The sequence below is a fragment of the Dermacentor albipictus genome, chromosome 5 (assembly GCF_038994185.2).
Source record: "Dermacentor albipictus isolate Rhodes 1998 colony chromosome 5, USDA_Dalb.pri_finalv2, whole genome shotgun sequence".
Classification (NCBI taxonomy): Eukaryota; Metazoa; Arthropoda; class Arachnida; order Ixodida; family Ixodidae; genus Dermacentor; species Dermacentor albipictus.
In genome coordinates this window covers 124,816,095-124,874,538 of record NC_091825.1, presented here as the reverse complement: position 1 = coordinate 124,874,538, position 58,444 = coordinate 124,816,095, and the positions used below count along the sequence as shown (strand labels likewise).

General features: G+C 45.3%; 1 protein-coding gene across 3 annotated transcripts; it reads left to right on the top strand.

Moving 5' to 3' along the window:
* The first annotated feature begins 3,420 nt into the window (after positions 1-3,420).
* On the top strand, positions 3,421-57,715 carry LOC135913962 (protein FAM76B-like). 3 transcript variants are annotated; one of them, XR_010568176.1, is made up of 15 exons: positions 3,421-3,559; positions 7,743-7,892; positions 9,502-9,805; positions 10,937-10,976; positions 11,054-11,173; positions 11,734-11,850; positions 12,933-13,016; positions 14,068-14,172; positions 18,228-18,405; positions 20,938-21,099; positions 24,132-24,269; positions 24,355-24,897; positions 30,953-31,013; positions 32,467-32,531; positions 33,560-33,623. XR_010568176.1 is itself a non-coding variant. In XM_065446672.2 (9 exons), the coding sequence occupies exons 1-9, from the start codon at positions 24,814-24,816 to the stop codon at positions 55,378-55,380; spliced, it is 1,071 nt and encodes a 356-aa protein (XP_065302744.1). In that variant the 5' UTR covers positions 24,529-24,813; the 3' UTR covers positions 55,381-57,715. The 3 variants fall into 3 exon arrangements, 1 of the variants encoding a protein (XP_065302744.1); XR_010568177.2 differs by lacking the exons at positions 3,421-3,559; positions 7,743-7,892 and adding an exon at positions 9,384-9,406; XM_065446672.2 differs by lacking the exons at positions 3,421-3,559; positions 7,743-7,892; positions 9,502-9,805; ... (7 more) ...; positions 24,132-24,269; positions 30,953-31,013 and adding exons at positions 33,709-33,864; positions 35,071-35,351; positions 42,736-42,813; ... (1 more) ...; positions 53,112-53,213; positions 55,282-57,715 and having other exon boundaries at positions 24,529-24,897.
* Positions 57,716-58,444: the final 729 nt, after the last annotated feature.

Sequence of the window (58,444 nt, the reverse complement as noted above, 5' to 3'; positions counted from 1 at the left end):
GCCAGGCGAATACCTAAATGGTGAACGGGATCCAAAATATTTAATACACTTGGAGCGGCAGTTTGATACACCGCAGAACCATCGCCCAAACGTGACCATATGAGGTACAGGTACAGGTAATTTTGGTAATTGAGGTACAGGTAATACAGGTAATTTTAGGAATGTCAATTGTTTTCAAACATTTCGGTTTAGATACTTTATGTGTGGAATGATTGTAATTTTAAAGCCAAGTGTGACCCAAAGAAATTTGTGCTGTGTGTTTAGAAGTAAGTGCTGACCATAGAGCTGGAGTCCAGGTTCTGGTACAAATCCCCTCTTCAATGTAAAGAGGACACAGGAGCTTTGCTGCGGATTCAGCTTGAAGCCGTTCTTGTTAGCCCATGCATGCTGAGACTTTGTTCAGCCCAAACTGAACGTGTCCGCTCGCAGACTGCAATGTTACACGATTTAAATCCAATTCGTACATCACCTACATATGCTGAATAAAACATACTTTGTGGAATACACGAATGTAAAGAATTAATTTTGACATTAAAAATGGTACAGCTGAGTACGCCACCCTGCGCTACACCAGTTTCTTGTGTAGACGAACTAGACCGGGCATTGCCAATTCTAACGCAGAAAGTACAGTGTGAAAGATAGCTTTCAATTATGCTGAGCACGTTGTCACGGATGCCTATTCCCGATAGGTCTCTGATAATACCGCAACGTCATGTGGCGTCATAGGCCTTTTCCATATCTAGAAAAACTGACAAGAAGTATTGTTTATGGGCGATTGCCTCACGGATGTTTGCCTCTATGCGCACAAAATGGTCGGTCATGGACCTGCCTTCTCTAAAACCACATTGGTAGGGATCAAGCATGTTCTTTGATTCTAGGAAATGCAAGAGACGGTGATTTATCATATTTTCGAAAAGCTTACACAGGCAGCTTGTAAGCGCCATCGGCCGGTAGCTTGTTACCAAGGGTGGGTCTTTGTCCTGTGTCAAGACTGCGACAACGATAGCTTCTTTCCATGGCGCTGGAAAGTGTTCGGCTGCTGAAATGTTATTGAAAATTTGAGTAATGTAATTTGTGTATCCGTGTGCACGTTCTTGATCATCGCACGCATGATCCTGTCTGCTCCCGGCGCAGAGCTTTTGCAGACGTTCAATGCTATTCTAAGCTCAGCAATGTTGGGAGTATGGCTATATAAATCGTTTCCTATGCATCTGCGGTTCAGTCTTGTGTTCTTTTATTTCTTTGTGTTTACAGAGTGTCTGTGTACAGTGCGCGGAGCTAGATACGTAGTGAAAATGAGCGTCCGCCTGGTCTTTCAACCTGTTTCTTTGTTTATTTACCAAGTGGAGCGAATGCAGTTCTTGCCCATTTATCCTTCTGAGCGCATTCCACACTTTTTCCTGGGTATACGAATTGATTCCCGAAAGAAACTTCTCCGAGCTTGTTCTCCTATAGCCTGTCGTCGTGTGCGCCTTCCCTGCGATTGAGACTGCTTGAATTCAACAAGGTTTTCTGCAGTTTGGTACAGGCGCAGAATGCGCCATGCTTTGTTTTGCTTTCTTTCGAGCTTGTTTGCAATCATCGTTCCACCAGGGAACTCGTCTTACGCGTGGACGACCTTTTGTTTGAGGGACGAACTTTCCTGCTGCGTCAATGATAAAAGCGGTAAAATATAATACGGCATGATTCATACTAAAATTACTTACAAAATCTCGTGATATGTACGTGGATTCCTTAAAACATTTCCAGTTAGCTTCGGTTAGTGTGTCTCTTGAACACACATCACCTTTGGATTAAACCTGTGTAGGATTTCTTTAACGTCGTCAAGGTTGTGAAGGAGTCATCTGACGTTCCAGTGTAATACTTGTGTGTCCATGTTTAATGTGGTTTTTGTGCTGTGTGTTGAAGAAAGAGAAGTTAGCTCACAGAGCCCTTTCCGGGCCCTGTGATGTGAGGTTTTTCTTTTTTTGGAGCCGTTGAGAGATCCGCGCCGCTCCTTTGGCGCTAATTGTGCCCCCCGTCTGGATAGGCATTGTGTCCATTACCTCTTCAGAGGCGCTGGATAAGCGCTCTTGCGAGCAGTGTGTTTGTCGAGAAGGCCTCATCTCAGGAGATGAGACCGTTGAGGCCACCAGCCCGGAGGTAAGTGACCCCTTCTTTTGAAACTGCAGCACAGATGTAGCTGCAGCGACAGGGTGACGGGGAGGGGGGGTGGGGGGGGGGGGAGAGAGAGCTGGATGGCGTCACTGCCGGCACACTGTCTGTCCGTGCCCTTGTGTGTGTCCGGAAGCCCTTGTGGCACTGCCCCCTGACGCACCATTTTGGCAAGGCTTTTATTTGGCAGGTATGATACCCGCCTGCGTGCCTCTTTTAACGACATGTTTTCCTTGAGTTTGAAGGTTACTATTTCTTTTTCATTTTTCCAGGATGGTCAGGGCCGCGAATACGCGGCCCCATCACAGTTCACACAGTGTGGAGTATTCTCGCAGTGGTCAGATGCGCGTTCTTGGGCACTACGTTTAGCGCAAGTCTGGCGGCCTCGGCAGTTCTGTGAGCTGTGGGAAAATCTTCGGCAATTGAAGCATCGGAGAGGATTGGTCATGCACGGTCTGACCCAGATCTTTATGATGCAGACGCCCCTGCGGGGAGTCCCAGGTACACCGTTTGTCGAGTCGTCTATGATACTGCGCGCCAAACAAAAATAAATTACCTGATTATTCCTTCCCTATTTTAATCATGCTAAAAGATAGCCCTGCGATTGGTTTCTGCTTCACAAGAATACAAAATCAAGTACCACAGTGACAAATGCCCTAAATTGAGATAAAAATCTGTAAAATACCCTTCACGACACACCTTTGCCCTCACCTAATTTTTTAAAACTCCTTTTCATTTCTACCTGCTTTTTTGTTTATTTTTTCAACGCTGACTAGTGTATTACGTATAATCATTACTTGCTTGAATTATTATCAGTTTCCTTTGCATTTTATTTTACCTCATTTTGTTCTTGTAATAGTGCCCCACCTTGGCGTATCCTCTACAGTGAGTTCGTGCCATTTGGTGGCTGAAGAGGAAGACGACGACGACGACGACGACGACGACGACGACGATGATGATGATGATTATGATGATGATGACGACGACGACGACGACGGCGGCGACGACGAACGCTGTATAACTTTATGTATCAGTTCTTCATTTCAGTAGGAAACGGACACTGTGATGGACAAACAATGTCATTTATCAAGCATTATGAGCTCTGCACAAAGAAGGCCCGAACTAGATTTCGAGTGGACTGATTTTCCATTAAGTCTCTGCAGAACTGCTACGTCAGCAGACAAAGAAGACGAAGAAGAAGAGTGGCCCGCCTCCCATTCTTTGTTGTCGGCGCGTGCCATGCTTCGAGCGCTCATCATTATCGAGTCGCGTTCCATTCTGTCTCGAGCTTGGAGCAGGACAAGAATTCAGAGCCCTTTTACCGTCCTGCTCAGCCAGTGTCGAAGCTCGCTCTGACCTCTTGTATTCGTGGACGCTTCGAGTTTATCGACGTCGTCGTTGAACGGTGAGTTTGTGCGAGAACTGAAAGCGCTATAGACAAGAAGTCACAGGTATGCGAGTTCTTGTACGTATCAGGTATGTGCTGTAGGTATGTGTCACAGGTCTTGTCTCCGCTGAAAGCGGAGACTAAGGGCCGTGCAACAGCTTACTTGGGTCAAATTAGATTAGGCTGTAGGCTAGAGTAGCATGCTAGAGTAGAGGACCTATTCTAAGCTAGGTGAGGACAGCTTAACGTTAGGTTAAGGTAAGTGTTCTTCGTTTGTATTGATGCGATTAGCACTCTTTGGGAATTTCACGCACCCTTCAGGGGACCGACCGTCTCTAGTAGTTTTCCCGCCAACTTGGGTGCCTAGGTAGTCCATATTCGAATGGGTACAGGAGGAAGGAAGGGAGCAGGAATAGATGGAAAGACGGGGGTGATAGCCAGTTCTCACACCGGCTGGCTGCCCTGTGCTGGGGAAAGGGGGTAAGGAAATAAAAGACAATAGAAAACAAATGTTAGAAAAAAAAGAAAAGAAGAGCAAAAAATAGAAGGGAAAGAAAAGGAGAATACAACACTGGCTTAAAATCTGTCTCTAAGACCAGTTCTCCACAAGAAGCCCAACAACGCTTTCAAAGCCTTCTGTGCTGCGGGTGGTCTCGGCACAGAAGGCTGCATCAGGATGCTGTGCTGAGGAAACGGAATTCTAAACCAGCCGTTGGACCAACTTGGGTCACTCCGTATGTGTCAATGGGTATGTGAACTTCTTCCACGCCACTTGCGTCACTGGTATCTGCACCGTATATGTGCCACTCAGCTCACGCGGCTAGTTTGAGTTTAAATAAGGTCAAGCTGAGCTAGTTAGCCTCCTTTCACTGCAACACAAAAGCACCAGTAGGAAACGCGGGAGCCTAATGTAACCCGCACCCAACTTACCGCCACAGCGAGGCAATGGGGGAGGCACTGGATCCGTACTACGTCCGCTGGTTCAAGCGGTCCACCTACATTCTGCGGATGCTGGTGGGCTATTCGGCGCCCCTCTTTTGCGTGCCGCTCATCGAAGTCGACGACAAGGTGAGGACGACTATTCATCGTGTTTCGTTCGGTGTTAGTCGCTCACTGCAAGTAGTGTTTCACGGCAGGGCGCTGAAGCAGTGAGAAGAACGGAAGCCCGTTTATCTCTTTCAAGCGCCAATTCTGTTAAGGAAACATTTTGTTTCCGCACATTTTTATTTTTTTCTTCTTTAGAATAATCAACAGCGTATGTAGCCGTAGAACAGATTAACAATTTTCAATTCGTCATTAAGTTCTGTAAAGCATACACGGTTAAACTCTTGACAAGAACGTCAAACGTGAGGATATCAACTGTTTCATGTCGACGGCATTCTTTAAAAGCACCTATTCACCCACTTGACACTATTTGCTCAACGTCGAAAATCCAAGGACACCTAAGCACTTCCTATGAGTTGGGAATGCGAAAGCACTAATGTCCAATTGAAGGCTGAGACGCTTGGCGCCTTTTGATTTGGCGCATTTAGAACGTGGGCGAGAGCTTGCGCGGACAAGGAAGGCGCGGATAACACAGGCTTCAGAGAGCGAGCGTGACGTGGCGTCGCGGTGATGCTCTCTCTCTTCACGCAACACCTGGCGCGCGCTATACCGGAGCAGCAGCAGAGCAGATCAGCCTTTCGCCCGCTCTGCTCCGTCGAGGCGTTCACGTGACGCGGCGTTGCAGCCAATGGGAACTTAGGTGCCGCTTCGCTGCTCCAGACGACAGACGCAGGCTTTTTGTCACAATGGGCCGTTTGACGCTTTCGCATCGATATTGTTGCTAATAATGAAAGAAGTGAACCCGCTACCTGACGGCATACTCGGCATACCAAGCGCGAACACCCAGCCGTGCGACTCGCTTTGCTAAAACACTTTAAACATACTGGTCGTACTTGCAGCTCAGGTCAAATCATGGTTTAAAATGGGCGCGACACGTTTTAAATGTCACTTCTTCCATCAGTGCTATTACTTCTGATGCACCATTTTGGCATCACAAAAGCGTGCGCGCAGCGCCAGAAGGGTTTATATACAGATCATGAGAGCCAAGATGAGCATGCCGTTCGTATATGTATGCAAGAACGATTCGTGAGAACGTGCACCGACCGATCCTTACAGAAGAGGTGGTGGCCGGTGGCATGCGATCGCGCGTGACAAGTACTCTTAGTGAATCCTCTCCCTGGATTGAGGCTGCCGCCGGTGCTGCGCTCCACTCTGCTTCAATCGTGGTCGACAGATCGCAAACGATAACAAACGAGACGTCGACTATCAAATTACGCTTCGGTCGCCTCTCGAGCTTTTGTTTTCTCCGCTGCTCGTTCAGGGGGCATCGTTTACTTTGTCATTTTAATGTACAATAGTGTACCGGCTAACTGTGGGCTCAGAGTTTGCAGTGTCTAGTGGCACGAGTTCTAGAACTCTTACAAAAAAAAGAAAATGTGAGATGTCAAACTGCCATCATATTGTCTTTCTTTCTTTTAATTTTTTAACAGGTGTAATAGGCCACTTAAGGTATATTCTTTTTACGCGCATCAAACTCTTGCTATATAATTACCTTTTTTATTCACACTTGAACTGAACTATTGTCAATTAGTGTGGGGAAACACGACATCAAACAATCTAGAGCATATTCACTTACTACAGAAGAAATGTGTCCGACATACATATAATGCTCCCTACACTGCATCGACATTAACTTTCTTCGTGAACACCGGTGTAATTCCAGCGTATAATCTGTACAAATATCGATTAAGTCACGTCTAAAAGGTGGAAGTCTATAAGAATATTTTTAATCTGTATAAACTCGCCCAATTGCAAGCTAGAGCACCAAATTACATCACAAGACACTTCGAAGACTGGGCAGTACCGACACCACGGTCAAACTATGGGAAACAGTGCGCGAGGTATACATTACCGACACTCCTAAATTATTACAATTCGGTTCATTTCAATCTTTTCTCTTCGTCTCTCAATGGGCTCCGGCTGATGTACGGAATTGCTTTGTAACACTCGTATGACCATCCTATGTGTATTTTTCCATTGATGCTCTTCGTGACTTTTGAGTAATGTATATGATGTGCAATATTATGTATTTATGGTATACATGTGTATATTTTGAATGAATGAAAGAATGTGATGCTGCCTCTGCCCAAATGAGGGATGGTGGACTTGTCAAGCTGTCCAATGGACAGCTTTCTTTCCGCCACGCCCCCCCCCCCCCCCCCATATGTACCTTACAAGATGGAAATAAACTTTCATTTCATTGCGTAAATAAATGTCCAATTACAAGTGAAAATAAGAGCACCGACTTTTTAAGTTATTTCACTTATACTAAATGTGCGCCAAGAAATATGAGGGAGTGGCAAGGGAAAAGCAATACGTGGAGGGGGGCGGGTTGACACGCCGAGCAGCGCAGCGGCTGCCGGGGGGCGCCGAGTGACGTCACGGCCTGCGTATACGGGTTCGAAGACCGATCAAAGCACAGCACTAATTCCTTGGTGAATCACTCCTGAAGACTAGACTAGATCCATATGGGAAAGCTTCGATGTGAGCCATGCAATATATGGCCTCCTGGAAATGACACCGCGCTTCGCCCAATCGGATGCCATGCGTGCAAGCGTTTGTGAGTTGCAAGCGCTATTAAGTTGCGTGTTTCAAGTTCACCGATATGGTCAGGCCGTTGCGCACTCCTCGTTTGCTTTTTTTTTAAAGCGAAATCTTTACTGGCGGCGAACTTGCTATTTCGCCTTGGCCTTGCTCCGAGGAGGCACATAACGTCACATCGCGTTCCTCGTCGTTGCGTTCGCCTCCGCTCGCTTCGCCAGCTGCGTCGCATGCCTGATAACATGTCGGAGGATTGAAAAGGAGAGCTCGGCAACAATTCTGATAAGCAGGAGGAGGCCTGCAATCGACATCGGAGCGAGATGAAGAGGAAACGAATCGCCCCCAAAAAAAACAGACGAACAGCGCGCCGAACGACTGGCTAAACGCCGCAACGTAGCTAGACAACCAGACTAGCCAGGACTTGCAATCAAGATTAACCAAGGCTAACAATGCTGTGCCTTAGCTTTCGCTACGTATATCCTGCATGGCATAGCCGAGCTATATAAGCAACTAAAAATTTTTTCAGTGTGACGCTTTCCTTGGGTGTTCTCTGCAGAGTCTGCGCTGCCTGTACGTGCTGGTAGTGACGTACCAGCAGCTGCTGTTCGGCACCGTGCACCCAGGCGTCGCCAGCTTCCTACCGTTCGTGTATATACCGCTGCTCGAGATAGACACCATGTCTGAAGTCTGCAACAATTATTTCACGGTACGTTCTCGGGGACTCGAAGTGTCTTACTTACCCCGGCTATTCAATCGTTAACCGCACACCGTAAAATAATTTGCAATCCCTAAAAGTGAAAAGTGGTGTAAATATCTCTATATAACTCGCACAAAAATTGTGTAAGGGTGGGAGTTATAGACAGATTTACGTTTTTTACGGCGAAATGCAGCGAAGCTGTTAAGGGCTAGTTCCCCCAGGATCGTGTCCGTGTGTAGACACAAATCTGTCATCAAGATTTTTTTTTTAATTTATGGGTTTTACGTGCCAAAACCACTTTCTGATTATGAGGCACGCCGCAGTGGATGACTCCGGAGATTTGGATCACCTGGGTTTCTTTAAAGTGCACCTAATCTAAGCGCACGGCTGTTTTCGCATTTCGTCATCATCTGGAATGGCTCCAGCGCCGTCTCCTTCGACAACACCCGTGTGCTTAGATTTAGGTGCACGTTAAAGAACCCCAGGTGGTCAAAATTTCCGGAGTCCTCCACTACGGCGTGCCTCATAATCAGAAAGTGGTTTTGGCACGTAAAACCCCAAATATTATTATTATTATTATTACAGTTGGCTCGTTCACGCCCCTCGGCGCTACCGCGCGAACGCGCTGCCACTGCTCCCGCGTTTGTCGTCGTAATTAATTAGTTAACAAACACAATGACGTAAGCAATTTTACAACGAATTGCAGAGAAAATGTTAAGGACCAGTTCCCCCTGGATCGTGTCCTCGTTTAGACATAAAACTCCCCATCACCCCACACGTGGGCCGATCCCGAAGATAGTGCAATGCCGGGCCAACCCGTGGTGGAGGTGAAGCAGGCGTTAAGCACTACCATAGGTGGGCCGATCCCGAAGATAGTGCAATGCCGGGCCAACCCGTGATGGAGGTGAAGCAGGCGTTAAGCACTACCATAGGTGGGCCGATCCCGAAGATAGTGCAATGCCGAGCCGACCCGCGGCGGAGGTGCAGTTCGCCATCAAGGGGCCCACATACACAGCTTCGCTGGGCGTGCTCCTTCACAGAGTGGAAGGGCACGGAGTTTTTTTGTTGTTTTCTTTTTGTTTTCACTTTTAAGGATGTAAATTACTGTACAGTGCACCTGCCTGAAGAAACACAAAACTGGTGGCATGGTTGCTAACTTTAGTTTGGTGTCCCTTTGAAAGCTTCCTTTTCATTCCCTTTTTTTTTTTGGCACTAACTCGCCGTGACGTCACCACTCTTGAGCGCGTCTGCTCTGGCCCAGATATAAGTTTGTATCGCTAATTACAAGCTACATTACGCTCTAAAAGAGCCCAAGACCAAACTTCACAAGTTTCAAAAGAATTTACTTAGCCACAACAGCCAAAATACTAAAAAAAAGAGGTATCAATTGAAATACGTGACGTCACATATTGACGCACAAGCACCAAAGTTATGGCGCGAACTTTCAAAATATGGAATTTTTACCTTCATCTTATGTTCCAGTACTCAACCTATGACGACGAAATTAACGGAATTATAGTTTTGTAAGTAATTTATTAATCGAAACTGATGAAGTGCTTTTCTCTTGTGTCCGTGTAACCCTGCGCTTTCTTTTTTTTTTTGCCGTCCCCGTTTACAGGAGCTCTTCTTCACGTGCTTTGGTCAGCTGGCGTACACCGCTGCCATGACGACGAGCGGCCTCTGTCACCGGCTCGCGCTCTGGTCGCTGCGACACATGGCGTACGGCATCGAGCTCGGGATATTCACCCTGATGGCCGTCTCCATGGCCATCTCCTTCTGGGTGGACAACGCGATCGCCACGCTGACCACAGTGTCCGTGGTCAATGAGACGTTCGGCATCATACAGCGGAACACCTACATCCGCATGACGCAGGACGCTTCCTTCAGGGAGCTGAACATGAGCTCCAGCAATAGCGGAGAAGGTTATAGTTGTTTTCCATTTCGAAAGATCGAGATGAGCCTTTCCGAAGTGTGCCTGTTCCTCGGTCAATCCTAGTATTATGTAGGAAGTTGTGGGCGTGGTGTTGGTGACAAAATCTTGTTCTTTAAAACATCCCTTGGCTGTGGTCACGGAGTAAGACATTTAGGAGGTGAAACTCCCGTCAGCGCAAGCGAGCGCGGGCGACCAGATAAGGTCACAATTGTTGTATGCGCAAGACGGGGTCGTATACAGTGGCGGCGCCATGCGGCGCGTCGTAGAAGCCGCAGCGAAAAAAAAAAATTCAGTGCCCGGGCAGGCGGCTCCGGCGCGCTTTCAACGTCGGTAATTTCTTTCCAGGCCGCCAGGCGCCGCCAGCACGATAACGGCTCCGTGGGCTTGTGACCTTTTCTGGTCGCTGCAAACAGCGGAGTTTCCACTCCTAAATGTTTCTTGCCTCATGGCTGTGGTCAAGTGAACGAAAGAGCAGTCGTACTGGATGATGCGTCAAATGCAAATTTTACAACAAGGAGTCTGCGCAATGAGAAAGAGAACACTTCATTTGCATTCAAGACCGTAAGCTGGATTTTCACACCCAAATAAAGAAAACACAAAGAGTTGTAGTTAGATTACTGCAGCAGCACCGGATGAAAGGAGGGGTGGGTAATGAGGTACGAAGGCAGCGAGTCCATGACCCGATTCGGGAAGACCGCCACCTCAAATACCCGACGAGGCAGTTCAATGGCGATGAAGGCTCCCCGCCCTCACCTACCACTTCTTCTTACATGCCAAGAACTCGATGCCCCCTAACAGACTTCGTCCAACGTTACACATGGCCCTGACAGCAATATAGCAGAAGAATCTTGGACTAGGCTGGTTTGTTCATGGTAAACCGGAAATTTTCACCACGAACTAGACAAGGATTAAATATAGACAAATGAAAAACAGGACCAGCGCTCACTTTCAACTTGGAAGTCGGTGCTGGTCCTGTATTTCATATGTCGCTGTTTCGTCCTTGTCTTGTTCTTGATGCAAAATTTTTCGTTTAGCAATATAGTACTATTCCCAAGTGGGACAATATAGTGCTCGCTCATTAACACCAAAGAACTACATCTTTCGATCTCTTCCTTTGCAGACAACATCCCTATTACAGAAGAGTTGGCTGACGAATTCACGTAAGTGAGGAACGGATCCAGATCGCTTTCTCTCCGTTTATTTTTATTTATGCTTTTCTATACGGCTATTTACGCAGGAAGTTGGACCGTATGCGGCAAACCAGCTTGATTGGAGTCGGATTTTGCGCCACGCTAGGCGGCATGGGGTTACTGTCGGGTCACCTGATCAACTATTACCTCCTCGGCTACATTAGAGAGTTGAGTAACGTGCACGCCGTGAGCAATGGTCGCACGGCCATGCGGCGCGTCCTTCACAAATGTTTATTGAAGTAATATATGCAATACGTTTGCGTTAGACATTTTTTAAATTTACGTTTACAGATGTAGCCTAGTGAAACGTGCAGAGTTATGGCCTTACGTCTCCTTATGGTCTCCAGGCAACGACAAATAACATTACTTTGGTTCTGTCCGGCTACGTGGCATTTGCATATATTTAAAGGCTGGCTCAAATTACGTGGGACACGTCCTATACGTCCCAGAGTACAAGTTTATAAAGAGGCAATGTGGTCTGCAACAAGACTACGAGGCTATCTATACGCTATCTAAATTCATCTTTGCGAGGTGGTACTAAGGCTATTTTTTACTCATTTTGTGATTTGTGCAGCACTCACGAAAATGCCGGGACAACAGAAACCGAAGTGCAACTTTTCAGTTGTACCGTATTTTTCGAAGGCTCTGCACAAATCGCAACCACAAGGTGAATGCGTACCAACTTGCACAATTTATCCTAATGCCATTTCTTACGCGGCGCTCACAGGGAATACGGCCCGCTGGTCATCACTCCGCTGTCTTGGTGTGTTTTCCACCTTCCACTGTGCTTCATGCTACTCGTAGCTACGTGGGCTGTGCTTCACTACCTCGCGCTGGGCAACTCGTGAGTCTGGCATTCAGCGTCGTCTCACAGATGTCGCGCCTGTATACTTGGTGTGTCTCAGGGAAACACTAAGCGATTGTTAAAGAAGCCTCAGTTTCGCCCGAAAGGCAACCTATCGATTGCCATAGCAAGTTATTGGAGACGAAGCAAGGATGGTAGCTTTATCGGCCGTATAAGCTCGTAAACATCCGCCTACGAACTGAATTAACAAGCGTCACGTCACGGACGCGCAGGCAAACAAAAACGCGTCTCATTCGACGACCGCGGACACTTGCTGTCAAAACACTGGCGTGAGGAAGAACGGCAGCAGCGAGCGAGCGAATGTACCTTCGCGCTGCCTCTCGTTTCAACGCAAACTAAACGGCGAGAACACAGCGCACACGGAGCTATCAGCCCTCTGCGCACCTAGACTCTGTACTCATAGCAGATGGCTTTCAAGACAGGGCCCGCGCGACCGCGCTAAGCCTGCGCCGTACGCATCCGTCGCCTGAGCGACTGCTGTGTGTGGCGCGTCTTACGACTGTTGATGACAAAGCAATATATTAAGACAGAACTTGTATAGTCAAAAACTTCTAGCAATTGTGTCTAAGAAAGCTACTCAGGCTTTCTTCCTCCAATAGCCACTTCATCGTCAACATAATAATTATAACAATCATTGCTGTCGTCTTGACAGTATAGTACAGCAAACTCTGCGATATGTCACAAATATATTCGGCCATTTTCTACTGCACTATTGCAGTTGGAGGATATAGAAACTTTTTTTGGGATTGTTTTTTTTCTTTCAAACAGTTCGCGAAAGATAAGAGTGTGTGAAGAACAGTGTATACCTACGCACGGAAGCCCACACTGCTGACAACTGTGCAGCAAGGCTTTCGTTGGCGTATCGATTTTATTTTACGTATAGCCTTTCTTCTCTCTCCCTATTTCTCTCTCCCTATTTCTCTATCTATCTATCTATCTATCTATCTATCTATCTATCTATCTATCTATCTATCTATCTATCTATCTATCTATCTATCTATCTATCTATCTATCTATCTATCTATCTATCTATCTATCTATCTCTCTCGTCTTAATGACAGGGTGGCATCGAGATACCGAGAGCAGATCAACGAAGACTTACAGAAGGCCATCGACGAGCAAGTCGCAGCCCTAGGCCCACTGAAGTGAGTGCAAGGACTGAGACAAATGCTAAAGACAGAACCACCGATACAATGGTATGGTATGAAGAACTTTATTTAGGTCCTGAGGGATCAGTCTGGGACTGATGCGGGCCGCTCCCACGTCGGTACAGAGAGGCCGTGCCCCTCTGCCATCACACGGGCCCTCTGGACAGCCCTGAGTTGCTATGACAGCCTGAGTTGTAATGACAGACCGATGCAATGGCGTGACAAACATTTCCTGCAAGCGTGAAACGCTGGACGATGTAACTCCGTCTGTAAAGGTTAAGAATGCAAAAAAATTATCAGCGTAAGCATGTGAATCGATGACGTAAATGGAAATCGAGTGCGTGAGTTCACTTGCCACGCGCGGCTGCAAAGGAAAGAAAGAAAGGAAGAAAAAAAGAACTTGACGTTCCGTGGAGTTCTGTTTCACGCGAAACGATAATCACGCGCTCGTGTTTCTCCAATGCACCACGTCAGTTTCATCTTGGTTAGTGGTGACCCATTTGACCCTTTCTTTACATGTTCATGTGACAAAGAGAAAATGTGTACTCAAAGGTTGCACAATTACGAAGTTAATGGATAATATGTTGCGAAAATGCAGAGTCGCTTTAAGTATAGTGTACGGCACACATTGCTGGGTGTAATAATGTTGATTACAACTGTACTAATCACTACATAGTGTTAAATTGTTGGTCAAAATTCCCGGCCGTGGCGACGGCAATCGGTCATGTCGCGCTGATACCGCGCCCCTACGATATGCCTCCCTCGTGGACCGAAAGTTTAATCCCAACTCTTTGTTTATTCAGTCTGCATGGTTAAAGCCCTTGACTAAGCGTCTATACGGCATGCCCCGAGGCGCACTCTGGCACTCGACGCTTGTAGATTCTACAAGAGTGTCAGATTTCGTGAACCGAAGCTACGAAATGGCCCCGTTCAGTTATCAGTATACTATACGCGAGGTCGCGCATAGAATCTGCGTTCCTATTTTATTTTTCCACTGTAACTCTGTCTCTCTGATGCAAAGGCGGTCTGCTTCACTCTCTCGCGGCAGGCTTCACGAGGGCGGCGTGCTCTTGAACTACGTCCTGCTGAACGTCCTTCTCTTCCTGGGCAGCAGGTTCACGCAAGAGCTCAGCAAGCGTTCCGGCATCTGGGTGTAAGTCCAGAAATTCTGAGAGCGTGTACCGACTTAGGTTCCGTCCTATTGCTGATACGCAGAAACCAGATGCTACCTTCAAGTAGTATATATACTGGCAAGACATTCTCAACTTGTCATTTCGTTGCTTTAACTGAAGGTCCAAACTCAGTAAATGTATACCTGCCGTGGTATATAGCTTAGTGGCTTCTGGCCTTGCGCTGTTGAGCTTGAACTGATGTGCCCGATCCCAGCCACGTGGTGGCCGCATGTCGTTTGGCACGTAGAACCACAGAATTTCAAGCCCTCTAGAAGAGCTCCGTAAATAATTACTTGAATGCATGTTTCTGTAAGATATTTCCGCTTCGCTACCCAATAGGGCTAGGTGCGTCATGACGTCATGACACGTTGGGATCGCCCCGTTACTGCAGTCGTTGCGGCCTGTCACACCGAGAGCGCTGACAGAAGACATGATGATCAACTTAATCATGCCTAAAATTATTGTTGCATGACGTCAGCAAATATCGCGCTCTGTCATGACGTTGCGATCAAGTCTACGACACCAAGTCCGGGATTTTGAAACGAACTTGAATAGTTAACTATCTTAATTACGAGTGTTTCCCAACATTTCATACGGTACGGCCGTACCCGTACGGTCTACCGTACGGCGTACGGTAGAGTTCCTGTAACTTAGAAAACTTGTGTCAGGAGCAAGCCCGGCTCAAGCCCTCTAGAAGAGCTCCGCAAATAATTACTTGAATGCATGTTTCTGTAAGATATTTCCATTTCGCTACCCAATCGGGCTAGGTGCGTCATGACGTCATGACACGTTGGGTTCGCCCCGCTACTGCAGTCGTTGCGGCCTGTCACACCGAGAGCGCAGACCGTACGGGTACGGTACGGCCGTACCCGTACGGTCGGCCGTACCCGTACGGTAGGCCGTACCCGTACGGTATACCGTACGGCGTACGGTGGAGTTCCTGTAACTTAGAAAACTTGTGTCAGGAGCGCATTGATTCTAGATTGCAAGTCATTGTGGTTACGTACGCGTGGAGTGCAAGTCGGCCTGTTCAGATGGATTACCTGCAAACGTGAACGGTATCTTGCGCGAATAATTGCAGTATCCATCTTGATTATGAGAGTGATTTACTAATTGACTTTTTAAGTGTTCACTTTAGGACGCACGTTCCAATTGCCAAATCTGAAGAACATTAGTATTTGAATTAGTAAAGGCAAGGCGCAGAAGACCAGGACTCAGGGCACATTCACACCGGCGACTTGAGGAGGTCGCGCGACCAAGTTGGTCGCTTTGCGACCAGTCGCAAATGGTCGCAAACGGTCGCCTTTCTCGAAAAGCGACCATTTTGGGCGAGTCGCTCTCTGCGCGATTTTTCAGTCGCGCGACCGTGGTCGCAAAACTGATAAACCAATCAGCGGCGCACCGGAAGTGATCTTTCGTGTGTCTACATCCGGCCTCCTCCGGCGTCGCATTCAAATTCCGCGTAGATTCCGAGAGTTCTCGCTGAGAACTATAATCTCCGGGATTGCGACTTGCGGGTCGCGCTCAGCCGGGCTTGCCGGTGTGAACATCAGTCGCCTTCGGTCGCTTTTTGATTGCGAGTCGCAAATGGTCGCGCGACCTCCTCAAGTCGCCGGTGTGAATGTGCCCTCACGGAGAAGAACACAAACGACAGGACCGGCGTTTGTGTTGTTGAGTGGCGCCGATCCTGTCATTTGTATTCTTCTTCTTGAGTCCTGCATCCTCTGCGCTTTGCCTTTACTAATTCAAGCATGAACCAACTAGCTCAAGCAAGAGTTTTACTTGAACATTAGTATGAAGTCACGTCTGCTCAGCAGTAATCTCAAGACTAGCGCCAAATTCGAGATGCGCGTCTCCGAAATCTGCAAAACATGTGCACTGGTGTTGCAATTAGGGCAACCTGAGGACATGGCGCACACTTTTGGGAAACTGTTAGCTGGAAAGCCAATGTATTTCGCAACGCACTTTAAGGACAAATGCATCGGAAGTAATGCTAGACTTACACTTTCTCCTTAACAAACGTGATATTATTACCGCCTGGCTTCAATTTCGCTATTACAACATGTGACCCCGAAGCGAATAATAAAAAATAAATTTCAGTTTAATAGTGAACCAGTACTCACGTACGGGGCAGAAACCTGGAGGCTTACGAAAAGGGTTCTACTTAAATTGAGGACGACGCAACGAGCTATGGAAAGAAGAATGATGGGTGTAACGTTAAGGGATACGAAAAGAGCAGATTGGGTGAGGGAACAAACGCGAGTTAATGACGTCTTAGTTGAAATCAAGAAAAAGAAATGGGTATGGGCAGGACATGTAATGAGGAGGGAAGATAACCGATGGTCATTAAGGGTTAAGGACTGGATTCCAAGGGAAGGGAAGCGTAGCAGGGGGCGGCAGAAAGTTAGGTGGGCGGATGAGATTAAGCAGTTTGCAAGGACGACATGACCACAATTTGTACATGACCGGGGTAGTTGGAGAAGTATGGGAGAGGCCTTTGCCCTGCAGTGGGCTTAACCGTGATGATGATGATGATGATGATGATGATGATGATGATGATGATGATGACGATGATGAGTGAATATTCTCATTTGGCTACCTAGACGTCGCAATTCTTGGCACAAGTAGCGTCTGCCGCTATACACGTGAACAGCGTAACAGCCTTATTTGTCAAAAACTAGTCCCATGTTTTATCTATACAAGTTAAAAAAGACTAGAAAAAGATAAAAAAGAAGCAAAAAATATCAAGCAGGTAGTAGAGCTAAAATATACCGTTTACCATTATCGGCGTACAATGGGATGATTTGTTGACCCACATGGTCTTGGAGGTCGTGCCGTGGAGCTGCGCAGCTATTCAACGTTGTGGTGTCTGTGCCACATTTCGGGCGAACTATAATGGCAACGTATTTTTTTTCCTGCTTCGGTAACAAAAAGCGTGTATTTGTGCGAGCTTTTCCCGATGCCGGCTCTCGTATTTGGAACGAAAAATGCTGCACGGAGGCCTGCTATATATGCATACTATATATAAGTTAACTGTAGTCAAACAAGAAATGTCACTGGAGCCTGGACGTTTCGACCAGGGGACTTGCCTTGGACTTGTTAGTCACATCAAGCGTCCATCTTCCTGTGAAATTCTTTCTTGCTTGAGCGTCCGGAACTATACAGCTTCTAGCACAGTGCAAAGTTTTGTTACAGTTGTCTTTTAATGTTACAGAAGCGAGCTAGCAATGGCGTAGCCAGGAGGAGGGGGGGGGGAGCACACTGGGCACCTGCCTCCCCCTCCCCCCACCCCCCAAAAAAAAGTTTCTGTGTACGAGGCCTGCCCACTTCCCCACCCCGTGTTCCCGGTCGGTCAAGAGAGTGCCCCCTCAAAAGAAAAAAAAATTCCTGACTACGCCACGTGTGCATACTCAAGTACCAAATACAAAACGCTAAATGGCATCAGCTTATATGTTCCATTACCAGGACGGCGATAAGCAATGGCGGACGCCGGAAACAATGGGTGACGGAATGTGCAATTTGTTTAGGACGGCAAGTGCGTTCATGCGTAACGCAGCCAATCGCCCGCCATCACACGCCCAGCGAAATCTGAAGCGATTACCGATACTTGTCATCACCTGTACTTTTATGTTTGTAATCACCCGTATTTACTCGTATAATAACCGCCCATCGTGCAGTACACCGTAACCGGGTCTTTATAACGTATATATAGTAAAGTGAAGGGAAGTGAATAGTTCGCTCTTTCTCTTACTCTCCTGGGCTGACACCTGCCGTGGTTGCTCAGTGGCTACGGTGTTAGGCTGCTGAGCACAAGGTCGCGGGATCGAATCCCGGCCACGGCGGCCGCATTTCGATGGGGGCGAAATGCGAGAACACCCGTGTACTTAGATTTAGGTGCACGTTAAAGAACCCCAGGTGGTCGAAATTTCCGGAGTCCTCCACTACGGCGTGCCTCATAATCAGAAAGTGGTTTTGGCACGTAAGACCCTATAATTTGATAATTTCTTTTTCTCCTGGGCTGAAATCCCGCTCGCAGCTCGCACAGCGCCCTGTGGGTGGGCTTCACGATCGTGCTCTTCGTGTTTCCTGGCGAGTCGGTGACGCAATGCGACCGGGGTCGCCGGTTGCTCACGTGGACCGAGCTGAACAACAGCATGCCCTGGTACACTCTGCTGCTCGCCAACACTTGCGTGCTGCTCAGCACCTACTTCCGAGTGAGTCTGCCGTGCGCATGCGCGAACGCATCGCGAAATGAAAACAACACGTGCTTTGACACTGTCAAGTATTTAACTTTCCATCGAAAATTGTTTCCCGTGAGCAATAGCTCAGGGGCCGTGGAACGAACCGCAACTGCAGCAAAAGTTTTATGCCTCACAAAAAGCCCAGTTCAGAACCAGTTTTCAGAACCAGTCCGAACCAGTTCAGAACCAGTCCGAAAGGTCAGATTAACAATAACAAATGACAGAAAAATAAACGAATTAAAGCTATTATTTTGTTGTTGTTGCTTGAAGCAGTCTGTAATGTATTTTTGCTTCTTCTTGAGGCGCTACTCACCCAGCAAACCAGCACACGGCGAAGAGCACCGACAAATTTAAACTATGCCTCAGCGTGTCGTTGTCGATGAGTGGCCCACAAACCTCAACACTGTTCTCGGCTGTGACAAAAATCTTTAAAAAGACGAATGCATTAGCGTTATCTGCTGCATTTCATGTCTTTTCAAGGTTTTGGTAACTGCAACGCGTATGAGGGAGAAAAGTGGGGTGTCAGTATAAGGGTCGAATAAACCGAAGTGCCATGCGCTCGCATTCAAACTAAAAGAGTTTTCCTTCCATAGCAATGTACGCGGACTTTTCAGCCCGTTCGAGTTAAGCGAAAAGTCGAATTAACTGAGGTCGAACTAACGAAAGTCGGCTATATAGCGTACAGTCATAGTGTGTTTGCCTTAGTGTAATTTCTTACGTTTATAATGCTAGTGGATGCGTCGCGAAAAGCTCGCAAAGAGAGAATTTTGATAGCGAAAAAAAGAAACGATGGCATTACTACACGCTGAAGGTGACGAGCACACATTGTGTGCTTAAATTATACTCATAACGAAGTTAGCCTTGCAGCTCTCCCAAAATTGCTACAATTACTGAAACCATTCGTTTATAACCAATTTAGCCCAAGTGAACGTTCTTGCTGTATGGTTTCGTTTTCGGGTTCTGTATATTTTTCGAATGCGGGGAGTAAAAATCTGTCATTATTATCAATGAGAAAAGCCTAGGATAACCCGGGATTTATGTTTGCTGGTATGGCCCGAAGCCCGGTATTTTTCTGGTAACTTTCACAAACGATTAACAGAGGCAATGGTCTCCTTTTGAAAACACATTTAGTATTAGGAAGGTTAATCCCTCATTAGAACATATACTGGCTGAAAGAGCTGCTCGCAAATCATGTGACAAAAACGTACTGCGGGTGCACAAGTTCAATATTGGTTGGCAGGCATTATTAGCACTTTCAAAAGAAGCCATATACGCAAAAACAAATAAGGGCGTGCTTGGCGATCACTTGTTTAATTCGTTCTCCGAACATTTCTCTTCTTTTTTTTAACAAGGGGAAAAAAGTATGATTGATAGTGAACACTGGCAGACTTCACAAGAGGTGTAATGTTTGTAACTGTAAGTCTTTCATACCGTCGTTTTCATTATGATAATTTGTGTCCATCCTAGATCTCACAGGACTCCGGATGTACCTAGTTAGTCGTGAAAATATCCTCTCAACATCACAACTACCTTTCTCAATACGATGTCAATGCTGCATTCTCTAGGTTGGAATATAGGGGTGGTGGCGCCTTGCCAGTATAGGCCAGCACATGAGTGCTGTTCTCGAGACATGAAAACGAACGCTTGTCCTGTCCATTTCACGTTTCGTGCCAGCGCTACAATTATTCCGATGTAACTGCGTGTGCACAAGTTCAACTACGAGCCTATGTTTAAGCCTATCTTTTCACTAATGAAATCAAGATCATATTTTGCCGAAGACACGTTATTATCTTAGCTTCATTTCATCCATAGAAACATCACTAAGTATTTCTTTTAGGAAATGCACACGTTACTGCCATTTGTCGCCGACTCAGCGTGCACGTATACAAAACCAAGCAGATCAAACTGGTATGATGTTGCTTGTTTTGTTTGAACTTCTTGCTTTGTCTAAGCGGCTTTTCTACATATGCCGGACTTGTTCAGCTATTATCTAAAGTTTTGTTTAACTTAGCAGCTTACCCGCGAATCCATTGCCTCCATGTTTCTTATTAATACCAATTACACTCTGTTTGTACCTAATTCCAATTTTCTGCTGCCTAAATTTTGTTTTTTAATTAAAAAATAACGTCTTCATTTACTCCTGCCAAATTGTCCGACGGTCTGCCTTATTTTCTCAGACCTTCCTTTAATTCTGCATTTAAACTTGGGCGTACGCGTACCTGTATGACTATAATTATGTACACTACTTCGTTTCTTTATTACATGTAGTTAGGGCATTGACTCTTATTCTCTCGATAGTGATCTCGTTTCGTTTCTTCTTTACTTACAAAGTTCTTTTAGCTTGCTCGCTTTATTCTTTTTCATGTGTTTGCCTATTCTTGTCATTGGCTGAGTGTCCCGTTGTAGTCTCGTCTGTATATATGACCGAAATGCAATCCGCTCACTGTTTGAAAGGGTAGTAAACCGTTATAACGAAGTTCGTTGTGCTCGCATTGCTGCACGCAGACGACAGGCCTGCAGCAGCTGATGAGGGACGAAGTGTACGAGCACTCGCTGCCCAAGCCGCTCTACGTGCAGATAATTATTTCCCTCGTCACGTCGGTCATGTGCGAGCTTTGCCAGAACACGGTGGTGGTTGCCATCTTCGCACCGTACGTTACTCACCTGGTAAGTACTAAGACTGTAGCTCTCACACGTGACCGAGTGCGTCAGCAATGACGTCACACACACACGCAGTTTTAAAGGGATTCAAAACACGCGCGGTTAGTCAATCCAGAGCACTGTACGGATAGGACGAACTTCGATTTAAAGAAACCCCATTCTGTGAAAGTTTTGATTTAACGAAGTGCCTCTGAGTTCGCGCCACATATTCGTTCCACGCTCCTCTCGTATTTAAATGACCTGCCTGACTATGTGCTATCATTTTAAGTCCGTATTTACGCCGATGACTGCGTTATCTATCACGCTATTACCAGTCATGAAGGTCACGATGTCGTTCTGAATAGAGCATTTTCCAACTTTTGTCCTTGGTGCAACAAGTGGCAGAGGGATATTTATTTTCGCAGAACTGTCTTTTTGTCCTTCTCGATACGTACTACACGTGTGCATTTCTTATTGTTTCGATGGCTTTCCTCTGGAAAAAGTGTCTCGATATAAGTACCTTGTCATTCTCTTCACACACATTGCTATTTATTATTCTTATTTCAATGGCTTTCCTCTGGGAAATGTATCTCAATATAAGTACCCTGGAATTCTCTTCACACACAGTTTAATGTGGTCCAAACATATTGACAACATATTCTAAAGATCTAGCACGTCTAGGTTACCTAAAGCTTTCACTGCGCTCAGCCCCTAAAGAAACAAAATTGCTCACTTATAAAACTGTAGTGCAGTTCATCTTGGAATACGGCCGTGCCATTTGGAGCCTATATTTGAAATCCGACATAAAAAACAATCTATCCCAAAAAAAGCTATTCGTTTATTTACCAGCGTTAGAACAAGGGAGTTCTCTCCCTCTTCTAATCTTCCCTCCTTGAACTTGTCTTCCCCAACAGAGCAGGGCCACGTAGAAAGCCTTCAACTGTTTGCACCACTAATTCTGGACGTTGCTCATCTTTGGAGTGCATTAAGTTTGCTAAAGCATCTACTACCAAGAATTTTCACCCTTATATATTCCACCTCTTTAAGCCAGGACTGACAAACTCTATAGTTTTTTTTCCCGATTCATCGAAATGAGAAACCAGCTAGCCCCTAACATTCGAAATTTGCTATTTGACACGTTCGTTGTGGCAATCACTGGTTGCATGCCTTGCGATTCTAAGGACTATGTATTGTATAAAATGTATGTATGTATGTATGTATGTATGTATGTATGTATGTATGTATGTATGTATGTATGTATGTATGTATGTATGTATGTATGTATGTATGTATGTATGTATGTATGTATGTATGTATGCATGTATGCATGTATGCATGTATGTATGTATGTATGTATGTATGTATGTATGTATGTATGTATGTATGTATGTATGTATGTATGTATGTATGTATGTATGTATGTATGTATGTATGTATGTATGTATGTATGTATGTATGTATGTATGTATGTATGTATGTATGTATTAAGGCCACGTGTTTTATATTAATTGCACTTGTGTTTTGCTTTGTGCTAGGTACCTTTGATTTTCTTGTACCTGACTGTTGCAATAACTACACTTAGGGTTGTGGTATTTGTAAATAAATAAATAAATAAATAAAAATTCATAAATAAGCAAAGTAAGTAATAAATAAATAAATAACAGAGCACAATGCATCGAAAGCCTAAAAGCGACGCAGTGATTAACTCAACAACTCGCCCAATTTGGCGAAGTTCTAGGGGCAGTTATGGTTATTATGAATCAGGCCACAAGTAAACTGTTTTTTTTTTTTTCGAGAGGCCTTGGAGTTTATTCACGTATTGCTACAGTGAACCAATTACTATACCGGTTTAGGCGAGCAGATTCTCTTTTACAAAGCTGTCCGTTGCGGGGCCTCTTAGTTGTAAGCTCAGCGTCTGCTGTAACTTGGAACATTCGCTGGTCAGAACGAGAAAACTGAAGCCTGACGTTTTCAATGATTTAAGAACTTAGCGGGCGCTGCACGATGAAATTTAAAGACGCCGACAAATTGAGGCAAAAGTAACTTTGCACAAGGAGCAGTAGGCAGCTCGAGTAACCGGAAAGGCGTTCGGCGGAATGACCTCTTGTGTCGATATATATATATATATATATATATATATATATATATATATATATATATATATATATATATATATATATATACGGAGAGAGAGAGAGAATTTATCATGCCTCTCGAGTACACAAAGTGATCGAAGTAAATAAATAAATTAGCTTGGTAATTTTCTCCCATCAATTTCTGCAAAATCACAACATAATATAGCCAGTCCTATAATATAGAGCTGTCTTGTTTTGAACGATTATTTCCCTGTGTTTGACACCTTCCACCCCCACAACCTATCTTTTCTATATTGAATGTGCAAGCTCAACCGTGAGCGTACTAGCAAGTTTGTCATATTCGTCGCCAAACGAAATACAATGGCATTTTTCATAGTTCAGCATGAAGGATGCTTACAGAAAAGAGAGACAGAGTGTGAGAACACAAATGTATATCGCTGCAAATTTACCTAGAATTATCTCAAAACAGTGGGTGCGTGTCATTTGAAAGGCAGTTATTGATTGATTTAGTAGACTACACCGTAAATATTAGTAACTTGTTGGTGCGCTTGGAATTTTGTTTTATATGTATATTTAGCGTGGTCGGGTCATCGCATATCCTTGAACAACGAAGCACTCTGCGTGGCCTCCGATATTGATCGAGCCGAGCGGCCTCTACCCTCCTCTGCCACGCCGACTAATCTCGAAGTCTACGTTTCTTGTACGACGACAGCGCCCCCGTCCGACAGCCTTTTATTTTGCCATAGACTGCCTTACGTCAAAAATAACTCTTTTGCTTGCGTAACCTTATAGATGCCGGAGGTCGTGAATTTGTTGGTATCCACGTTTGTTTTGAATTACTTCACAAACGCAGAAAGGGGTGGGGAATTGGGAAATTTTCGAGGGGGGGGGGGGGGGGGGTGCTCGCATACCTGCCAGTGTGTCCCATTACAAAGCTTTTTTTTTTATTTCTTCCTGCGAAAGGCTGACATTATGCAGGTGCATCCAATGTACTTCATCCTCGCTGTTTACCACGCCGGAACGTTGTCGATTATGTACCCACGTTCCTGCGTCTGCAACGAAATCGTCTTCGCAGAGAAGTTTATCAAGACAACCGACATGGTGCGTATTGCTTTCAGTGCCTTCACTGTTTTTCATTATATTCTACCTTATTTACTACAGCTGTTATTTTTTGTTTTACTTGCAGGCCGTTCCCGGACTGATCATCAAACTAATGGGGATAGTCTTGAGCCTCATATCCATCAACACGTCAGGCTACTACATATTCGACATGGCTGCACCACCATTGCGTTTGCCTCATGACCTCTTAAACGCTACAAGCTCAATAATATTATAACTATTGGGCATACATGAATGCATCCTTGCGAAGAGAATTTTAAGGCGTATTAATATTTGGAACTAATTTGACATTCTGTGGTGTGCTAGCAACGTTGTGTGACTACTTGCGCCACCTGCCAACTAGGATTTGATGCATTTATTTGGTGTGAATGCGAACTCTTGTTAACGAAGAAATCGTCGGAGGACGCTACCGACATCTGACTCTGGGGCAAGGCGTAGTCTGCGTTGCAACTTTTTCGGCTTGTTTTGTTTTGTGGGCCCGCAGACGCCTCATTTGTTTAACTGTTTTAACGGTAAAAGCCTTTTTATGGCCTCAGCATTGTTCGCTTGTACAAGATGCAACGCAAGGCACCCGTTCGAAGAACTTTCTCAAGGGCAACAGCTTTGTAAAGTAGGTGAACAGTGCTCAAGTTTCTTGTTCATTGCTTTATGCAGATTCGCTGCGTACAGTATGAGCAGTTATCGCTATTGATAGTAAGTTTTAATTGCCTAAGTAATCGCAATACATTGATCTGGCTGACTGATATTTCAACATTAGGCTTAGTGCTGCTGCGTTTAGTTGAAGCAACCGGAAGGAGCTTGTTTTATAATACCATGACCTAAGCAAATGTGCATTACCTTGCTGTATACGCTGTACCAGCGAACTTCATATCATCAAATCGAAAGCAAAAGATTCAAGTCGATGCTTGATGTTTGGTCGCTGATTTGCGCACTAACCGTGATATGTAGCAGATCACCGTTGTAGTGCAGTGCTGTACGCTACATTTTGAATTTGTCGTGTGCGCAAGTATGGGAATAGCGTGATTCGCACGCACGTCTGTCAAGGTTAGATGCGTAGTAAAAAATCTTCAATGCTAATAGGTGACATAACGGACTCCAGAACGATGGTCAGAAGCTCGTTTGACGTCAGAGTGAGTCATAATGGCCGCTATCTCTCTACACTGTGATTTAGCAAGCCTCGAAATACATGCGAGTGAAAATGACAAGAGCCAGCTTGTAGCTACTAATCGGAAAGTAGGTGGGTTAGCAAGCACATGGAAATCCTCGACTGGCATGGTGAGCGCCAGAAGTTGATCATGTAAAAAATCGCATAATCACTTTGCTTTCCCGACACACCTGGTCTACGTGCGAAGGGATTTTAATTGCGTAGTAAGGATTGACGTTGTTATCGCGAGACAGTGAAGCAAGTGTTGGTTGAAATCATATTTTAACTTGCAGCTGGAACTAAAAATATCTTGTGCACTAAAAAGCCGTATGTGGAAGTGATTGGTTTATGCAATGTTGAACGAGAATGATGCGAGAGTTTTGTAAAAATCGCACTGTTTTTACCTCTGTGAATACATATGTTGAGCCTTACCATGGAAGTTTGATACTGAATCTTGGCAGTTTCACTTCAACTGTTTCAGCTGGCCCTTAATTCTTTAGTGCTCCATGTCACGGGAATTGTCTTTGTTGTTCGTTAGTTGCTGTTTGGCATATTGTGCCAATGAAAAGTGCCACCACTGCTGCATAAATTGGCTTGTGAAACTGCTTCACACTCTCCTCACACATTGAATCGCCTCAGTCCTATACTATGTTCATACACAGCAGGGAACACTATAACAGAGACACTTCTGTCATTGCTCATATTTGAGGCCAAGTAGTGAGTCGCATAAAAAGTAAACCTATAGGGTAGCCTTCTAACTTTATGTTGCAAAATATGATGCAATTATAACACGGAAAGTGTTGCAGGTTTTAACCCAGTTGAGATCAAACGAGTATAGTGACACATTCCTGCAACTAACACTGCAGCACACACCTTGGCTTGTACCCGAAACATTTTGCATTACACAACAAAGATGCATGGGTAATACATGGTTTGATGTTTTGTCTTAAAGTTGTAGTTGTGATCTATGAAGTACTTATTCCATGTAAAGCATTACAAGTAAGGAAGAACTCCACTGCAGAACATACGCATTGAGACTTCTACGACCGCACCACTAGCATAGTTTCCACAGCGTTGTCTGCTAAGGGTGTGAAACGGAGTGTGATAAACTTAAAAAGCCGTGATAGGTCACAAATGTGGCCTCACTGACTATTGACACTATGTGCGACTCGTCTCCACTATGTCATTGCTATTTTATATTGTGTTAGACTCTGGCAGTTGGACTGTGCTGCCCCTAAAGCAAGTGAAATGTGAAAATGCTTGAAATCAAATGTACAGTGCTTTAAAGAATCTCATGTTGCTACCGTCATGGGCTGCATATTCGTTTTTGGTCACATATTTCGTTTCTGAACTTTGGAAATTGAGGCTAAGTTGTAGGAACCTGCCAATCAGGGTTTTGTTCACGTGATTCGTAATGCATTCTCATATTGATGGGACGTTCTAGTGGTGCCATTTTATAGTACAGCCTGTCAACGTAGCATTTAAATATCGAATGTGGTCACCATCGACTTTAATCATGTTGCCTAGAGAGAAATATGGCACAACCTTTGGTGCGACTTTCCTTAACAGTGCTGTGCCAACATAGGGATGTCAGTATGTTGGTTTGCGAGGCTTGTTTTGAATGCGGCTCGACTTAAAACAGTCATTTGCACACAAGTCTTTGCTTCTCCATAATGCATCTCTTGGTATCGTTTACTTGCATTTAATATAAGCTTATGGAAAAAGAGAGGGAGAGAGTGATGGTTGAAATCGATGCAGTCGAGTGCAGACCTAGTGTTTCATCTTCGAAATTTAGCAGCCAGTGGTACTGTTCGCATTATCTTTAATTGCACTACCTAACTTGCCGAACTCATAGCATAATAAAAGAATATGTTTTTATAGTAACTAAAGAAAAAATTATTTTACATGCTGTTAGTAACAATGTTTTCATTCTATCATGGTTCTCGAAGAAAGATGCCTATCTGAAGCCACCTCGTTTGGGCATTCCCACATGAACAGCAGTACCAGCTTTTCCAATAAGTAGTAAAATCTGTGGGGGCCATGTTACAACCCTTCTTCCTTTATGAATGTCTTCTAAACATGTGTGATTGACATTGTTCCTTGCATTGAGGAGCCATAACTGGATGCATCTTCAGGGAAGTCAATTTATTTGCAGAAACAATGAAAACTCTGCCAGAGTTTGCTTGCTCTGGCCTGCAATGCAAAGCCTCTTTTACACTGAGGACATAGTGGGCTAACTAAAATGGTTGATTATAAGATTTATCCCAGTTTGAGTTGTGTTCTGTGATTGTCCTGAAATTCGTTGTATTGCCTCCCTTCCACACTTCTTGCTTTTTCTTTTCTTTTTTTCCCCCCCAAAGCTACTCAGCTCGAGGTTGCGGGTCCAATCCCAGCCTCGGTGGCCACATTCTGATGGGGGTGGAAGGCAAAATTTCTTGTGTGCTGTACATTGGGTGCGCATTAATGAACCCCAGGTGGCCAAAATTAAACTGGAACTCCCCACTATGGTGTGCCTCATAATTGGGACATGATTTCGGCACGTAAAACCAGACTTTCTTTTGGGGGGAGGGGGGGGGGGGGGAGGGGCGGAGTTATCTTTTCTCAGCTCTGTGTTCAAATCTATGCCGCTATATATGTGTTAACTGACTTGGTAGCCAGCTTGTCTAGTGGGTTCCACTTTCCAATACATGTAATGAAGGCTGACTATACCTAATTGCTTTTGTGTCACTGGTTTGCAGCATCATGATCGACCATATCAGTCCCACTTTCAGTTGCTGACATTGGTTTTACAATGCACCGCTTTGTAACTATATCTTGAATGCAGATGGCTAAAGGATCACAAGGTCTGCTCAGGATGCCTGAGCTGTTTGTAATCAACGTTATGCTATTGTATGACATGCAACCTTTGTTTGTTTGCTAATTTGTGCAACAGCTGTGATAAGTCCAATGCTATAAGGCATGACACTTCTCAAAATCAGGAGATAAGGGGCTGCGTCCTGAAGCAAGCATTTTTGGGATTATCATTTCCTGTGTGCATCAATAGACAGGCCTCGTGGAAAGTTTAGTACATGACGAATGCCACCAGTGGTGTCTGTAGGGATAGCTCTCTGTGTACTAATTGATGTGAACTGTTAGGAGCATAAAGCTTTTTATTTCTTTCCTGTTATAAACTGGCTTAACCACAAAGGATAAGATTGAAAGTTTCGAGGTTGAGGAGTGCCGCAGAGGTAGGGTTTGAAAGAAAAATTTGTGCAACAAATGAATGTTTCTAACTTGTTATGGTCGAAGTGTCACATTGTGTCTCCGCAAGTGTTATGGCAAATATGTCATGTGATATTCTTGCTTGTGTTTCTACTAGTACATGTACTTACACTAAAACACACTGATGGATTAGGAGTTGTTCATTTCATGCTTTCAAGGTAGTGGGTATTGGGTCCTTTGTAACACACGAAGAGGACTGCCAAGGGAAATTGCCCCTACTAAGGGAACTCTGAAAGTGAGGTCAACTGAAACTGCGATGTGGGCTTTTTAGAATACCATCTTGGACATAAGCTGACATATAGTTCCGCTTGTTTTCTGCTCGGTTCACATGGAACACTATTGCACAAGCCATTGCTTTTCACTCAGCCGGCACAAAAATGCTTAACATGGTTGCAATACACTTGCTAAAAATGTTCAATTTAGGTAGCAGTGTGTGTGGAAGAGTTTGTCTGCATTTCATGTACACCATACTGTCTAAGCACCTAGTTTGATTTTACGATCAGGATCAAGTGGAATTCTAATGTGAGGAGCACACTTAGGACAGGGCTGTGGGTTAACTATAGTAAGCACATGTTACCTAATACCTTGTTAGTCCAAATAAAAGGGTGAGTACATTTAAAAATCTGTTTTTTATCCATTGCTCATAAATTAAATGTAAGCACTTAGTATTTGAAGCTTTAAACACTTATTGTTTTTGGGACAGTACTTCTGTGTCACAAAGTCAGCGTAATACTTTTCAGATTGAACAGTTCCCATGGCAACTGTTGCCACAATATTTGGCTTTTTTAGGACAAGGCTACTGTCGTGACATGAACTTTTTTTTTTTTTCATGGTAAGCAGTGTTCTTGGTGTAAAAGCCATATACAGCGAAGGAGTGCCTTACAATGGTTAGGTGATATGGTAGGTTTTAGTAAAATAAAATGTGTTAAACATCTAATAGGTCATAATGGCTATTGTTTATCTTCTGTGCTGTTTGTTACTTGTCTCATGGTGATCAGGATTTGTCCCAAAGCCTTTTGCCAACCCCGTCCAGACCAATTGCCATGTGGCATAGAATTGCTTCCTTGCAACTATGCAACTGTAACTCATGGCAAATAAATTAGGCACCATTTAAATATTAGTGGGGAGTGAAGCGTAAATGCCCTGCTGAAATTCTAAGCCTAGACCTGAATTTTGAGGGCCCTTCTAATATGTCCAGATCGTTATCTTTTTGAGCAAATGGTGAAGCAGCAGTTCTTAAGGCTTTCAGAACTGTTGGTCCATGTCGATCTTGAATGGTGACCATTCGAAGGCTGTTTATAAGGTTTCTATTGTCAGTACCATAATTTTAAAACCTAATTTATTTGCCATGAGTTGCAGTTGCATAGTTGCAAGGAAGCAATTCTATGCCACATAGTAATTGGTCTGGAGGGGGTTGGCAAAAGGCTCATATGTGAAACACTGTATGAGGAACAAGGCATCTATGTCTCAAGTGTTGGAAGATTTACCAGGTTTCTCTTGGCTACAGCTGTCTGAACCCTGGTAAAAACATGTTCATATACGTCAAAAGTTGACAGGGCAGAGGATTTCCAAAAAAGCTTAATTTCCGCAAACCCTGAAAACAAACTTGTACCCAGTCTTCTTTGGCAGTGTCCTATACACTTTTGATGCTGACTGTAAATGTATCCCTGCACACATTTATTTGTATGCTCATTTTAGTAAATGCATTTGACCTGTGCTATGGTATGTACTATTGTATGTGTTGTAGATGTAGTTGCATCTACCGTCCCTGTTATTTGTCTGTTGCCATATGTGCCTGTCTGTTTACATATGTGCTATATGTAAAGTGACTTACCTCAAATGGGTCAGAGAAAAAAACATTTGTAGGTAGAGTTCCAATTTCTGCCAGCATTGTGGATGGTCAACCGTGCCGGCTATGAAGACAGCTTCGAGACCGAGTATTGTGTCTGCAACTTGGTGCCACTTCGCGTCGACGAAAAGTTTTTGTGAAATATATTACTGCTACATTTTAACTGCTTGCATTTGTTAACTTAAGAAAAATACAGTGTGACCTACTGTGACTGCAGCAGAGCATGACTATGCTTTCTTGTGCGCAAAGTTTCTGCGGTGCCTACAGGCCAACGTCTTGTTTTGACAGGAAAGCACCCTGCATTGTTTTTGGCTTTAACGTTATCTCGGCGCAGCTGACTTCTTTACCATCTATAGTGATTGTTAGAACACATCCATGATTGTCGTGGTGCTCTCTGTTCTTTACTCACAGCCTGTACAGCCCACCATGAAGAGTGCCTCCACACTAGAGAGCTCAGTGCCTCTCGGCAAAGGTAAGGCAATGCCCAAGTTCTGTCCATTGGCTTTTTGTCTTGAGGCCCGGTGGCCTGCGGCTGGATCGCATTGTGTGTTGTTTAGAGTCTCTCAAAGCGTTGCGGCTGCAAGTGGGTCTGACCCCGGGCGAGTCTTGCTTGGTCAACTATAATAGCAGTGAATAACCACTAACCGCGAAACCTTAAGTATTTCTTGTGGTCTTAAGCATGCAGTAAAAAGGAGGTAGGGGCACTTTTATTTTTTTTTTTCAAACGTGTGCGTCCTCATGAATTTTAATATCCTTACCTTTTTTTCCCCTCCATACAATTACAAGTAATCTTTGTTCACTCTGATGCTGTTTAATCTTCAAATTACAAGTAATCTTTGTTCACTCTGATGCTGTTTAATCTTCACAATGGTTTCTTTTTTATTTATTTTTACTTCCAATGAATTTTTGCAGTGTTTTCCAGAGCGAATGTTTATTTTGTAAGTGTAGTAGTGGACATTGTGATAGCATTTCAACATAAGCAAAGGTATCAGTTTCACCTTGCTGATTCTTCAGTACAGCCATTTAATAATTCAGACAAGGGGAATGGGGGCACCCTGCAAAGTAAAATAAATGTAGCAGCAGCAACTTGATAGACAAAAAATAGTTAAAAACAACACACAAAGCTGTCCAGTTTGCATTACTTTATAAAAAAAAAGAATAGGTTAAAATATGGGCACTGAATTTTGTGAGCTGAAGGTGTGTGGAGGCACTGCTCATTGTGGGAACATCTCAGGTCTGTGTGTATTGCAATTTGCTCTCTATGTCAGTTGCATCTAGACCAAGATGAATAGACGCAGCTGCTGCAATCGTCATACATTTCACTGCCGAAATCTAACACTTGTTGCAATGCTGCAACAATTCTATCAGGATCACGCTCGATTTAGAAAATAGCTGAAAGCTAACTGTAAGGCTGTACAGCGTATTTTGAGAATTGCAAAAGATAAGATCCATCATCCTAACTAAAAGTGTATGATTAGCCAGCCTTCCATCATTTGTTCAAAAGCACTGGTGGAGACCATCCCCCTTTGCTGAAGCTGACACACACAAAAAGTGAAATACATGTCGGTTGATAGTGACATTTAGAAGGCTATCACTGGAATTCCATAAAAACAGGTTGGGTGCATCGACCTCTTGTCATCAGCTAGGCTGCTTCCTTTTGTTGCGAGGTTTCACTGTGGCCTGTGCTCAAAGTTGAAGGTGTCAACTTTTTTTTCCCCTCTGAGCGCACTTTTGCACTCTTGTTGTGTGTATCTCAGTCCTCATTTCTTTTACCGTTTCCACTAAAAGGCCATTGTACTTGTTCCTCACTCTGGGCTGTGCCTCCACATTATTCTAGCATCATTGTTACAGTCTTGCGTTGGCGCTAGGTCGTATGTTTCTGATGTCTACTTACCCTTTTTCTTTTCACCTGTCTTTTTTAACAGGACTGCCGAGGTGCTTTTCCCATTGTCAAGTGCACCTACTGCCGAACAGAATTCCAACAAGAAAGGTTGGTATTTCTGTATATTCTTCCGTAACATTATCCTCTTCATTTTCAAACACTGTAATCACCCATAGAATGTTAACATGCATAGCATTCTAAGAGGAGCAGCTGCAGGGGCTTCCACCTGTGTTGCAACATTCTACCTATTAAGTAGATGTGGGACCTGGTTTAATTGCTATATTTAAGACAAACTGCAACGAAATTTCACTTTGGCTAAATTTGTTGTACACGATTCTTGTCTACCATTGAACCAATCTTTGCAAAGCCTCAAAGCTGGTAATTGTGCAGTATCTTTGTTAGCCACCTTTAAACAATATGTTGCATCAGAGATTTTTCAGAGCACTGTAGGCACCATATGATATGCTCTGCCTGGCTCACATCGCCATGTCTGGATTAACCACAGAGACCAAGCGGTAGTTTGAGCTTTTGAGTGATGAAAGCACTTGTTGTGGAATCTCGTGGCGGCCGCAGTATCTACACTGCGCAGCAGCGTGGTTCCTGGGATTGCGCAGCCGTGCCATTGCAACCTCGGAGTTCATGCCGCGACATCTTGTGTTAGGTCATAGACCACTTACAGCGAGTGATGGTGCCGGGTTATTTTTTCAGTTTCACGGTCAAAAACTGCTATTTTTGCTAGCTTTTTGGGATGCTTCTGCTAGCATATCAAAGTGCAAATTTTGCATGGATGCTTGTTTATATTTACCTTATCTTAAACTAGGCGTTTTACGTGGTTCAAAATTTTGATGTTGTTGGCCTTCAGAGGAAACACCTATCTAGTATTATTTTGTCATTAGTTACAGGTAATATAGGGCATGAAGGCCTAAAGAATTTTTTTTTAATGTGTGCAGCCTGGAAACGCATGTCAGCCATTTATTGCTCGTAAAGCTTTAAAGAAAATGTGGCGGCCATGTTGTCTTAATTACCAGTCATGTTTTACATGAGATTGTTTTATACAACACTGTACAGTGGGCTGTTCTTGAGTCACTGGAAAGTTTCTTAAACCTATTCGTTATTTTTTTTCCCCCATTTTGAAGTGGGAAACTCGGAACTGTGGTCATCTGCAAGAAGTGTGAGCAGAATGTGAAAGCCTATGGCAAGGTAAGGGTATCTGCGACCTGAGGGTGATGGTGCATGTGTCCGTTGTGCTGAATCAGTGTTTCTCTTTCTCTCTATTCAAAATCAGCCGACAGCATGCGAATACTGCAACATCATAGCTGCTTTCATCGGTAGCAAATGCCAGCGATGTACCAACTCAGAGAAGAGATACGGACCTCCTGTGAGCTGCGAGCAATGCAAGCAACGCTGCGCTTTCGACCGTAAGGATGATAGTCGCCGAAAGGTGCGTATTATGTTGAGTTTCCGCAACACCCAAAGGGCCAAATAGCCTAGCCTTTCCACCTGACAAAGCCAGTTTTCCTTGTCAAAAAAATAGCTTCAGTCTCCTGAGGAGTCATGTTGAACCGCTGTATGACCAACCTGTCTTGCTTGGGTGTGTCATGTGGTAGCTCTTTGTATCACTATAACCTAGAGTCGAGGGCAGCAGACAATTTGTTGGAAAAGCAATGTCTAGAAATTTTTTATGTATAGACAATTTTTCATATGCCTTCGCACTAGTGAGGATGTGGCCTTCAGGAAACTTTAGTCTCATGCCCGATTAATCTGTTATGCTGAGTAAGAGCATGTTTTCAAATTAGCTCAGCATAGGAGACACCCCATTTTTAAATGAAAGGAACTCTTTATCATGCCTCAAGCACAAATACTTCCAGTTTTCCGTATGTTTTATGGCAAAATTGGTTTGTATATTTGTGATTACCAGCAGAGCAAGACTCCTGTAAATCTGCGGGATTCAGTTTTTCCACACAACTGCGGCTTGCCTTTGTCTTCCTTGTCTCGCTTTATTTCTGTTTTGGAAAACTGGAAGCTTGCCGAGGTCGCCATTTATAAACTTCGAAATGGTCTGTATACGAGGTCAGATTTGGTTGGCACGAGACAAAGGTAATGCGAGATTTTTGGGAAGCATATTTATTTCACACTGATTATTTGTGGTGAACAGTGAGAACCGTAAGGAAGCAGCTAACAAGATGTTCTAGACCATTGTCCATAAAAGAGTATTATATAGATTGCACATGACTTGTGCAAGGGTAGAATGCTACAATTCCATTTAGCATTGGGTCGTTGCAATTTTGCTTCTGTGCATTCAGTTTTCACCTGCTCAGTCTGCACCTGCCAATGCAAAAATGCTTGTGTACTGTGTATTGGGCCGCATGCTAAGAAACCCCAGGTAGTCGAACTTAATCCAGTGTTCCCAGCTACGGTGTACCTCATAATGTGATCATGGTTTTAGCACCTAAAACCCTTGCTCACTTGGTAAGCTCACTTGGTAAGCAAGTGTTCTTTCACATGTGATGAAAGCAACCAGCTGGAAGTAGGTGTAGTCCTTGTTTCTAGTGTTTGTCCTCATTCTTGCTGTAAGTTTATGGTGATTGACTGACTAGCCCAAATGCGTACTCTTATCAGGGTTGATTGTGAATGGGCCTGTGTGCAGGTTGAGGGCAAGCTGCTCTGTTGGCTGTGCACGTTGTCGTACAAGAGGGCCGTGGCCAAGACCAAACACAATGACCCCATGCGGCATACGGCACTGGGCAAGGCCACCTTGACATCGCACCACAGCCACCACCACCATGGCCATCACCACCACGGCCACCATCACCACCGGTCGTCATCAGGCTCTGCTGCTGGAGGTACGAACACGGCTTCCTCCGCAGGACAGAACCATCACCACCACCGGAAGCACTCCCATTCTTCATCATCACTCTCGAACCACAAGTGAGTGGGAACAGCATTTCGTAGTACTAGAAGCTAGTTACAGTCAAAGCACTATACCGTATATACCTGTGTAATGAACACGCTTTTTTTTTCCCCCAGTATACCGTAGCAAAGTTAGGGAGTGTGTTCATTATGCGGAGTAAATTTCATGGAGACATTTTCAAAACCGCACAAATTGAAAAGAAAGATGGTAATGATTGGGAACATGCATAAGATAACTTATCCTTGCAGTAAAAATACCGTATTTACTCAAATCTAACACACACTTCTTTTCCAATAAAAGGGGTCCAAAAATTGTGTGCTTGTTAGAACCTAGTACGACCCTAAATCTGCGTTACCATATCACCATCGGCACTTAAATATGACCGCCTTCAAATGACTGACACGAAGCATCATAATCTGGCGTTCACTGCAATGTTGGAAATATAGAGTTGAGCATGGAGAGAAACGAATTCTGGTGTCGCCGCAGCATCTGCACTGACATTAAGAACATAACGATCCAAAGCTGCTTCCGTCCTGCCGGTTTCTGCATTCAATGCAATGAGCGCAATGCACATTCAGTGCAGCAATGCAATGAAGCCATCGCTGGTTTTCCTGGAGTTTGGAGCAAGTTGTCAGCATTTCCAGAAGCTGCTGATGGGTCAGTGTTCAACGAGCTTGTGTCTGCGGACGAAGGTTCTGTGAACACTCAAGGGCTTGAGTATGAGGACTTCATCATTGGTGTCATGAATCAGCACACGAGTGAAATGAGCAGTGAGAACAACTCTTGATCTTATGCCCGCCTGCTCAAGGTGATGTGTGAGCTTGGCCTGTGGCCTCAGCTGCTTCGAGTCCTTGGACAAACACGGAAAAGACAGGATGCACGTCCACGCTTAGTCACTGCAGCTGGAATAGATGGGGAGATACGCATTGACCTGCCCCCTCCTAGTGCGTGCACATCTCCCTGCTCCCCCATGTGCACACGTGAGGGGACTGCATGCACCCTTCCCACTTTCTTTCCTTGCGATCCCAGGAAGACAGCGCCGCATCAAGCCACTATCCTCCCTAGGTCACCCTTGCAAGCTTTCACTCACACCTACCGCATACACCTACTGCATACGCGTACTGCATACAGCACTTCAGGGATAGAAGTGCTGCACCAGTCGCGCCATATTGCGCCAACCTGTGTCAAAACACTTAATTTTGAATGAAGTTGCCAAATTTAGCAGGATGTGCTTGTTCATTGGCAACCACACAGCTTATAGACATGCATTGGATAGCACTTAGCCCTGTAATCCAGGCCTAAGCAAAAAATGGCGAAAAACCCTTCCAAAAAGTGAACAATGCACGAGATAGCGAAAACTACTGGTATGGCCATAGAGCAAACATAAAATTGTAACTACGTTGTAGCTCCCCTGATATCTCGTTGGTCTCGCATTTTTGGCAGTGCCATGCTTTGGTTTCGATTGTAAAAGTTGCCTCCCCCCCCCCCCCCCCATCTTCAGGTCTTCAAATTTCAGAAAAGATAGGTCGACTTAAAATCGTGTCAATACAGTACGTGAACGGCATTCACTATAGCTTGATGGGTGTTGCTCATGGTGATCACTATGAATATTTCTCGTTGATTGTGCACGAATATGTTTAATTAGCTGAATTTATAAGTTTGCCTAATCGATTTGATGTCAGTGAAAAAGTTGTGAATGACATTGATTAATGAGTGCTAACAGCATTCAAAGCAACCTAGGATTTGTGAAGACTTTCAACAAAAAAGAAAGCCCATGAAATAAGAAAGCACTGTGACCATGACAAACCTTCAGCACACCAAAAATTGCATCAATCTTTACACGTAAACCTCGTCAAACTGTGGCACTGGGAAGGAGCAGCTGCACTTCTTTTGCACTTTTTTCTCATGTCAGTTTTTGGCGCGAATCTTGGTCCCTCGCACGTGAAGTAGCGCCATCTTGTAACGATTTGCGCCATGTTGTAACCATGAGCCAAGTTTGCATATTCGTAATATACACAATGCAGTAATGATGTTTACGTCTGAGACCACTTGTATTATAGGTGCGGGGATGCGTTGTCACATGGATTAAAAGAAATTGTAGGCTTTTCCTTGCTTTTTCTTTCTTTGGGAAGACCTAGGTCACTATATACGCTGTTGTCGCTTATTTCTCAACATATTCCACAACCTTTGCATTGGCACTTTATTGAATAATTAAGGTAATAATAATGTTAGTTCACCAAAATTAAATATTAGCTGCTTGTTCACATGAAAAACAAAAATACTCGACTAGCATGACACAAGCCTAAGAACAGGAAGCTTTCGGTTATTTTTTCTTTGCCACATTTAGTTGGCACATCCAGTATGTAATTTTATGGTGGTTTCTGAGAAACCTGCATGGGTTTCCTTGTATCTTCATGCTGCAGTTATGTAGATGAGTTTTTCCTTCATGAATTTTGCTCGCGCTGCAGGCTTCTGCAGAACTGATCTGCCTCAACCTAGTAGTCTTCTGCAAAGTCAAATAAGGAACACCTTTTCTTCGTACGCCTGTATTTAATTCACATTGTCCTTAACGAAGCTGCTCCAAAATGCATGTTCACTGTACCAAAACTGACAATTCGTACTCCAGACCTTCTCCAAAGTGCAAGATTTGCTGCTGCTAGAGTTGTCCCAAAGCTTCCTTGGCCGCTTACAGCCCTGCACTTGGACTTCATATTGACGCAAGATGATTTCAAATTACGCGCCAGCCGCCTCCTGCGTCCGTGCAGCTGCTTACTGCTACCTGCGAAAGATAGCGGCAGTGAAGCGGGCAACACGGGCCCGCAAAGCACGCGCAATCGGAGCAACGTGCCATCAGCGCGGGACACGAGGGAAGAAGAAGAGGTGCGGGTCTCTTGCGAAAAGACTGTGGACGTTCTAGCGAGGCTCTCGTTTAGCTCTTTGTCGGGCACAAGTTCACCCAAGATAGATTGATTAAAGCAACGTCACTCAACTGTGCGTTACAAATCTGGTGGAGGTGCGGGGTATGATTTCAAGCCCTTCTCAAGCCAGAGAAAGGAGCCCGGACTCACGGCGACTTGGACCCATCGAGTTGACTCCTGTTCACCAACGCAGCAGTCGTCGCCTACGTGGTGAGCCCCCCGAGTTTTCCCCTTTGCCGGTTTCTATCGGAGCGTCAGCATCTGCTAGCGGAAACGCTACCGATATGACGACTCAAACCACGCCAACTCACATCGTGGTCAACTCGCCAATGACGCCAGAGCCTTTCCACGGCGACTCATTTGAAGACGCAGAGGACTGGCTGGAACGCTTTGAGCGCGTCGCTGAATTCAATGGATGGAACGGAGAGCGCAAGATACGAAATGTTTACTTCGCATTAGAGGACAGCGCTCGAACGTGGTTTGAAAACCACGAAGCGACGTTTCTGTCGTGGGATGCTTTCCGACGGGAGTTGCTGGCAACTTACCCGAGTACCGACCGCAGGGAGAGGGCCGAAGCTGCCCTGCAAGCAAGAAACCAGCGTAATAACGAAAGCGTGGCCATGTATGTAGAAGACATGTCCCGCCTATTCCGCCGAGCCGATCCGAACATGAGCGAGGACAAGAAACTACGTCATCTAATGCGCGGCGTAAAACAGGAACTGTTTGCAGGGTTGGTTCGGAGCCCGCCGCGCACCGTCGCTGAGTTTCGTGCAGAGGCGACAACAATGGAAAGCACGTTGCAACAGCGATCAAGGATGTACAACCGGGAGATGAACATCACCTCTGTAGACACAGTTCCAGCCGTCTTTGGAAATAGCGTGGAGATCATACGAGAGCTCGTGCGATCTGTAGTGCGAGAAGAGCTCCAGCGGCTACGGCTTGACCAGAACGCTCCAACGCCCTCTTCCCTGGCAGACCTGGTTCGTGAAGAGGTCAGGCAGGTCGTCCGGGAACCACAGCTCAGTGCGCAGCCCCAAGCGCTACGACTGCGCCAACCGAGCGTCTCATATGCCGATGTGCTGCGGCACAGTCCCGCACGTGCTGACGTCGTCGCCACTTCTTCTATGAATAGCTCGATGCCTCGAACTACGCTGCCGCCACCCGAGAGAAGATTCAGGAAGGCTGATGTATGGCGCACTCCTGACCGAATACCCCTCTGCTACCACTGTGGGGAGGCTGGCCACCTGTACAGAATGTGCCACTATCGCCAGGCAGGACATTTAGGAGTGAGCAGAACATTCGCACGCATCCGCATGAAGTATTACTGGCCCAAGTTATTGAACTCTGTGCAACACTACGTAAGAACCTGCCGGGACTGCCAAAGACGTAAAATACCACCATTCAAGCCAGCAGGCCTCCTACAACCGATACAGCCACCGGAAACTCCATTCGCACAAGTGGGAATGGACTTACTTGGCCCCTTTCCCACATCGTCATCGGGAAAGCGTTGGATCGTAGTTGCAACTGACTACCTAACTCGATATGCCGAGACAGGGTCTCTTGTCAAGGGAACGGCCAGTGAAGTCGCTGATTTTTTCGTCACTAACATAGTACTACGGCATGGCGCTCCTAAAGTTCTCATCACGGACCGAGGAACCATTTTTACTGCCCATTTGACACAGTCCATCATGAAATTGACGCACACGAGTCACCGAAAAACCACCCCATATCACCCGCAGACAAATGGACTGACCGAACGACTGAACCGAACACTGACTGATATGTTGTCCATGTACGTGGACATGGAACACCGAACATGGGACAGGATACTACCGTATGCCACGTTTGCGTACAATACCGCTGTGCAAGAGACGACTCAAATGACACCTTTCCAACTCGTTTTTGGCCGGACCGTCAGCACAACCCTAGATGCAATGCTACCAGTAGATGAGACCTTCGAAAATGACAATGACGTCAGCGACTTCACACAACGAGCTGAAGAAGCACGGCAGCTGGCGCGACACCGCATTCAGCAGCAGCAACAAACTGACGCGGACCGATACAACTTGCGACGAAGAGACGTCCAGTATGCACCTGGAGACAAAGTATGGGTGTGGACTCCCGTACGGATGCGCGGCCTATCAGAGAAGCTTCTTCGTCGTTATTTTGGCCCGTATAGGATAATTCGCCGAATCAGTCCATTGAACTACGAAGTCGCTCCAGAAGGTCAAGTAACCTCATCACGACGGCGGCATCGAACAGAAATCGTCCATGTCGTCCGAATGAAACCGTACTACGACAGGCAATAACTGCTTCCGCCTACAAACTTTGCGAATTCCTGAAAGTCTGGAAACCACCGCCTTCTGTATGCGCATCGGGACGATGCACTCTTGGAAGGGGGACAATGACGCAAGATGATTTCAAATTACGCGCCAGCCGCCTCCTGCGTCCGTGCAGCTGCTTACTGCTACCTGCGAAAGATAGCGGCAGTGAAGCGGGCAACACGGGCCCGCAAAGCACGCGCAATCGGAGCAACGTGCCATCAGCGCGGGACACGAGGGAAGAAGAAGAGGTGCGGGTCTCTTGCGAAAAGACTGTGGACGTTCTAGCGAGGCTCTCGTTTAGCTCTTTGTCGGGCACAAGTTCACCCAAGATAGATTGATTAAAGCAACGTCACTCAACTGTGCGTTACAATATGGAAAATCACGGCAGCGAAGGTGCGGGAAATTCACCTGGGGTGCCCATATAATTGCTATTATAATAAAACGCTTGTGTGCTGTGCACTGGGTGCACGATGAAGAAACCAAGGTGGTCAACATTACCGTAGTTATTTGAGTCTAGGCCGATAGTTCTTTGTTGATTCAAGGATTTTAAAAAACGCAGCAGGTTGTAATTTAATATGATAAATATGGTGCATAGCTAGCGTTATCAAGAAAAGTCGGTATTGCAGTCGCTATTAGCCACGCCAGTAGCCAACTGAAGTACATGAGCAACCTTGCTATTTTGACCTGCGTTGTATCGGCATGCGGCATGGCATTATTGTAATGATACCAAGCAGGCAATGCCACTATAGTGCTGCTTTCAAATGAAAAGTTGTGCTAGCCGCAGAGGCATCGTCAAACGTTCAAGCTGGACAGGACTTCGGCATCGATGAGAAAAACGTCCGTCTTTGGACAGGACAATGGGAGATGCTTTTTGCGTGTGCCGCAACAAGGAGACGACAGTGATAAGGAAAATAGGCACACGATAACAGAGAGAAGCTGTTCACCGAGATCATGACATGTTTCGATGCGTACGAGCTGTGCCGTACTTACTGTGCATGCATGGGCGTGTGGACGCGAGCTTGTGCGCATCCGCAAGCGTGTGTGCAGTCTGGGCTATGGCGACAAGGCTAGTGCCGATGATAACGTAGAGTGAGCTCAGCATATTCATATTAAATGAATGCTCTTTTCATTTTGTGAATGCTGTCCTCACTTTTTTTGTTTGGCGTACATACGAGGTGAGTTTTTTCATTTTTTCTGGGTTCAGACATTCAGGGGTCAGCTTGGAATTGGGGCCGACCTAGATGTGAGTAAATACGGTAATACGAAGTCCCACAGTGCGTCGAGCCTCATAATTGAATCGTGGTTTTCGCACGGAAAGCTGCAGAACCTAATCTTCAATTGTCAATGACTTAAAATGGTCCAGAGCCACCCCTCAGGCTTGGTCTGTGTGTAGCATACACTGCTGTGAACATCTCAGCCAAGTTTTGCTGTCGTACTTGGTGTGTGGAGCCCACAAGCAGAGTGTAAGGTCGTCTTTCTCTCAAACACTCTCAACAGAAACCTGCTCCCTATTCTCTTTTGGACGCTTGATTTTGTAGTTAAGGAAATTCGCTTTCACGGCTGTTATTAGCAGTGGTCTTCTACGTAGCATAGATACCACAGCCGCCACGGAGTGCCACCACGGAGTGCCACCACGGAGTGCCACCATGGAGTGCCGCCACAATTCCACTTGCTAAGCGCACTGCCGCTCGCTGAGGATCACATTTGGCTTCCTGTTAGCACATCGTAGGCACCAAAATCTGAAGTCGTATCGTCTACGTTAGCATCCAAAATTACATTTGAACCGTGTGGCACGGCACGGTGACATAAAGAAGGCGCAGCGTTGTGGGCACGCCCCACTCTGCCGTAGCCTTTGCAGTGCAGGGCATTGAAGAATGAACGGGAGCACAGCGGCAACCATGTTTTTGCCAATGACTCCGCTTCTGCGAACGCATTGAAGTGCTTGTGGCTAAGTATTTCTGAAATGACCTATTTTCACTTCAAATGCCTTTCTCCACTTCGATAAAAAGTCGTTCAGGCCCCTTTAAGAGTTTTGTGACTGGTCTTCTCTTGTCTTTACACATGGTTGGGATTTCTGTGCGCGAAATGCTGTGAAATGTTGATGTGGGCATGCAGACTTGCGCTGTTCTTCATTTCGTCTTTTCTATTTGGCGTTGCAGAGTTGGCAGTGACCACGGTAGTGTCAAAAGGCCACGGCTGGACCCAGCTAAGTTGGCCAATGGAAGTACCCCTCTAAGGTGAGTTATGAGATAATACAATGCTTCACCCCTATCCTTTTGCAGTGGACATTTTTAATACGAGGAAGTGTCGTGTATCCACTGCACTAAGTGTAACCTGCTATATGAAAGAAAATATAGTTCCGATATTTTTAATTACGATGAGAGCTTTGAACGGCACAATTTAAGTCTGCGTATGTTGAGTGCATTGACAAGTGTGCATTGAAAAAAGGGGGGGGGAGGGGGCAGAAAATTGACAATTCAAAGTTGCATGGGAAGTATGGGACAAGACAGTGTTGACATATGTCAGCTTATGAAGGTGTGTGCTGAAAGAAGGGCATAAATGAAAAGATGTGCATGACAAAATCTGCTTTGAAATTTGCTCATGGTGCACCCTTAAAAATTTTAGTATACCTTTAAGGTATAATTTTGCTGCCAAGCAGTAGCTGTCATCCACCTTCCAAGTGTTTTTTTGCCGTGCCACTTACCTCTCTGAACACCATGCCCGTCTTGGCATCCTGTAGTGCTCTTGACAAGAAAGGACCATGTGCAGTGTTGTTAAAGGAATAAAGAGTGATATGGATTGTTGAAATATATGGTCCCATATCTATATAAAGTAAGCTTACTCTGCCCTGGCAGCACATTTTGATGTACTGTCTTTAGTCGAATCTAATGCACTTTTTTTTTTTAATTCTTGTTTTTTTCCCCGATGGGTCCAAACGTTGCGTGCACGTTATAATCGAGTACGACCGTAAATCTGCGTTACCATATTGCCATTGGCATCTCAAAATGGCCTCCTCACATGCGCTTTGAGTCTAGCTGCCATAGCTTCTTCCATGTGCTGTAGTAAGTGTGCTTAGGTTAATGCACCGTTCTTCCCAGCCTTCCTGTTTTGTGCATTTGCTCTATCAGCATGGAAGTGCCGGCTGCAAAGACATGCCGAGTTCGTCACAATGCCGCAATTAAAAGGAAAGTGAATACATGTGCAGAGTTGGACGGAAATCGGGTCGCATCACGGGCACTCCAACTTCCCGAAACTTGCATGCGAGGCTGGTGCAAACAGGAGAAGCTTTCTACTTTGGCGGCTGCTACATACAGTGCAGCCGCACGGCCCACATCTTGAAAGCGATCTGTGATGGAGACAGTCTACGCAGCTAGGCGCACTGCGCTCTATTCTCGTCGCGGTACTGTAAAGGACTTCTTTTCTTTCTTTTTTTTTTAATAGGTCGCGGCAAGCAGGTATGTGTTAGAATCGAGTGAATACAGTAGCTTGTGTCCAGAGTGGTTTTTTTAAATGCTACGTACTTCAGCTTGCATACAGATTGTTTGATGCACCATTTTCTCATTGCATGTCAACAACAGGAGCACGCCAGAGACTAGTGGTTTGTTGGACCCGAACAGCAGCGATCACGTAGTGGTGTTGACACAGTTGCGTGAGCAGGTCTCCTCCCTGCAGAAGCAGCTGAGCCTCAAGGACCAGCAGCTGCTTGCCAAGGACAAGCAGGTCAGACACCGTTTCCTTATGTTTCCATCACCTCCTCCACCCCACCCTTCTTTTGGTATCGGTGAGCTTAAGCGTAGCGAATAAAAGTTGTTTCACACAGAAGTGCTTCTAAAAAATCGAGAACATATATGTTCAGTGCAAAGGATCTGCGCAATATTCCAGCAAACATAAAGTTTCTTGACATACAGTAGAACCTCGTTCATATCTTTTGAAAAAGAATGTGAGAAAAAACATACCGTATTTACTCGCGTATAACCCGCCCTTGCATATAACCTGCACCCCTAACTTTGAACCCCATGAAATAAAAAAAAATATCCTCGCGTATAACCCGCACACTTACCTGAAAAAATGAGGACTAGGAAGTTACAACTGAGCAAACAGTCACCATTTTAGTTTTCAAAACAAATATATTTGAAAACGACTGCCGCAACGTTGTCAGTGCTGTCGTTCAATTGTCAATCGTCGCCACTCTCACTGCTGCCGTCTGAGGCTTCATCGCCGCTCTCAAAGACGTAATCATCTTCGGTACCATCTAGGCTGTTGCTTATGGCACACTTCTTGAAACTCTTGCGTACCATGTCGGCCGGGATCATCCCCCATGCATCTACGATCCACTGGCACAGCAGTGCAATATCTGGCCTTCGCACGCGTCCCGTCGGCGTAAGGGCGTAAAGGCCATCGGCCATCCACTGGGCATATAGCCGCTTCACGTGAGCCTTGAAAGGCTTATTGATGCACACGTCGAGTGGTTGGAGCATGGAAGTCATGCCGCCAGGTATTACGACAAGGTCTGTGCCGTTGTCAGCGAGGCGAGCTTTCACCGCGTCAGTGCAGTGGCCTCGGAACGAATCCAGCACCAGCATCGAACAGCGTGCCAACAAGGCACCTGGTCTTTTTTCCCAGATTGCTTGAATCCAGTCAATGACGAGGTCACTGTTCATCCACGAGTTATCTTCCACTCGCACAACAATTCCTGGGGGAAGTGGTGTACTCGCTGGAGTCTTGCGCTTGAATATTACATACGGGCGCAGTTTGGTGCCGTCGGCCAAAGCACACAACATCACTGTGCAGCGCAGCTTGGTGTTGCCGCCAGTCAGCACACTAACAGATTTTGCGCCCTTTTTTTCCAGGGTCGTGTCCATAGGCATCTCGAAATATACTGGCGTTTGGTCAGCATTTCCCAGCTGAGATAGCAAGTAGTTGCGCTCTTTCCTCAGTCCGATGACGTAACGTTGAAAGTTGAGCAGCTTCTCCTCGTAAGCGTCGGGAAGCCGCTGGCACATGGTAGTTCGCCGCCGCATCGAAAATCCATGCCTGGCCATAAAGCGCTGCAGCCATCCGCGGCTCGCATGAAACTCGCGTGGAATGTGCATTTCCCGGGCCAGCTTCAGGGCTTGCATCTGCGCCATCTCTGTAGACACAGCGTGGCCACGACTCCTCTGCTCCTCGATGAATTTTGCAAGCTGCGTCTCGACGTGAGGGTACGCGCCAGTCTTCGGGCCGCGAAACGCTCGCCTGTCCTTGTTCGCAGCTTCGAGAGAGTCTTTTTTCTTCCGCCAGTCGCGAATGCAAGATTCGTCGACATCGTTCTTTCTCGCAGCAGCTCTGTTGCCGATTTGTTCAGCAGCGGCGACGATCCTGAGTTTCTCCTTCGCCGTGAATGATTGCCGCCGAGACACACTCATGATGCCTAGACAAGGCTGGCGAACTGTGCAAACTGGGCGTACAAGAAACGGCACCTTACTCAAGGCCCATCAACGTCTGAACAAAGCGTATGCAAAGCATGCGAAACGCGTGGCTGGCGTGGGACTAAACAGACTATGGATGTGGATCTGGCTGTGACCTGCGTTGGCCTCTTGTTGGCTGGATGGATGGATCATAGTGGCTTAGCCCTTTGTAACGGTGGTGGCTTGCGCCCCCTAGCGTAGGATTCCCCCCTTTTTTTTCCCCCGTAATTTTGTTCGTATTGTGAACTGTAATTTGTCCCTCTTTTATAGACTCACTCGTCCCTAGCCCCTTTTGCACCAATCTTCCAACCTACTCATTGTCACCACTACCCTTCTCTCATCCACACGTCCGTCCTCCCCTGCAAATCCCAGGGCACCCTCTATATCTATCGCCGCGTCTTCGGCAATGTCCGGACGAAGTGTTCTGCACCGCAAAACGATATGCTCCATGGTCTCCGCTTCCACGTGGTCTTCTTTCAGTCCATACTGGCCTTCGGTGGTCAAAAGGTTGGTGCAATATTAATATGCACTGCAACACACGTTGATGTCGATGGGGATGCGGACTCTGCACGGCAGGCCGCGCGTTGCCGTGAAGCCGACCCGCCGAGCCCCCCTTCTCCGGAATACAGTCGAACCCGACTATATCGAACCCGTTTACATCGAATTATTCCTTATATCAAACAATTTATGGACACGGTATAGTTACAATGAGTATATATAGCAAAAATTATGCATACATCGAACAAAACTAATAGCGACTCCCGATATATCGAACGTCAAGCGGCGGAAAGTGCCCCCGGAAGTTGGCTTTCCCTCGCGGTGAAGGGAAAACCCGGCGGCGCGGCTCCATCCAACCGCTCCCCCTATGCGACCGCGCTACCTCGGAGCCGCCGACACCTCCCTACAAAAAATGATCCTGGCCCGCCCGCCTGCAGCGCTTGCCCAGACAGCCAATCAGAGGCTCTTGTGCCCTCGTCATGCAAGTTGGCGAAAGTGCGAGTTGTCTCGCTGCTTATCTGATTCATTGTGTGCGCCTTCTCCCGCAGTGTTGCCGTGATGAAGCGTCAGAATTAGCCTTTCGTCGTGAAGCTCGAAATCATAAACCGGGTCGAATGCGGTGACAAGTCGGATGTCTCTGCAACGTACAAGATTCCGAGGTGCACTCTCGGCACGATCTTGAAGGGGGAAATTAGGGCTAAAGCGGCCTAACTCGCGACCCGGTGCCCGTAGTGCCCGTGGCGCCCGACGCGTATGCGCGGCCGTGTACGAGTGGTTCATCCAAAATATAGCTTCAGCCGTACCGACTTCCGCGTGCTCGGTGATGACTGTAAATTCTGATTAATGCGACGAAGCCGTTGTCGTTGTTGCCGAGGTTTGGAGCCAGCTGTCAGAATTTCCGGAAGCTGTTGACGAATCAACGGTGCGTGAGTTAGTGAGCGCAAATGATGGTGTCGCGACCACGGTAGAGCCCGGAAACGAAGACTACATTGCCGACATCGTGCCGAGCACAACTGAAAATGGGCACAACGAGGAAAGCAACGACCATCTTTGGCCCACATCCTCCGAAGTGCGCTCGCACTAGTCCGGTGCTTCTGTGCGAAAGCGGAATGTTGCGGCCTCAGCTGCTCCGACTCCTTAGACAATGTGGGGAAGTGCGTGCCTCGCATGCAGCGAAATTGCCCAAGCAGAAGAAAATGCAGGACTGTTTCGTGCGAAACGAAGCTAGTTTCATCAATAAAGTGATTTTATAAATGGTATGTGCATTTATGACATCCAATTATTTAGGAGGCTTATATCGAATTATGCTCTGTATCGAACTGATAGGCGTTTTTTTGCGAGTTCGATATAGCCGGGTTCGACTGTATTCGCGTATTACCCGCACCCCCACTTTTTAAACACATTTTTTTCAATTTTTGGTGCGGGTTATATGCGAGTAAATACGGTAATATCCGAAGTTAAAAAAAAATTGACAGGCTCAACTGTTTTTGATATCTAGGTCATGCGAAACGTCGCATGGATCATTGCAGCATGAAATGCCAACACGCATCGAGCTGGGGGTGCTCCAGTGGCCCGAGAGGTGTTTCATTGTTTTCCTATTGCATCGTGTTTTGTCGTGTTTTAAGAAAGCGATGGGAAACCAGAACGAAATCGAGCTGGTTGGTGATGCCGGATGCCGCCGAAGCGAAACATCGTGTATGGCTGCATGGCGCCGCCTACAGCAGAGAACGGTGGCACGCTTGGATTGTCGCCTACTAAAAGTGTGCAGTACACTACCAATGGCACTGCTCACCATGTGCTGCTAAACAGATCAGTGAAGTTGCATTACAGTCGAACCCATTTATAACGATACCAGTTTTAACAATATATCAGTTATAACAAGCTGCTGCACTGCCAGCTTTTGTATGTTTTCCATGGTGAAAAAACCTGCTTACTACAATGCCCTGATGCCGCATTATCGGTTACAATGATAAAGTCTGGCTGCTCGGTGTCTATGCCGAAAGGAAGTGAAATGTGAAATTCTTCAAAAGAAAAAAATTGAAAATGAGAAACTCGAGCCGCTCAACGATGGCCCCAACAGCCACCGTGCACTCACTTTCCAGCCTTCTCTGCACCTCTTTCTCGTCGCCCTTCCATCCCTTCGAACACAAATGGGCTGTGCCCATAGCTCTACGCCACGCCACCCTCTGAAACACGAATGAACTGAGCCAACTGCGCTGCTCCCAGATTGCTCTCTGGCTCCTCATTCGGCACAGTTTCATAGAATAAAGAGCCAGCTTTGGCAGTTCTGCAAACAGCTTAATCGCTTGCGTTCGTCTTTGATGGTTGTGTGGCAATCGTTCCTGGCCATGTGTTTTCTTAGCCACGTTTGGCTCGCCACCGAAACAGAAGATGGCTGATCCACCCCCTGATCATAAAAGGGCTCATTTGGGGCCACCCATGCGATGCCTTGGCAGAGTTCGCATATCTCTTGCAACCCGTGAGCCCTCTTTGCAGTTGGTTTAGCAGTGCCATTCTTTAACGCCAACAGCTGCGGCTTGTTACATGCGATTGGAGGAGCACCCAGGAAGCAGTTAAACGAGTGAACACAATTGGCAGCCGGATGGAGGAAGGTGGTGGGAATGGGCGCTGGCCACCCTGCCATTATAGTTTTCTGACAACAGCTTTACCATCCCCCTATTTTGATTTTTTCATGCAACACAGTTATAACAGTTGTCGATTAAAACAATGGTATTTTCACGACACTTGAATATTGTCTTAAGTGGGTTCGACTGTGTTAGTTTTGCGTGCCTTCTGGTTAGATATTGCGTCACCAGATATTGCTACCAGCGTTGTTCATGCTGTACACTTCACCAGTAACCCGGCAAACCACGAACGACAAGAAGATTGCGGACATACTAAAGCATTGCTAAAAACGCTCTATTGCTGGGATCATACTACGAGTGGACTGCTGCACAAAGAAGTGCAGTTGAACCTCACGATAACGAAATCGGCGAGGAACGCGAGAAAATTTGCTTTCGCGAGAACTTCGTTGTTGCGAAATGAGATGGCACACATAGCTAATGCGTCGCGGAATGAACCTTTACTGTCAAAATTCCATTAGCCTACTTTGGCAAGCTTTGCTGCATGCGTCAATCATCAGTGGTAGCACTGCTGTGGGGCAGTATTCTCGGTCGATTTCTTTTGGAGATACGATCACTATTGCGAGATGTTGAGTAAATCGGCGCCGGACGCAGAGCAATACTGCTCCACGCAAGCAGTAGCATTTCTCCAGTGCACGCTGTCGGCCCATAGACGCTGATGCGTCCATTGCCGAACACGAAAATGATCGTGTTTCGTATACCTGAAGGCAATCGATCTAGAATAACGCCCCCTTAGCACAAATTTACGTCCGGTGCCGAATCCACACGCGATGCCTGTCTGGTGGCTCTGGAACAGCGTTCTTGAAGCAAGGAATGCATATTCCTGAACGATCGCTTAATCAGGGTCGTATTCCACATGGGTGGGACGTGGATTTCCTTGTCGTTGGTGCATTTTGCTCACCGAGGCGGGCATTAAGCACTGTGCTAGGCGTGCAAAAACTTGTCACATGTCGGTAGCAACATGGGGGCCACTTCGAAAGGGCGATCGTCTAACAAGATGGCCGCACTGACATGTTTCCGGTGCAAGTAATCGCTCCCGGCACTTGGTTGTTTTTGTAAGCAAGAATGGCGGTACCCACGGAAGTGTAATGTGGGTGTCATTTATGAAATTTTAGTGCAAAGCAATCGCATTTGAGCATATCTTGGAGCCTGCTAGCCTTGCGCGAGTAGGTAATATGCTGGGTTACATTCTGGTAAATTTAATTGATGCAGGATTGCATTACAGTGACATTTAGTTGGCGAGAGGTACGGAACGCATTGAATCCTATAGGCCTTCGCCAGGGATATGAAAATATTTCATTGTCGTGGGGGTTTGTTATCGCAGGTTTCGACTGTATTACAGTGGTGTAGCAATGCACAGGTTTCCCATCAAACTAGCTGACAAAACAGGAGTGCTGATGGCATAGTAGACGGCACGCTAGCATGCGTCACAGGTTTGAGCGCTCATGAGATCGTCACCGTTTACGAGCATGCATCTTGCGTCACTGAGCACAAAGTACTCTTCGAAATCGTGACTGGTCATGAGATATGAGCTTATAACTGAACAATCATCGTGTGCTAGAGCAAACGAGTTTCTTTAGCATGATTACCGGATGAATAGTAACTAATTAAGCAGAAGAAACAGAGCACATAGAATTTTGTGTCGGTACCATTTTAAAACCCTATACGAGGAGCTTCAGTGCAATGCTTTACAGTGAAACCTTGGTAATTGTGATTTCACGGGACCAGAAAAAATGGCTCAATTAACCAAATGTCCAATTATACAGGGTATCAAGAAAAAAATTGATAAATACTTGATATGCCAATCTGCCTTTATTTACTGAATAAATTCGTAACTCTTGCTTTTGTTTCACACAACATCAGCGCAGAAGTGGCAATTCTTGTCATCTCGTGACTCATTAGCACTTTCGGAGGCGAGAACTTTGCCAATTCCTTCGCAGTGCAGCCAGTTTCACCATGGCACAAGACCAAGGTCTGCATCTAAGCATTACCTACCGTGGTTGCTCAGTGGCTATGGTGTTAGGCTGCTAAGCACAAGGTTACGAGATCGAATCCCGGCCACGGCGGTCGCATTTCGATGGGGGTGAAATGCGAAAACACCCGTGTACTTTGATTTAGATGCACCAGAACCCCAGGTGGTCGAAATTTCCGAAGTCCTCCACTACGGCGTGCCTCATAATCAGAAAGTGGTTTTGGCACGTGGAACCCCACATTTAATTAATTCATTGATTAAAATCGCATCTGAGCAGACTTGCTTTCTGCTTCGTGGACAAACCGATTATTCTTTTGCCAGTAGACTGGTCAGCAACTGATTGTCCGTCAATCACGATGTAGCCGTGGGTTTAAATGCCAGCATGTGGGCCGTGGTAGAATCATCCTTGACAGCTTCAGCCACGTTTATGACGTTGCACGTGTGTTGGAACGATTCAAAATGGAACCACTGCTCTCTGCAACTGCTGTGGATGAAACCATGGTCGTTATCAGTACAATCATAGTTTTGCATGGTTGCTATCATGAATGGCAACCATGCAGTTTAAAAGGCACGCAGCCAACACGTGCACTGAGCCAGACAAAACTGCTGTTTGCCGCAACTTTGCTGTTATCAACACGATCGATCAGTGATGGCGGCTACGCAGTTCTGAAGGCATGCGTGGCCATCGTGGTGCCACGTGGGGCGTGAGTGCAAAAACACACAAATAGACATGAAGCCTTCGGTGTTTCTGTAGTTTCTGTACGATTTCCGCAGATGACTCTGGGGATGTGGACTCTGCCGTTTTGTTTAAATTGGCTGCTAGTGCCACTTTTGCTCTCTTGCGTCACAAATTCGCGATGCTTTGCGTTGTTCATATTGACTGGTGTGCAGCTTAATTGTCTTAATACGTCTTAATTGACAAGAGTTTGATCAACATTTAACAATGCTTATGCCTGCCTGGACAAAAGGACAAGTCCGTATTCTCCGAATGAACAAGGGTTGAATTAACCCTTTCAGAGTCAGTGACTTCAATATATGGCGTCGCGAACGAGTCCAAAATGTTTGATGCCATATATTTACGGCATCGTCTGTACGTTTAAGAAGCGCGCCAATTTCCTAACTTTTTCTTTCCTTGCATGTGCTGCCACTGTGTGGGAATTTTTCTCACACCTCCCTCTTTTGCTTTTCGTTGCATGGTTTGTTCTAGATCTAGTTAGTTTGCTCCGGCGCACCTATATACTCCGCTTGCGCTTTGGCGCGCAGGCGGCGGTTGTGTTTTGTTCCACGGGCGGTTTCGGCTTCTTGCGCTCGCAAAACTCATGGCTATCTCGTTACTGATTGCTCAAAGGGTGACCGCCTGTTACTCGCTCGTTTATTGCTCCCAGGGGTGCGCATACGAAGGATGCCGCCGTGCATGCGTTTCCTTTTCTTCTTTTGGAGACTCTCGAAAACTAATTGCCTCTGGTTGGCAGTAAGATAAAAATTAGCGGAAGTTTGTCACACATTTTGTTTTTCTGATGTGCACACAACCATACAGTTTTCTTGAGTGCGCTCACCTACGCAGTTCGATTACGTTATGGACGAAAATATTAGTGTAAGAGCAGGAACATTTGAGACTTGCAAAATATTCACGTGTGCGCATTTTCTAAGCCTTCAACTATGTCTATAACGATGCACCAAATTTTTCATTCTTATAAGTTTATTTCTTTTTTATTGTTTTCATTAATGAATAAACAGTACATATATACCAACACAAAATATCTTTTTCTCACTTTAGGATCGCCCTAGAAAAATTACGCTAAATTTTTTTCAACATAGGTCCCTCTGAAGAACTTAAATCTGCAATTAAAAAAAAACCACCCTGAAAAAGTTAATGAAGTTATACTGTTCCTTGCTATTACTTTCAATGATTTACTGCTTGGGTGAAGCTGCCTAGTCTTCTTTTGGGCCAAACACTTCACTTCTCTTGGTTTCAGATTGCAGAGCTCAAGGCTCACATGTCTTCAGATGAACGCAATCATCGATCAAAGCTGCAGGCAGAGCAGAAGAAGCACTCGGAAGTGGTCCAAGACCTCACGGTGGGAACTCTTTGTTGTCGCGTTTTGCTTTTTGCGACTATCCTAGTCAAGCAGCTTGCAACCGTAAATAAAGTGCCATTACCAATCTCCATCGAAGCATGACATGTGGTCTATTCATTGGCACAAAAAAAAAGAAAGAGCTGTTATGCACTTTAGTTGTCTTCCTGGCGCATTTGGACCTTTTGATGATAGAAAAATCTGTTCTCTGGAATGCATTTTCTTGGGCTTCAACGTTTAGTTTGGTGAAGGCTTACCATAAGACATTCTAGAGTTGAGTGCTTTTGGTTTTTTATTTTTGCAAACTTTGGCCTTGCCATTTTCAGTTTATTCCCACCTAAAAAATTCGTCCCCCACCTCCCAGTGAATATACATATTTGTTTTTTTAGTTTCACAGGTTCTTTTCTATAAATAATTTCTCACATTGAGCTTACCGATATTTGTTTCCTTGGTGAACATTTGATAACTAACTGCTGTTCATTTTCAACGTAGCGACAGGCAAAACATATGTGAATAAGAAAAGAATAAAGATTGCTTGGGCGGCAAGTGATTTTGAGCTCTCCAGGCTTCCTTCATAGGAGCACTGGTGGATTCACAGCTGTTATCTGAATTCAATTTTTTTTTTATCCTTTCTTTTTCTCTTGTTTTGCCCAGTTTAAATGGAACATGCTGAGCCCTAGGCATAATTTCTTTTATGTTGCACTAAGGCGTGTGTTCTGAATTGAAGATGTTTTGTTTGTACTCTTCCTTTATAACCTTTACACCTTGACTTTTTTGCAAGGGTGAAAGGTACATCAAGGGGCCATAAGGGATACCAAAGAGAAAAATAATTTGAGTTTATTAATAAGCTTTTGTTCTACAGTACTTAGAAAGCCACTCTTGCCTTAAGAAGAAGCTTTGTAAGGTGAAAACTATACTAAAATGTAAGACCGTTCATGACGCTGCGTTCTAGCTCCTGCACTGGTTTGCCCTGACGTCTGGGATTTTATCAGTGCTCGGGCCTAGATAAAATTTTACTGGTAAATATGGATTGAATTCTGTTCTAGAAGCACCAAAACTAAAGTTAGCGAGTTTTTAAAGAACCTATTCCAAGCTGCAACCATGCAAAAACAAGAAAATGAATTCGTGACGTCACAATAGCGTACTCCTGTGGCTCCGACGTGAAATTTTGACCTTCATTTTCTATTCTAGTAATGAAACTGTATTAATGTAACATAATGCAATACTGGGAGCTGGTTTCACAAGTTTCAGTTTAAGAGTGGCACTCTCCCATGCTTTAATGGAACGCAGGGCTTATTAGGGCAAAGTGGTTTTGAACCGAACTCTTGTTTGCAGTTATTTCCGCACACTACGGAGTGACAGTGGTGGCAAGTGAAAGTCAGATTTTGTATTGCGTGCTTGCAAGTAAGACTTGCCTGTGTGTTTGAGTGAGTATTAAGATGTTTTTATGGTTGGTAAGTCTATAGCTGATCGTCTGCCATTGTGGGTTAATTAGTGCATTGCTTAGTGCATACCTGATCCACGTTCCCTGCCAACTACATATTAACAAGGTTTTACTGTACTTAAGTTTCCTACAAAAAATTACTAGGGGGCTAGTGTCCAGTATGCACGCTAGTGTCTGTGGAAGTAACAAGTATGACGGTTCAACCAGCAATAGAATGATGATGTGCATGGATCTGCCTAAACATTGTCCTTCTGGCATTGAATGGCCATGTGACTTTATGAATTGGTTATTTTTTATACAAATTATTGTGTTATAAGTGCAACAATTCACAGTGACTACGCATGCGCACAGGAACTTATTGCATTCATGTGCTGAAAAATGATGTCTTGGAAATGTAGAGAGATAAAATGCAATGAGTGGTGCCAAGAACATTTGAAGCCACAAGTGCTAAAATTAGACTAACCCGCGTACTAATCATCATGCGAGAGTCCCCTCTAGTAATTTTGGTAGGAAACTCTGTAACGTATACAGTGCTTCCACATGTAGCAGTAGTGGAGTAGTTCAAACACGTTCAACCCTGTTTTTGCTGGCGATGCTCAAGTGTCAGTTTGTGTGCACTTATTTCAGAACAAGCTGCTGACACTGCAGAAACAGATTGCAGCCAAGGCCAAGAGCAATCGAAAGAACACAATGGCAACAGACAGCCCGTCTTCCCTGATCACATGACGGAAGTCTCCCACATTTTGTCTCCCACTTTCTTTTCCCAACTTAACTGGAAAAGGTGGTCATTATCCAATTTCTTCACCATCGCTCATCTTTGCCATCTTATTTTCCTTCCACCCTCCCCTCCCCCAGCCCTTTAAAAGCAGGCGATATCATCTCATCTCGGTTTCTTTCTTTTATTTTTTAAATTTTTAAGATTTGTAGCAGTTGTGCGGGATTTTGTTATGAATTATGTGGCAACCCACATTTGGTTAGGTGCTGGTTCTCGAATCATGTCCTATGGTGATTGAAATGGCAGTGGAGTACTTTGATGTTTCACAGCCCAGCTCGTGGAGCGAAAGGTCTTCAGCTGCAGAATCTCGGCACTAGCTTTTACAGTCGTGGGCCAGTTGCTTCCAGCCTTGTCCAGTGCGAGAACAGTTGGTCTTTTCTTTATTACCCCCCCCCCCCCCCCCCCCATGTGTACATCTGTTCATTTCCTGTAGACATCGTAAATGTATTGCAGATTAGGCAAGTAGTCACATGTACACGTCCAAGGTCGCCACCGGCCAGGCATGACAGATTTGGCATGTGCTATATCACCGTGTGAATGCGTTTGCCACCAAAGGCACAAATTAACTATCAAAAAGTGTTCTATTGCCTCGCAGTAACGTGCATGCCTGCATGTTTAGTGCGAACCAAAGGGGCAACCTAATGAAATTCACCTAGTGGCTCCACAGATCCAGTGTACGTACTGTTGCATTCTTATGTGCGGCGAAGACTTATCTAACACTGATGATCCATGACAGGTGGACACTCTTAATTTTGCGTAGATTGTGTACAGTAAAAAAATACAGTAATAATGGTTGCTGCTGGATTTTTTTCTATGTATGCTAGGAGAATGCCAGCAAAATTGAGAGTAGGAAAAATCAAGAGGCAGACATAGACAAAGAGACAGGAAGGTGGCTGGACTAACAACTGAACTTTATTCATGAAAACAACGTCCCCCAAGTTCAGTTGAATAAAGTTCAGTTGTTAGTCCAGCCACCTTCCTGTTTCTTTGTCTATGTCTGCCTCTTGATTTTTCCTACTCTCAAGTTTGCTGGCATTCTCCTAGCATAACCATGTACCAACTGGCCCAACAAGCCACTCTCATGAACTCTTTTTCTATGTAGTTGGGAACAGTTGTGCCTGGTTCATTAGTGTGGTGAGTGACAACTGCACTGGATAACGGTGAACTTGTAGGGTTGCTGTTGTTTCAGGCTTGGATCGTCTTGCATTTCTTGCCTAAGTAGTGAATGGGAGTTCATCTTTGTTTAGATGCCCTGTACTGGTCCTGTGGTAGAATGTTTTCAGTGGTTCTGGTCTGTAAAGACATTTTTCTGCTGAGGTTTTCAGTGGCAATTAGGCCTGGATACCTGATTTCGGGCCACCACTAAATTAAGAATGAGCAAGTTACGTACTGCTTTTTAATCCATTTATTCTGGAAGGGAGGCGGCCAAGAAAGTTCGAGTGTGTTAAGGAGAGTATAGTACGTACTCCATTGCCATATTGAGATGCCATCGTTTGGATTTTAATGGTGGCAAGTCAACGTGTGGTGATTTCTTTAGCGCAGTCCAGCGCCATACTGCCAATACTGGCAAGCTGTAGGTTTTTAGTCGCTCGTGTGGAGCCTTCAGGCCCACTTCATCTTGCTGTTTTTAGTGGAAAATCCACATTACACACACAGACAAGAATCAGTTTGCATGAAATGATAATTTCGTAATGTGTTTTTCTCTCAGAAGCATTGAGATTTTTATTGAGAGGACCCACAGTTTGCCTGGTGATTTTATTTTTTTACGAAGTCTTTTTTTTTTAAGTGTGTACTGTCAGCCTACAGGCTTACTTGTAGAAGACGTGTCAAAATCATTTCCATTCTTGCTTCATATATCTTGTGGAACCTCTTTGTTAAAATATGGTTTGCTCGAAGCAGGCTGGCAGGAGTGGAATCAAGTGATTTGGGAATGTCGTGGTATTAGTACTTTTCAGTGGGCAAAGTAGAGTGCTCAAGTGCTTCTCTTAAAGAGCATTGTTGCAACGGCTTGGTGATGCCACAAATATTGACAAGAGCTTTTGTGACAGTTCTGTACAAGCAATTCTGAGTAATCCTGTATGCCCACTGAAAAAAAGATGCCACTGGAAAGGCATAAAGAATTGGTTTGTGCAAGCATTACGTGCATCAGCATGTGCCATGGATTGTGCTACTTGGTTGTGTCATGCAACTGTGAGTGGCAGTCTGCTTCAGCAGTCATCTTGCGAAGTTTGTTTGCAACATTGTACATTCTAAAAACGGTAAAAACAATAAATTTATTCAGCAAGACTGGCTTGTGTTCTCTTTCGTGGAAGCATGTTCATTGCATCTGCTTTGCAAACTGGTATACATTAGCAGCTAAAATGGAAATTACCTTTAGCAGTCCAAGGAAACCCTAAAAATATGGTATACAAACAGCTTCCAGTATCCAGTGTTCACAGATAAGCTATTTGTAAAGGAAAGGAGTGCTGCGAAATTAAGTAAAGTGTTTGTGGAGTCTTCCTTGAGACCTGGTACTGTGAACCATGGTCTCGAAAATAATTTTTGCAGATCACTTTCGACTTTCATTTTATTTCAAAGAAAAAATGAAGTGTAAGCTTTTGGGGTAATGTCCATAGTGTTCACTTAAGAATTTTTAAATAGTTTTCATGCGGTGATTTGCTTAGAGCGCAGTAATTAGTGCCGCAAGAAGCGGCACTAATAAAGCTTCTGCGTGCACAACACTCGGTAAAGGTAGGGTTACACCGAAAATTTTGCTGGCGACTCCACCACTTCTTCGCGAGTGCAAATTCTACAGTGTCTCTCATTTCAGAATTTTTGCCATTGCAGGCCATTAATATCTGCAACTTCACTGTGATATCAATTGTACAGATGCTCCAGACATGTTCATGCCGTTTGTGCATCTATACTGTTCGGGGTTTCACAGCACATGAGCGGCCTCATATTGTGTGTTAAAGGTCACATGATCTGCTTAAAAGTATGAGGGCAACAATAAGGGCGAGCCGGGAAGGCAGGTGC

What these genes read in the sequence shown, in the direction of transcription:
- LOC135913962 (XM_065446672.2), top strand. Translation starts at nt 24,814, where the DNA reads ATGGCCTCAGCATTGTTCGCTTGTACAAGATGCAACGCAAGGCACCCG. An exon ending in AAGGGCAACAGCTTTGTAAA is followed by an intron (nt 24,898 to 32,466) that starts GTAGGTGAACAG and finishes CTTTTTTAACAG; the next exon opens with GACTGCCGAGGTGCTTTTCC. An exon ending in TGCTTGCCAAGGACAAGCAG is followed by an intron (nt 44,297 to 53,111) that starts GTCAGACACCGT and finishes TCTTGGTTTCAG; the next exon opens with ATTGCAGAGCTCAAGGCTCA.